This window comes from Oncorhynchus kisutch, linkage group LG22 (assembly GCF_002021735.2).
Source record: "Oncorhynchus kisutch isolate 150728-3 linkage group LG22, Okis_V2, whole genome shotgun sequence".
Lineage (NCBI taxonomy): Eukaryota > Metazoa > Chordata > Actinopteri > Salmoniformes > Salmonidae > Oncorhynchus > Oncorhynchus kisutch.
The window spans coordinates 56,935,722-57,007,810 of record NC_034195.2 but is presented as its reverse complement, the minus strand read 5'-3'; the positions used below and the strand labels follow the sequence as shown (position 1 = coordinate 57,007,810).

The 72,089-nt window shown below is 45.3% G+C and overlaps 1 long non-coding RNA gene across 1 annotated transcript; it reads left to right on the top strand.

Annotated features, from left to right (window-relative positions):
- Window positions 1-35,896: 35,896 nt before the first annotated feature.
- Window positions 35,897-69,108, top strand: LOC116356338 (uncharacterized). Its single transcript, XR_004204843.1, has 3 exons — window positions 35,897-36,337; window positions 65,872-65,922; window positions 68,698-69,108. It is a non-coding gene; the product is annotated as an uncharacterized LOC116356338 (long non-coding RNA).
- Window positions 69,109-72,089: the final 2,981 nt, after the last annotated feature.

Genomic DNA, 72,089 nt, shown 5'->3' with positions numbered 1-72,089 from the left:
TACAGATCAGTATCTACTGGAGTCAATGAAGACTCTAAACTACGTGTACAGTACAGATCAGTATCTACTGGAGTCAATGAAGACTCTAAACTACATGTACAGTACAGATCAGTACCTACTAGTGTCTGGCGCAGGAGCAGAAGGCAGACATTTTACGACCCCAACCGATTATCATTTTTTGTTAGTTCATCTGCATTGTTTGTAACTCAGTTTTTAAACTATTTTTGTACATAATGATGCAGCTACCGTCACTTATGACCAACAATAACTTCTAGACATCAGGACTGCAATTACTCACCACGGACTAGCAGAATCCTTTTTCTTCTTTCACGACTCTGATGAGCCCGAGAATATACGTCTCTCACGGGAACAGGCTCCGAACCCAGTGATCTGCTTGAAGAGGATGCAGAGAAATAGAGGCCGGAAGGCAGCTGCCTTCTGAGGAGTAGGAGGCAATCGAATAAACCGCCACTCCCCTCAATTCTGCTCGCAAACATGCAATCTTTGGACAATAAAATGGACGAGTTATTGGGAAGATTAAACTACCGACGGGACATTAAAAACTGTGACATCTTGTGCTTCACAGAGTCGTGGCAGTACGACGACAATATCAACATAGAGCTGGCTGGTTATACGATGTACCGGCAGGACAGAACAGTGGCGGTCTATGTATTTTTATAAACAAAAGTTGGTGCACGATATCTAAGGAAGTCTCAAGCCATTGCTCGCCTGAGGTAGAGTTTCTCATGATAAGCTGCAGACCACATTACCTACCGAGAGAGTTTTCATCTGTATTCTTTGTAGCTGTTTACATACCACCACAGTCAGAGGCTGGCACTAAGATAGCATTGAATGAGCTGTATTCCACCATAAGCAAACAAGAGAACACTCACCCAGAGGCGGCGCTCCTAGTAGCCGGGGACTTTAATGCAGGGAAACTTAAATCAGTTTTACCTAATTTCTGTCAACATGTTACATGTGCAACCAAGATTAAAGCAGGAAGTACCAGTGACTAGATCAATAAAAAAGTGGTCAGATGAAGCAGATGCTAAGCTACAGGACTGTTTTGCTAGCACAGACTGGAATATGTTCCAGGATTCCTCCAATGGCATTGAGGAGTACACCACATCAGTCACTGGCTTCATCAATAAGTGCATCGATGACGTTTGTCCCCACAGTGACTGTACATACATACCCCAACCAGAAACCATGGATTACAGGCAGCATCTGTACTGAGCTGAAGGCTAGAGCTGCCGCTTTCAAGGAGCGGGACTCTAAACCGGAAGCTTATAAGAAATCCCCTATGCCCTCCGACGAACCAACAAACAGGCAAAGCTTCAATACAGGACTAAGATCGAGTCGTACTACACTGGCTCTGATGCTCGTCGGATGTGGCAGGGCTTGTAAACCCTGACAGACCACAAAGGGAAGCACAGCCGAGAGCTGCCCAGTGACACGAGCCTACAGTCGAGCTAAACTACTTCTATGCTCGCTTTGAGGCAAATAACACTGAAACATGCATGAGAGAACCAGCTGTTCCGGAAGACTGTGTGATCACTCTTTCCGCAGCCGATGTGAGTAAGACCTTTAAACAGGTCAACATTCACAAGGCCGAAGGCCCAGACGGATTACCAGGACATGTACTGTGAGCATGCGCTGACCAACTAGCAAGTGTCTTCACTGACATTTTCAACCTCTCCCTGTCTGAGTCTGTAATACAAACATGTTTTAAGCAGACCACCATAGTGTGCCCAAGAACACTAAGGTAACCTGCCTAAATGACTCCCGACCCGTAGCATTCACGTCTGTAGCCATGAAGTGCTTTGAAAGGCTGGTCATTGCTCACATCAACACCATCATCCCAGAAACCCTAGAGCCACTCCAATTCGCATACCGCCCCAGCAGATCCACAGATGATGCAGTCCCTATTGCACTCCACACTGCCCTTTCCCACCTTGACAAAAGGAACACCTATGTGAGAATGCTGTTCATTGACTACAGCTCAGCTTTCAACACCATAGTGCCCTCAAAGCTCAACAATAAGCTAAGGACCCTGGGACTAAACACCTCCCTCTGCAACTGAATCCTGGACTTTCTGACGGGCCGCCCCCAGGTGTTAAGGGTAGGTAACAACACATCTGTCACGCTGATCCTCAACACAGGGGCCCCTCAGGGGAGTGTACTCAGCCCCCTCCTGTACTCCCTGTTCACTCATGACTGCACGGTCAGGCACGACTCCGACACCATCATTAAGTTTGCAGATGACACAACAGTGGTAGGCCTGATCACCAACAACGATGAGATAGCCTATAGGGAGGAGGTCAGAGACCTGGCCATGTGGTGCCAGGACAACAACTTCTCCCTCAACGTGATCAAGACTAGAGAGATGCTTGTGGACTACAGGAAAAAGAGGACTGAGCATGCCCCCATTCTCATCAACGGGAACGGGGCTGCAGTGGAGCAGGTTGAGAGCTTCAAGTTCCTTGGTGTCCACATCACCAACAAACTAACATGGTCCAAGCACACCATGACAGTCATGAAGAAGGTACGACAAAACCTATTCCTCCTCAGGAGACTGAAAAGATTTGGCATGTGTCCTCAGATCCTCATAAGGTTCTACAGCTGCAACACTGGTTGCATCACTGCCTGGTATGGCAACTGCTCAGCTTCTAACCGCAAGGGCACTACAAAGGGTAGTATCTAGAGGCCCCTACAGTATCTACAGCCCCCTACAGTATCTATAGCCCCCTACAGCATCTACAGCCCCCTACGGGCATACAACCCCTACAGTATCTACAGCCCCCTACAGTATCTACAGCCCCCTACAGTATCTATAGCCCCGTACAGTATCTACAGCCCCCTACAGTATCTACAGCCCCCTACAGCATCTACAGCCCCCTACGGGCATACAGCCCCTTATAGTATCTACAGCTCCCTACAGTATCTACAGCCCCCTACAGCATCTACAGCCCCCTACAGTATCTACAGCCCCCTACAGTATTTACAGCTCTTTATAGTATCTACAGCCCCCTACGGGCATACAGCCCCCTACAGTATCTACAGCCCCTTATAGTATCTACAGCCCCCTACAGTACCTACAGCCCCTTATAGTATCTACAGCCCCCTACAGTATCTACAGCCCCCTACAGTATCTACAGCCCCTTATAGCATCTACAGCCCCTTATAGCATCTACAGCCCCTTATAGTATCTACAGCCCCCTACAGTATCTACAGCCCCCTACAGTATCTACAGCCCCTTATAGCATCTACAGCCCCCTACAGCATCTACAGCCCCTTATAGTATCTACAGCCCCCTACAGTATCTACAGCCCCTTATAGCATCTACAGTCCCTTATAGTATCTACAGCCCCTTAAAGCATCTACAGCCCCCTACAGCATCTACAGCCCCCTACAGTATCTACAGCCCCCTACAGTATCTACAGCCCGCTACAGTATCTACAGCCCCTTATAGCATCTACAGCCCCTTATAGTATCTACAGCCCCTTATAGCATCTACAGCCCCCTACAGCATCTACAGCCCCCTACAGTATCTACAGCCCCCTACAGTATCTACAGCCCCTTATAGTATCTACAGCCCCCTACAGCATCTACAGCCCCCTACAGTATCTACAGTCCCCTACAGTATCTACAGCCCCCTACAGTATCTACAGCCCCCTACAGTATCTACAGCCCCTTATAGGATCTACAGCCCCCTACAGTATCTACAGCCCCTTATAGTATCTACAGCCCCCTACAGCATCTACAGCCCCCTACAGTATCTACAGTCCCCTACAGTATCTACAGCCCCCTACAGTATCTACAGCCCCCTACAGTATCTACAGCCCCTTATAGCATCTACAGCCCCCTACAGCATCTACAGCCCCTTATAGTATCTACAGCCCCCTACAGTATCTACAGCCCCTTATAGTATCTACAGCCCCCTACAGTATCTACAGCCCCTTATAGTATCTACAGCCCCTACAGTATCTACAGCCCCTTATAGTATCTACAGCCCCCTACAGTATCTACAGCCCCTTATAGTATCTACAGCCCCTTACAGTATCTACAGCCCCCTACAGTATCTACAGCCCCCTACAGTATCTACAGCCCCTTATAGCATCTACAGCCCCCTACAGCATCTACAGCCCCTTATAGGATCTACAGCCCCCTACAGCATCTACAGCCCCCTACAGCATCTACAGCCCCCTACAGTATCTACAGCCCCTTATAGGATCTACAGCCCCCTACAGCATCTACAGCCCCCTACAGTATCTACAGCCCCTTATAGGATCTACAGCCGCCTACAGCATCTACAGCCCCCTACAGTATCTACAGCCCCTTATAGGATCTACAGCCCCCTACAGCATCTACAGCCCCCTACAGTATCTACAGCCCCCTACAGTATCTACAGCCCCCTACAGTATCTACAGCCCCTTATAGCATCTACAGCCCCCTACAGTATTTACTGCCCCTAATAGTATCTACAGCCCCTTATAGTATCTACAGCCCCCTACAGTATCTACAGCCCCCTACAGTATCTACAGCCCCTTATAGTATCTACAGCCCCCTACAGTATCTACAGCCCCTTATAGTATCTACAGCCCCCTACAGTATCTACAGCCCCTTATAGTATCTACAGCCCCTTATAGTATCTACAGCCCCCTACAGTATCTACAGCCCCCTACAGTATCTACAGCCCCCTACAGTATCTACAGCCCCCTACAGCATCTACAGCCCCCTACAGTATCTACAGCCCCCTACAGTATTTACAGCTCCTTATAGTATCTACAGCCCCTTATAGTATCTACAGCCCCCTACAGCATCTACAGCCCCCTACAGTATCTACAGCCCCTTATAGTATCTACAGCCCCTTATAGTATCTACAGCCCCTTATAGCATCTACAGCCCCTTACAGCATCTACAGCCCCCTATAGTATCTACAGCCCCCTACAGTATCTACAGCCCCCTACATATCTACAGCCAACCTACAGTATTTACAGCCCTCTACAGTATCTACAGCCCCTTATAGCATCTACAGCCCCTTAAAGTATCTACAGCCCCTTATAGCATCTACAGCCCCCTACAGCATCTACAGCCCCCTACAGTATCTACAGCCCCCTACAGTATCTACAGCCCCTTATAGTATCTACAGCCCCTTATAGCATCTACAGCCCCCTACAGCATCTACAGCCCCCTACAGTATCTACAGCCCCCTACAGTATCTACAGCCCCTTATAGTATCTACAGCTCCCTACAGCATCTACAGCCCCCTACAGTATCTACAGTCCCCTACAGTATCTACAGCCCCTTACAGTATCTACAGCCCCTTATAGGATATACAGCCCCCTACAGCATCTACAGCCCCCTACAGTATCTACAGCCCCTTATAGGATCTACAGCCCCCTACGGGCATACAGCCCACTACAGTATCTACAGCCCCCTACAGTATCTACAGCCCCTTATAGCATCTACAGCCCCTTATAGCATCTACAGCCCCCTACAGTATCTACAGCCCCCTACAGTATCTACAGCCCCTTATAGTATCTACAGCCCCTTATAGCATCTTCAGCCCCCTAGAGTATCTACAGCCCCCTACAGTATCTACAGCCCCCTACAGTATCTACAGCCCCTTATAGCATCTACAGCCCCCTACAGTATCTACAGCCCCCTACAGTATCTACAGCCCCTTATAGTATCTACAGCCCCTTATAGTATCTTCAGCCCCTTATAGGATCTACAGCCCCCTACAGTATCTACAGCCCCCTACAGTATCTACAGCCCCTTATAGCATCTACAGCCCCTTATAGTATCTACAGCCCCCTACAGCATCTACAGCCCCCTACAGCATCTACAGCCCCCTACAGTATCTACAGCCCCCTACAGTATCTACAGCCCCTTATAGGATCTACAGCCCCCTACAGTATCTACAGCCCCCTACAGTATCTACAGCCCCTTATAGCATCTACAGCCCCTTATAGTATCTACAGCCCCCTACAGCATCTACAGCCCCTTATAGTATCTACAGCCCCCTACAGCATCTACAGCCCCCTACAGCATCTACAGCCCCCTACAGTATCTACAGCCCCCTACAGTATCTACAGCCCCTTATAGTATCTACAGCCCCCTACAGTATCTACAGCCCCTTATAGTATCTACAGCCCCCTCAGTATCTACAGCCCCCTACAGTATCTACAGCCCCCTACAGTATCTACAGCCCCCTACAGTATCTACATCCCCTTACAGCATCTTCAGCCCCCTACAGTATCTACAGCCCCTTATAGTATCTACAGCCCCCTACAGTATCTACAGCCCCCTACTGTATCTACAGCCCCCTACAGTATCTACAGTCCCCTACAGTATCTACAGCCCCTTATAGCATCTACAGCCCCTTATAGTATCTACAGCCCCCTACAGTTTCTACAGCTCCTTATAGTATCTACAGCCCCCTACAGTATCTACAGCCCCTTATAGTATCTACAGCCCCCAACAGTATCTACAGCCCCCTACAGTATCTACAGCCCCCTACAGTATCTACAGCCCCTTTTAGGATCTACAGCCCCCTACAGTATCTACAGCCCCTTATAGTATCTACAGCCCCCTACAGTATCTACAGCCCCTTATAGCATCTTCAGCCCCCTACAGTATCTACAGCCCCTTATAGTATCTACAGCCCCCTACAGTATCCAAAGCCCCCTACAGTATCCAAAGCCCCCTACAGTATCTACAGCCCCCTACAGTATCTACAGCCCCTTTTAGTATCTACAGCCCCTACAGTATCTACAGCCCCTTATAGTATCTACAGCCCCCTACAGTATCTACAGCCCCTTATAGCATCTACAGCCCCCTACAGTATCTACAGCCCCTTATAGCATCTACCGCCCCCTACAGTATCTACAGCCCCCTACAGTATCTACAGCCCCTTATAGTATCTACAGCCCCTTATAGTATCTTCAGCCCCTTATAGGATCTACAGCCCCCTACAGTATCTACAGCCCCCTACAGTATCTACAGCCCCCTACAGTATCTACAGCCCCTTATAGCATCTACAGCCCCTTATATTATCTACAGCCCCCTACAGCATCTACAGCCCCTTATAGTATCTACAGCCCCCTACAGCATCTACAGCCTCCTACAGCATCTACAGCCCCCTACAGTATCTACAGCCCCCTACAGTATCTACAGCCCCTTATAGTATCTACAGCCCCCTACAGTATCTACAGCCCCTTATAGTATCTACAGCCCCCTACAGTATCTACAGCCCCTACAGTATCTACAGCCCCCTACAGTATCTACAGCCCCCTACAGTATCTACATCCCCTTACAGCATCTTCAGCCCCCTACAGTATCTACAGCCCCTTATAGTATCTACAGCCCCCTACAGTATCTACACCCCCCTACTGTATCTACAGCCCCCTACAGTATCTACAGTCCCCTACAGTATCTACAGCCCCTTATAGCATCTACAGCCCCTTATAGCATCTACAGCCCCTTATAGTATCTACAGCCCCCTACAGTATCTACAGCTCCTTATAGTATCTACAGCCCCCTACAGTATCTACAGCCCCTTATAGTATCTACAGCCCCCTACAGTATCTACAGCCCCTTATAGTATCTACAGCCCCCTACAGTATCTACAGCCCCTTACAGTATCTACAGCCCCCTACAGTATCTACAGCCCCATTTTGGATCTACAGCCCCCTACAGTATCTACAGCCCCTTATAGTATCTACAGCCCCCTACAGTATCTACAGCCCCTTATAGCATCTTCAGCCCCCTACAGTATCTACAGCCCCTTATAGTATCTACAGCCCCCTACAGTATCTACAGCCCCCTACAGTATCTACAGCCCCTTATAGTATCTACAGCCCCCTACAGTATCTATAGCCCCTTACAGCATCTACAGCCCCCTACAGTATCTACAGCCCCTTACAGCATCTATAGCCCCCTACAGTATCTACAGCCCCTTATAGTATCTACAGCCCCCTACAGTATCTACAGCCCCTTATAGTATCTACAGCCCCTTATAGCATCTACCACCCCCTACAGTATCTACAGCCCCCTACAGTATCTAAAGCCCCCTACAGTATCTACAGCCCCCTACAGTATCTACAGCCCCTTATAGCATCTACAGACCCCTACAGTATCTACAGCCCCCTACAGTATCTACAGCCCCTTATAGTATCTACAGCCCCTTATAGTATCTACAGCCCCCTACAGTATCTACAGCCCCTTATAGTATCTACAGCCCCTACAGTATCTACAGCCCCTTATAGTATCTACAGCCCCCTACAGTATCTACAGCCCCTTATAGTATCTACAGCCCCTTATAGGATCTTCAGCCCCCTACAGTATCTACAGCCCCCTACAGTATCTACAGCCCCTTATAGCATCTACAGCCCCTTATAGTATCTACAGCCCCTTATAGCATCTACAGCCCCCTACAGCATCTTCAGCCCCCTACAGTATCTACACCCCCCTACAGTATCTACAGCCCCTTATAGTATCTACAGCCCCCTACAGTATCTACAGCCCCTTATAGTATCTACAGCCCCCTACAGTATCTACAGCCCCCTACAGTATCTACAGCCCCCTACAGTATCTACAGCCCCCTACAGTATCTACATCCCCTTACAGCATCTTCAGCCCCCTACAGTATCTACAGCCCCTTATAGTATCTACAGCCCCCTACAGTATCTACAGCCCCCTACTGTATCTACAGCCCCCTACAGTATCTACAGTCCCCTACAGTATCTACAGCCCCTTATAGCATCTACAGCCCCTTATAGTATCTACAGCCCCCTACAGTATCTACAGCTCCTTATAGTATCTACAGCTCCTTATAGTATCTACAGCCCACTACAGTATCTACAGCCCCTTATAGTATCTACAGCCCCCTACAGTATCTACAGCCCCTTATAGTATCTACAGCCCCCTACAGTATCTACAGCCCCCTACAGTATCTACAGCCCCCTACAGTATCTACAGCCCCTTTTAGGATCTACAGCCCCCTACAGTATCTACAGCCCCTTATAGTACTACAGCCCCCTACAGTATCTACAGCCCCTTATAGTATCTACAGCCCCCTACAGTATCTATAGCCCCTTACAGCATCTACAGCCCCCTACAGTATCTACAGCCCCTTACAGCATCTATAGCCCCCTACAGTATCTACAGCCCCTTATAGTATCTACAGCCCCCTACAGTATCTACAGCTCCTTATAGTATCTACAGCTCCTTATAGTATCTACAGCCCACTACAGTATCTACAGCCCCTTATAGTATCTACAGCCCCCTACAGTATCTACAGCCCCCTACAGTATCTACAGCCCCCTACAGTATCTACAGCCCCTTTTAGGATCTACAGCCCCCTACAGTATCTACAGCCCCTTATAGTACTACAGCCCCCTACAGTATCTACAGCCCCTTATAGTATCTACAGCCCCCTACAGTATCTATAGCCCCTTACAGCATCTACAGCCCCCTACAGTATCTACAGCCCCTTACAGCATCTATAGCCCCCTACAGTATCTACAGCCCCTTATAGTATCTACAGCCCCCTACAGTATCTACAGCCCCTTATAGTATCTACAGCCCCTTATAGCATCTACCACCCCCTACAGTATCTACAGCCCCCTACAGTATCTACAGCCCCCTACAGTATCTACAGCCCCCTACAGTATCTACAGCCCCTTATAGCATCTACAGACCCCTACAGTATCTACAGCCCCTTACAGTATCTACAGCCCCTTATAGTATCTACAGCCCCTTATAGTATCTACAGCCCCCTACAGTATCTACAGCCCCTTTCAGTATCTACAGCCCCCTACAGTATCTACAGCCCCTTATAGCATCTACAGACCCCTACAGTATCTACAGCCCCCTACAGTATCTACAGCCCCTTATAGTATCTACAGCCCCTTATAGTATCTACAGCCCCCTACAGTATCTACAGCCCCCTACAGTATCTACAGCTCCTTATAGCATCTACAGCCCCCTACAGTATCTACAGCCCCTTATAGTATCTACAGCCCCTTATAGCATCTTCAGCCCCCTACAGTATCTACAGCCCCATATAGCATTTACAGCCCCCTACAGTATCTACAGCCCCTTATAGCATCTACAGCCCCTTATAGCATCTACAGCCCCCTACAGTATCTACAGCCCCTTATAGCATCTACAGCCCCCTACAGTATCTACAGCCCCTTATAGTATCTACAGCCCCTTATAGGATCTTCAGCCCCCTACAGTATCTACAGCCCCCTACAGTATCTACAGCCCCTTATAGCATCTACAGCCCCTTATAGTATCTACAGCCCCTTATAGCATCTACAGCCCCCTACAGCATCTTCAGCCCCCTACAGTATCTACACCCCCCTACAGTATCTACAGCCCCTTATAGTATCTACAGCCCCCTACAGTATCTACAGCCCCTTATAGTATCTACAGCCCCCTACAGTATCTACAGCCCCCTACAGTATCTACAGCCCCCTACAGTATCTACAGCCCCCTACAGTATCTACATCCCCTTACAGCATCTTCAGCCCCCTACAGTATCTACAGCCCCTTATAGTATCTACAGCCCCCTACAGTATCTACAGCCCCCTACTGTATCTACAGCCCCCTACAGTATCTACAGTCCCCTACAGTATCTACAGCCCCTTATAGCATCTACAGCCCCTTATAGTATCTACAGCCCCCTACAGTATCTACAGCTCCTTATAGTATCTACAGCTCCTTATAGTATCTACAGCCCACTACAGTATCTACAGCCCCTTATAGTATCTACAGCCCCCTACAGTATCTACAGCCCCTTATAGTATCTACAGCCCCCTACAGTATCTACAGCCCCCTACAGTATCTACAGCCCCCTACAGTATCTACAGCCCCTTTTAGGATCTACAGCCCCCTACAGTATCTACAGCCCCTTATAGTACTACAGCCCCCTACAGTATCTACAGCCCCTTATAGCATCTTCAGCCCCCTACAGTATCTACAGCCCCTTATAGTATCTACAGCCCCCTACAGTATCTACAGCCCCCTACAGTATCTACAGCCCCTTTTAGGATCTACAGCCCCCTACAGTATCTACAGCCCCTTATAGTATCTACAGCCCCCTACAGTATCTACAGCCCCTTATAGCATCTTCAGCCCCCTACAGTATCTACAGCCCCTTATAGTATCTACAGCCCCCTACAGTATCTACAGCCCCCTACAGTATCTACAGCCCCTTATAGTATCTACAGCCCCCTACAGTATCTATAGCCCCTTACAGCATCTACAGCCCCCTACAGTATCTACAGTCCCTTACAGCATCTATAGCCCCCTACAGTATCTACAGCCCCTTATAGTATCTACAGCCCCCTACAGTATCTACAGCCCCTTATAGTATCTACAGCCCCTTATAGCATCTACCGCCCCCTACAGTATCTACAGCCCCCTACAGTATCTACAGCCCCTTATAGCATCTACAGACCCCTACAGTATCTACAGCCCCCTACAGTATCTACAGCCCCTTATAGTATCTACAGCCCCTTATAGTATCTACAGCCCCCTACAGTATCTACAGCCCCTTACAGTATCTACAGCCCCCTACAGTATCTACAGCCCCTTATAGTATCTACAGCCCCCTACAGTATCTACAGCCCCCTACAGTATCTACAGCCCCTTATAGCATCTACAGCCCCCTACAGTATCTACAGCCCCCTATAGCATCTACAGCCCCTTATAGCATCTACAGCCCCCTACAGTATCTACAGCCCCTTATAGCATCTACAGCCCCCTACAGTATCTACAGCCCCTTATAGTATCTACAGCCCCTTATAGCATCTTCAGCCCCCTACAGTATCTACAGCCCCATATAGCATTTACAGCCCCCTACAGTATCTACAGCCCCTTATAGTATCTACAGCCCCTTATAGGATCTTCAGCCCCCTACAGTATCTACAGCCCCCTACAGTATCTACAGCTTCTTATAGCATCTACAGCCCCTTATAGTATCTACAGCCCCTTATAGCATCTACAGCCCCCTACAGCATCTTCAGCCCCCTACAGTATCTACAGCCCCCTACAGTATCTACAGCCCCTTATAGTATCTACAGCCCCTTATAGCATCTACAGTCCCCTACAGCATCTACAGCCCCCTACCGTATCTACAGCCCCCTACAGTATCTACAGCCCCTTATAGTATCTACAGCCCCCTACAGCATCTACAGCCCCCTACAGTATCTACAGTCCCCTACAGTATCTACAGCCCCCTACAGTAGCTACAGCCCCTTATATGATCTACAGCCCCCTACAGCATCTACAGCCCCCTACAGTATCTACAGCCCCTTATAGGATCTACAGCCCCCTACGGGCATACAGCCCCCTACAGTATCTACAGCCCCTTATAGTATCTACAGCCCCCTACAGTATGTACAGCTCCTTATAGTATCTACAGCCCCCTACAGTATTTACAGCCCTCTACAGTATCTATAGCCCCTTATAGTATCTACAGCCCCCTACAGTATCTACAGCCCTCCCAGTGTCACGTTATCATGTTCAGTGTCTGGCCCCTGTACTGTGTAATTGTGCCCTCCAGCTCTGAACACTCTGTGTCATAGACGTTATGCACCTCTGTTCATCCTCAGAGGCCACTGATCGGGCCCCTAACCAAGTTCGATATCTTTGAACTCCTCGGCTCAAGATAAATAATATATTCTCTATTGTCAGGATAGAAGTGGAGCCCCTTCCCCCCCATGCTCTGCGCCAGTAATGAGGGAGGTTTATGTCCAGACTCCTCAGTCAAAAGGGAATTATCAATCTCTCCTTTTCTTTCAAACCTTATCGGCTAACCCTCCATCCACTCCCCCTCTAAAACAATGCCAGTGTGTTCAGCCCCTGCCTCTTCTCCCCCGCGTGCATGTCAAATAGATGTTGTTTTGTTGTGTTGTCCCTCACAGCTGGAGCATCTCTTTCTCTTGGTCTCTCTATCCCCCCCCCCCCCCTTGTCTCTGTTCGTCCTAAACAAGGCGTCCGTTATATCTGCCACACGATGTAGCTTGTTGCGCAACACAGGACAGAAAGAGACAGAGGACAATGAAACAGGTGGCCTTGTTTAACGCAGTTCATTTAGCTATTCTGTCATTTCTATATTTTTTTATGTGTAATGTTGAGGGAGTGTAATGTGTGTGTGTATATACTGTATTCTATTCTACTGTATTTTAGTCAATGCCTCTCCAACATTGTTCATCCTAATATTTATATATTTCTTAATTCCATTCCTTTACTTTAGATTTGTGTGTGTTGTTGTGAATTGTTAGATACTACTGCACTGTTGGATCATTTCGCTCCACCCACAGTTACATCTGTTACATACATTTATGTGACCAAGACATCTGATATGATTTGACATACACACAGACACACAAACGTAGTGTTGTCTTGTCTCTTGTGAAATGTGGCAGTGGCATAAGGGGGAGATAGAAAACAACAACTGCTCCGGAGAAAAAAGGGTATATAATTTATATAACAATTTACACCATAGAATTACCAAACCTTTTATGGACATTTTTCTATGGTTGAGAAAGGAGACCTGTGTGAGACTTCTGAACAAACGTGTTTTATTCAAAGCTCTTTTATCATTGTCTTTCTCACACAACCAATGCCCATACATACACACACACACACACACACACATACACACACAATCTTTATGTTTGGAGGAAAAAGGGGGAGGCTTGCAAGCCGAAGAACACCACCCCAACCGTTAAGCACGGGGGTGGCAGCATCATGTTGTGGGGGTGCTTTGCTAAAGGAGGGACTGGTATACTTAACAAAATAGACGCAATCATGAGAAAGGAAAATTATGTGGATATATTGAAGCAACATCTCAAGACATCAGTCAGGAAGATAAAGCTTGGTTGCAAATACTTCCAAAGTTGTGGCAAAATGGCTTAACTTCTTTGGGACTTGGGGGCAGTATTGAGTAGCTTGGATGAATAAGGTGCCCAGAGTAAACTACCTGCTATTCAGGCCAAGTTGCTACTATATGCATATTATTAGTAGATTTGGATAGAAAACACTCTGAAGTTTCTAAAACTGTTTGAAGGATGTCTGTGAGTATAACAGAACTCATATGGCAGGCAAAAACCTGAGAAAAAAATCGAACCAGGAAGTGGGAAATCTGAGGTTTGTAGTTTTTCAAGTCATTGCCTATTGAATATACAGTGTCTATGGGGTCATATTGCACTACCTAAGGCTTCCACTAGATGTCAACAGTCTTTAGAACCTTGTTTGATGCTGCTACTGTGAATTAGGGTGGAATAAGAGCTGATTGAGTCAGGGCTCTACTAGAGTGCCATGAGCTGATCACGCGTACTCACGTGAGAGCGACCTGCGTTCCATTGCATTTCTACAGACAAAGGAATTCTCCGGTTGGAACATTATTGAAGATTTATGTTAAAAACATCCTAAAGACTGATTCTATACATCGTTTGACATGTTTCCACGAACTGTAATATGACTTTTCGTCTGTAATTTCGCCTGGACTTGCCCGCACCTCGTGAGTTTGGATTGTGTACTAAACGAGCAAACAAAAAGGAGGTATTTGGACATAAATGATGGACTTTATCGAACAAATCAAACATTTATTGTGGATTCCTGGGAGTGCATTCTGATGTAGATCATCAAAGGTAAGTGAATATTTATAATGATATTTCTGACTTCTGTTGACTCCACAACATGGCGGATATCTGTATGGCTTGTTTTGTTGTCTGAGCGCTGTACTCAGATTATTGCATGGTGTAATTTTTCGGTAAAGCTTTTTAAAAATCTGACACAGCGGTTGCATTAAGGAGAAGTTTATCTAAAGTTCCATGCTTAACACTTGCATTTTCATCAACATTTATGATGTTACGCCCTGACCTTAGAGAGCCGTTTTATTTCTCTATTTGGTTAGGTCAGGGTGTGATGTGGGGCGGGCATTCTATGTTCTGTTTTCTATGATTTGGTATTTCTATGTTTTGGCCGGGTATGGTTCTCAATCAGGGACAGCTGTCTATCGTTGTCTCTGATTGGGAATCATACTTAGGCAGCCTTTTCCCCAGTTTCGTTTGTGGGAAGTTATCTTTGTTAGTGGCACTATAGCCCTGTTATGCTTCACGGTCGTTCCTTTGTTTTGTTGGCAACATTTTATATCAATAAAAGAAAATGTACGCTCACCACGATGCGCCTTGGTCTCATCCTTCCGACGACACCCGTTACAGAAGATCCCACCACAAAGAGACCAAGCATCGTTTCCTGGAGGACATGGGAAGAGATCCTAGACGGTAAGGGACCCTGGAGGCAGGCTGGGGAGTATCGCAGTCCAAAGGAGGAATTAAAGGCAGCGAAGGAGGAGCGGCGGCGATATGAGGAGGCAAGTCAACGGAGCAGGCACGAGAGGCACACGGGGAGATTGGCGGAGTCGGGTTATAGACCTGAGCCAACTCCCTGTGCTTACCGTGGGGAGAGAGTGACTAGTCAGGCACCAGGTTATGCGGCTCTGCGCCGTGTGTCTCCAGTGCGCTCTCATAGCCCGGTGCGCTCTCTGCAAGATCCCCGCAATTGCCGTGCTAAAGTTGGCATTCAGCCAGGAGGGATTGTGCCGGCTCAGCGCTCCTGGTCTCCGGTGCGTCTCTTTGGCCCAGGTTATCCTGCGCCAGCTCTACGCATGGTATCCCCAGTTCGCTAAAGTGGGCATTCGGCCGAAAGGAGAGGTGCACGTGTTAAGCACCAGAGCTCCAGTGCTCCCCCACAGCCCGGTTCGACCTGTGCCTCCTCCAAAGACCAGGCCTCCTGTATGTCTCCCCAGCCTGATGGGCCCTGATGCAGCCCCACGCACCAGGCTGCCTATACGTCTCCTCCCATCAACGAGGGTCCACAGTCCGGAGCCTCCAGAGACGGTCTCCAGTCCGGAGCCTCCAGCGATGGTGCCCAGTCCGGGGCCCGCAACGATGGTGCCCAGTCCGGGGCCCGCAACGAGGGTGCCCAGTCCGGGGCCCGCAACGAGGGTGCCCAGTCCGGGGCCCGCAATGAGGGTGCCCAGTCCGGGGCACGCAGCCTATAGGTTCAGGTTTGCGGCCGGGAGTCCGCACCTAAGGGGGGGGGGGGGGGGGGGGGGGGGAGTACTGTTATGTCTTGACCTTAGAGAGCCATTTAATTTCTCCATTTGGTTAGGTCAGGGTGTGATGTGGGGTGGGCATTCTATGTTTTCTATTTCTTTGTGTTTGGCCGGGTATGGTTCTCAATCAGGGACAGCTGTCTATCGTTTTTTCCCTCTTTCAGTGTGGGATCTTGTTCTTTATTTGTGTGCAGCTTTTCGGTCGTTGTATTCTTTATTGTTTAGTTTTTTCTAAAGTTTGATTTCGTTGAACTTCTCTAGGATAGGGGGCAGCATTTGGAATTTTGGATGAAAAGCATGCCCAATTTCAACTGCCTGCTACTCATCCCCAGAAGATAAGATATGCATATTATTAGTAGATTTGGATAGAAAACACTGAAGTTTCTAAAACTGTTTGAATCGTGTCTGTGAGTATAACAGAACTTATGTAGTTGGCAAAACCCAGATGACAAACCATTCAGAGGTCGCCCTCTTTTCAATGATTTTCATTGGAATTACAGATTTCTAAGTGACTTGCTTGCAGTTCCTACTCCTTCCACTGGATGTCACCAGTCTTTAGAAATTGGTTGAGGTTATTCCTTTGTGTAATGAAGAAGAATGGCCATCTTGAATAAGTGTCACGTCATGTGTACTGTTTGATAGAGGTGCAAGACCAGAAAGCATGCTTGAGTTTGTTGTCTTCCTGTATTGAACACAGATCATCCCGTCTTCAATTTGATCGATTATTTACTTTAAAAAATACCTAAAGTTGTATTACAAAAGTAGTTTGAAATGTTTTGGCAAAGTTTACAGGTAACTTTTGAAATATTTTGTCGTCACGTTGCGCAAGTTGGAACCGGTATTTTTCTGGATCAAACTCGCCAAATAAATGGATATTTTTGGATATATATCGACGGAATGAATCGAACAAAAGGACCATTTGTGATGTTTATAGGACATATTGGAGTGCCAACAGAAGAAGCTCGTCAAAGGTAAGGCATGATTTATATTTTTATTTCTGCGTTTTGTGTCGCACCTGCAGGGTTGAAATGTTTTCTCTCTTGTGTTTACTATGGTGCTATCCTCAGATAATAGCATTGTTTGCTTTCACTGAAAAGACATGTTGGCTGGATTCACAACACGTGTAGCTTTCATTTGATATCTTACATGTGTGATTTCATGAAAGTTTGAGTTTTATAGGAATTTATTTGAATTTGGCGCTCTGCATTTTCTCTGGCTTTTGGCCAAGTGGGACGCTAGCGTTAATAAATTATGTGGAACTCAAAGAACGCTGCGCCTTGGTCTCATCCTTCTGACGACACCCGTTACATATGATGAGTATTTCTGTAAATTGATGAGGCGCTCTGCAAAATCACCGGATGTTTTTAGAAGCAAAACATTACTGAACGTATAATGCGCCAATGTAAACTGAGATTTTTGGATATAAATATGAACTTTATCGAACAAAATGATGTACACAAAATGATGTATTGTGTAACATGAAGTCCTATGAGTGTCATCTGATGAAGATCATCAAAGGTTAATGATACATTTTTTCTCTATTTCAGCTTTTTGTGACTCCTCTCTTTGGCTGGAAAAATGGCTGTGTTTTTCGGTGACTAGGTACTGACCTAACATAATCGTTTGGTATGCTTTCGTCGTAAAGCCTTTTTGAAATCGGACACTGTGGCTGGATTTACAACAAGTTTATCTTTAAAATGGTGTAAAATACTTCTATGTTTGAGGAATTTTAATTATGGGATTTCTGTTGTTTTGAATTTGGCCCCCTTCAATTTCACTGGCTGTTGGCCACCGTCCCACATATCCCAGAGAGGTTAAGGACAACAAAGTCAAGGTATTGGAGTGGCCATCACAGTAGGAGACAATCTAGCCTTGCCCAGTTGCATGGGCTCTGGAGGAGGCGAGTCGGCAGTCCTCTGTGATTCCAAGAGAACTCGGGTGACATCAGATTGACTCGTAAAAGACTTCGGGGTTTTCCGGGATTCCTCAGAGCCGATGTGGGAATCAAAGACGAGCGAGGGCGACAAGGGACAGATTCCTTCTCCCTCCTACGTTCCCCTAGCCGGCCATGGATCCGGATGGTCAAGGCTATGAGGGAGTCGAGGTCCATGGGCAGCTCCCGAGCTGCTAGCTCATCTTTAAATCACCTCCGATAATCCGTGAAGGAACATGTCATACAAGGCTTCCAGGTTCCAGGCACTCTCAGCCGCCACCATGAGAAAATCCACTACGTAGTCTGCCACACTACGGGAGTCGACATAGCTGGAGCAGCTTACGATCAGCCTCTCCCCCGGACAACAGAGAATCAAACATCTTACGTGCCTTCACCACAATCTCCTCCAGACTGAGGCAAATGGCTGAACGTTGCTCCCACACCGCCGTAGCCCAGGCGGGTGCCCTCCCGGACATTAGCATTATGAGGTACACTATCTTCTAGTGGTCTGAGAGACAGCGTTATGGAGCTGGTCTGAGTCTGCTGGGTCAGTTAGGGCCAGTTCGTACTATCACGGCTCAGGCTAATACCCAGGTGCAAACACAGGAGGCGGAAGGTACGAGTCTCAGCGTTTATTATATTACAAAGGGCAGGCAAAATGTAAATCAAGACAGGCAAAGGGTCGTAATCCCATGCAGAGTCAGGCAGGTACAGGACGGCAGGCAACACGGGAACACTGGAAACACGGGAACACTCTGGTAGGATTTGACGGGACAAGACGAACTGGTAAAAGACAAACCAAAAACGCAGGTATAAATACACAGGGGATAATGAGGGGGAGATGGGAGACACCTGGTTGGGGGTGGAGACCATTACAAAGAAACAGATCAGGGTGTGACACCATCAGGACGGCCTACAGGTCCTCATGTTCTACCTCAATGAGCGTCCCCCTAATGCTCTACCCAGCACCAATATATATTGTGGACTTGGCTAAACTGGTACTACCCTTCAACTATTTTCTCTTCAGAGACTTTTTCCTCCAGACCAAAGGGACAGCGATGGGGAGCACGATGGCTCCTAACTATCAAGGAATGAATGAAAAACAGGTGGTGTTGAATAAACACCTTAACTCTCTAATTTGGTAATACTTGGACAACATTTTCGTGATCTATGCAGGGACCCAGGAAGAACTTTTGGAATTCCATGCTTATCTAAACTCTATGAGTGAACAACTTCGTTTCACCATTAACTATGACTTATCACTGATCCGTTTTCTTGATGTGATGGTTTGTTTAGGACAAAACCTCCCTCTCTACAGATCTCTATAGGAAACCTACGGACAGGAATACCCTCCTGAGCTTACATCCACGTCCACGTATTAAAAGTCTCCCTATAAGTCAATTCAGTCGCATCAGAACAATATGCAGTTCTGATGCTTCTTATCAGGAACAGACCACGGGCCTCAACACAAAGGTTTTTAGGAAAGGGGGTACAAAGACAAGTGGGTAAAGTGGATCATTTTGAAGGACTAACAGACTGACAAAAAAGTGAAAGAAAAAACAGAACATGTTTCATCATGATTCACCCCATACTCACCATTAGGGAAGGCCTTTAAGGACATTATCAGGAAACACTCACCATTAGGGAAGGCATTTAAGGACATTATCAGGAAACACTCACCATTAGGGAAGGCCTTTAAGGACATTATCAGGAAACACTCACCATTAGGGAAGGCCTTTAAGGACATTATCAGGAAACACTCACCATTAGGGAAGGCATTTAAGGACATTATCAGGAAACACTCACCATTAGGGAAGGCATTTAAGGACATTATCAGGAAACACTCACCATTAGGGAAGGCATTTAAGGACATTATCAGGAAACACTCACCATTGGGGAAGGCATTTAAGGACATTATCAGGAAACACTCACCATTGGGGAAGGCCTTTAAGGACATTATCAGGAAACACTCACCATTAGGGAAGGCATTTAAGGACATTATCAGGAAACACTCACCATTAGGGAAGGCATTTAAGGACATTATCAGGAAACACTCACCATTAGGGAAGGCATTTAAGGACATTATCAGGAAACACTCACCATTAGGGAAGGCATTTAAGGACATTATCAGGAAACACTCACCATTAGGGAAGGCATTTAAGGACATTATCAGGAAACACTCACCATTAGGGAAGGCATTTAAGGACATTATCAGGAAACACTCACCATTAGGGAAGGCATTTAAGGACATTATCAGGAAACACTCACCATTAGGGAAGGCATTTAAGGACATTATCAGGAAACACTCACCATTAGGGAAGGCATTTAAGGACATTATCAGGAAACACTCACCATTGGGGAAGGCATTTAAGGACATTATCAGGAAACACTCACCATTGGGGAAGGCCTTTAAGGACATTATCAGGAAACACTCACCATTAGGGAAGGCATTTAAGGACATTATCAGGAAACACTCACCATTAGGGAAGGCATTTAAGGACATTATCAGGAAACACTCACCATTAGGGAAGGCATTTAAGGACATTATCAGGAAACACTCACCATTAAGGAAGGCATTTAAGGACATTATCAGGAAACACTCACCATTAGGGAAGGCATTTAAGGACATTATCAGGAAACACTCACCATTAGGGAAGGCATTTAAGGACATTATCAGGAAACACTCACCATTAGGGAAGGCATTTAAGGACATTATCAGGAAACACTCACCATTAGGGAAGACATTTAAGGACATTATCAGGAAACACTCACCATTAGGGAAGGCATTTAAGGACATTATCAGGAAACACTCACCATTAGGGAAGGCATTTAAGGACATTATCAGGAAACACTCACCATTAGGGAAGGCATTTAAGGACATTATCAGGAAACACTCACCATTGGGGAAGGCCTTTAAGGACATTATCAGGAAACACTCACCATTAGGGAAGGCATTTAAGGACATTATCAGGAAACACTCACCATTAGGGAAGGCATTTAAGGACATTATCAGGAAACACTCACCATTAGGGAAGGCATTTAAGGACATTATCAGGAAACACTCACCATTAGGGAAGGCATTTAAGGACATTATCAGGAAACACTCACCATTAGGGAAGGCATTTAAGGACATTATCAGGAAACACTCACCATTAGGGAAGGCATTTAAGGACATTATCAGGAAACACTCACCATTAGGGAAGGCATTTAAGGACATTATCAGGAAACACTCACCATTAGGGAAGGCATTTAAGGACATTATCAGGAAACACTCACCATTAGGGAAGGCATTTAAGGACATTATCAGGAAACACTCACCATTAGGGAAGGCATTTAAGGCCATTATCAGGAAACACTCACCATTAGGGAAGGCATTTAAGGACATTATCAGGAAACACTCACCATTAGGGAAGGCCTTTAAGGACATTATCAGGAAACACTCACCATTAGGGAAGGCATTTAAGGACATTATCAGGAAACACTCACCATTAGGGAAGGCCTTTAAGGACATTATCAGGAAACACTCACCATTAGGGAAGGCCTTTAAGGACATTATCAGTAAACACTCACCATTGGGGAAGGCATTTAAGGACATTATCAGGAAACACTCACCATTGGGGAAGGCATTTAAGGACATTATCAGGAAACACTCACCATTAGGGAAGGCATTTAAGGACATTATCAGGAAACACTTGCACACGCCATTTGCTAACACTGTATATAGACTTTCTTTTTTTCTATTGTGTTACTGACTGTACGCTTGTTTATTCCATGCGTAACTCTGTGTTGTTGTTTGTGTCACACTGCTTTGCTTTATCTTGGCCAGGTCACAGTTGTAAATGAGAACTTGTTCTCAACTAGCTTATCTGGTTAAATAAAGGTGAAATAAAATAAAAAGTAATTGAACCCCCAAACATGAGACGGTGTGGTTAAATCTGATTACCCACCAGAGAAAAGTAAAACGTTCTTGGAAAAGGTTCCGGAGGGTAATTACAAATGTGGCCAAAGTCCTCAATGCAGCTTCACGTACAAATGCAACTCATTTACCCACAACACCCCCACAGGACAAAGATTTAAGATCAAGGGCCTGATTACCTGCATGTCCCCAAATGTTATTTACATGTTGAAATGTCCTTGTGGTCTGTCTCACATAGGGAAAACCCGTAGAAGCCTTAAGGCAGAGATCAGTGAGCACTGCAGCAATATACAGACAGGTGAAACAACAACATCTGGTTATTGCTCATTCTGTACCAGCTGGTTTTCCTGTTTGTTCTCTGAGATACGTTGGACTAGATGTCACACAGAATGAACAGTCCCTTCTTGGCTTTAACGTGGAGCTTGACTTAAAACTGTTTTTATAGTTTGAAAATGTCCAAATTATTGTAAAAAAAAAAAATCCAAATTCTATGTACAGTTAAAGTCAGAAGTTTACATACACCTTAGCCAAATGCATTTAAACTCAGTTTTTCACAATTTCTGACATTTAATCCTAGTAAATATTCCCTGTTTTAGGTCAGTTAGGATCACCACTTTATTTTAAGAATTTAAAATGTCAGAATAATTGTAGAGAGAATGATTTATTTCAGCTTTAATTTCTTTAATCACATTCCCAGTGGGTCAGAAGTTTACATACACTCAATTAGTATTTGGTAGCATTGCCTTTAAATAGTTTAACTTGGGTCAAACATTTCGGTGCGCCTTCCACAAGCTTCCCACAATAAGTTGGGTGAATTTTGGCCCATTCCTCCTGACAGAGCTGGTGTAAGTGAGTCAGGTTTGAAGGCCTCCTTGTTCGCACACACTTTTTCAGTTCTGCTCACAAATTTTCATTAGGATTGAGGTCAGGGCTTTGTGATGGCCACTCCAATACCTTGACTTTGTTGTCCTTAAGCCATTTTGCCACAACTGTGGAAGTATGCTTGGGGTCACTGTTCATTTGGAAGACCCAATTGCGACCAAGCTTTAATTTCCTGACTGATGTCTTGAGATGTTGCTTCAATATATTCACATAATTTTCCTTTCTCATGATGCCATCTATTATGTGAAGTGCACCAGTCCCTCCTGCAGCAAAGCACCCCCACAACATGATGCTGCCACCCCCGTGCTTCACGGTTGGGATGGTGCTCTTCAGCTTGCAAGGCTCCCCCTTTTCCCTCCAAACATAACAATGGTCAATATTGCCAAACAGTTCTATTTTTGTTTCATCAAACCAGAGGACATTTCCCCAAAAGGTATGATCTTTGTCCCCATGTGCAGTTGCAAACCGTAGTCTGGCTTTTTTTATGGTGGTTTTGGAGCAGTGGCTTTTTCCTTGCGGTGGCCATTCTGGTTATGTCGATATAGGACTCGTTTTACTGTGGATATAGATACTTTTCCAGCATCTTCACAAGGTCCTTTGCTGTTGTTCTGGGATTGCTAAGTACTTTTGTCACCAAAGTATGTTCATCTCTTGGTCTCCTTCCTGAGCGGTATGACGGCTGTGTGGTCCCATGGTGTTTATACTTGCATACTATTATTTGTACAGATGAACGTGGTACCTTCAGGCGTTTGAGAATTGCTCCCAAGGATGAACCAGACTTGTGGAGGTCCACAATTTTTATACATCCACAGGTACACCTCCAATTGACTCAAATGATGTCAATTAGCCTATCAGAAGCTTCTAAAGCCACAGCATAATTTTCTGGAATTTTCCAAGCTGTTTAAAGGCACAGTCAACTTAGTGTATGTAAACTTCTGACCCACTGGAATTGTGATACAGTGAATTGTAAGTGAAAATCTGTCTGTAAACAATTGTTGGAAAATTACTTGTGTCATGCACCATCCATGACCATCCTACCAATCCTCGACTTTGGCGATGTCATTTACAAAATAGCCTCCAATACCCTACTCAACAAATTGGATGCAGTCTATCACAGTGCAATCCGTTTTATCACCAAAGCCCCATATACTACCCACCATTGCGACCTGTACGCTCTCGTTGGCTGGCCCTCGCTTCATACTCGTCGCCAAACCCACTGGCTCCATGTCATCTACAAGACCCTGCTAGGTAAAGTCCCCCCTTATCTCAGCTCGCTGGTCACCATAGCATCTCCCACCTGTAGCACACGCTCCAGCAGGTATATCTCTCTAGTCACCCCCAAAACCAATTCTTTCTTTGGCCGCCTCTCCTTCCAGTTCTCTGCTGCCAATGACTGGAACGAACTACAAAAATCTCTGAAACTGGAAACACTTATCTCCCTCACTAGCTTTAAGCACCAACTGTCAGAGCAGCTCACAGATTACTGCACCTGTACATAGCCCACCTATAATTTAGCCCAAACAACTACCTCTTTCCCAACTGTATTTAATTTTAATTTATTTATTTATTTTGCTCCTTTGCACCCCATTATTTTTTATTTCTACTTTGCTCATTCTTCCATTGCTAAACTACCATTCCAGTATTTTACTTGCTATATTGTATTTACTTTGCCATCATGGCCTTTTTTGCCTTTACCTCCCTTCTCACCTCATTTGCTCACATTGTATATAGACTTGTTTATACTGCATTATTGACTGTATGTTTGTTTTTACTCCACGTGTAACTCTGTGTCGTTTTATCTGTCGAACTGCTTTGCTTTATCTTGGCCAGGTCGCAATTGTAAATGAGAACTTGTTCTCAACTTGCCTACCTGGTTAAATAAAGGTAAAATTAAAAATTAAAAAATAAATGCACAAAGTAGATATCCTAACCGACTTGTCAAAACTATAGTTTGTTCACAAGAAAGTTGTGGAGTGGTTGAAAAACGAGTTTTAATGACTCCAACCTAAGTGTATGTAAACTTCCGACTTCAACTGTATATTACTGTAAATATGGATCACATTCCTTGTGTGTGATCATATATTTTGAAACATTGAATGTTAATATTGTGACCCTATGTTATACGTTTTGTTACCTCCTGTTTCAGGAAGTGATGTCACTGAGTACTGCCCCTATATATAGGACCTTCCACCCCCACCTGGGATGTGGATGCCTGATGAAGACCTAAGGGGCAAAACATTGCTATAAATAAATATCACCTGGGAGCATGAGCAGCAGTGTTTTCCTTTCTGTTTTCCATGAGTTGGCCTACAACTCCAGAACCTGCGTATGTGCGTATGTTCTTCAACTTTTGCACCTGTGTAATGATCATGCTGTTTAATCAGCTTCTTGATATGCCACTTGATATCTACAACCCGGAGTTCAAATTTCTTGGGAACAGAAATAAATAAAAAAATAGGATGCCATGAAATTAGATTTGACATAACGTTTCACATCTAAATACATGATTAACATGTACTTCAATGTCTTTATCAGAGATGGAGCCATTTAACCATGTTTCCTAGACAACTGGAATATCAGGACACGAGTCCTGTAACCAACTGTCAATTGTGTCCATTTTTGTATCATACTTGTCACATTTAGGTGCATTAGCCCCCTACGAGATTTAACGTCAGATAGTGTATTCTGCTCCGTCCCAGAAGAGCTAACAGGCATAGGGACATCTGCAGCTATTGGTTGAGTGAGCTGAGACTTTGCCAAGGTCCCTGGCCAACCATGTGAGCACAGAGTAGACTGGTCATTTGACAGACCAGAGCTGCTGCAGCAATGGACCAGTGGCTGCCAATGCTCCATTCTGGGTGTGAACAGGAAGTTTGGTGTGGCTCCTATGTTGGGGTTGCCATGGGGCGCAGCAGTGTCCCAGCCCTGTCCTGGGGATGGGAATAGGCAGGGTAACCAAAACTAGCCTGGGAGGGAGGTTGTGGGGGGAATTGAGGAGGGTGGTGTGGAAGGAGGTGTTGCTGGAGAAGCTTCAAACTCTCAGTATATGAGGGCTGACGATGTGAATGATACATGGTGTGGACGGACTACATAATGTGATGCACCACCCTTGACAGTGTTCTGCCAGACCCTAGGGTAGTGATCGGTGCTGTGTAGAGCTGGGCTGTGATGGCCCGTGTCTAGTAGAGCTATGCGGAGGTGGAGCCGGTCTAGTAGAGCTGTGTTGAGGCGGGGCTGGTCTAGTAGAGCTGTGCTGAGGTGGAGCCAGTCTAGTAGAGCTGTGCTGAGGTGGAGCCGGTCTAGTAGAGCTGTGCTGAGGTGGGGTGGGTCTAGTAGAGCTGTGTTGAGGTGGAGCTGGTCTGGTAGAGCTGTGCTGAGGTGGGGCGGGTCTAGTAGAGCTGTGCTGAGGTGGAGCCGGTCTAGTAGAGCTGTGCTGAGGTGGAGCTGGTCTAGTAGATCTGTGCGGAGGTGGGGCTGGTCTGGTAGAGCTGTGCTGAGGTGGAGCCGGTCTAGTAGAGCTGTGTTGAGGTGGAGCTGGTCTGGTAGAGCTGTGCTGAGGTGGGGCGGGTCTAGTAGAGCTGTGCTGAGGTGGAGCAGGTCTAGTAGAGCTGTGCTGAGGTGGGGCGGGTCTAGTAGAGCTGTGCTGAGGTGGGGCGGGTTGAGTAGAGCTGTGCTGAGGCGTAATGAAGGTAAATCCTCTGCTGTAGTGTTGGAAATGACTGGGCATCAACTCAGGATGTAATAATGACTGGGCATCAACTCAGGATGTAATAATGACTGAGCATCAACTCAGGATGTAATAATGACTGAGCATCAACTCAGGATGTAATAATGACTGAGCATCAACTCAGGATGTAATAATGACTGAGCATCAACTCAGGATGTAATAATGACTGAGCATCAACTCAGGATGTAATAATGACTGAGCATCAACTCAGGATGTAATAATGACTGAGCATCAACTCAGGATGTAATAATGACTGGGCATCAACTCAGGATGTAATAATGACTGAGCATCAACTCAGGATGTAATAATGACTGGGCATCAACTCAGGATGTAATAATGACTGAGCATCAACTCAGGATGTAATAATGACTGAGCATCAACTCAGGATGTAATAATGACTGAGCATCAACTCAGGATGTAATAATGACTGGGCATCAACTCAGGATGTAATAATGACTGGGCATCAACTCAGGATGTAATAATGACTGAGCATCAACTCAGGGTTTTCAGAATACTAGTGGGATAAGGAGACTCTGTTGACAAAACACCTGTTTTAACATTATCCCAAATCTTAACCCTTACCTTAACATGTACTGTTTATGTTTACATTTCTGGTTATTTTGTGTTATTTTTTTGTTGTAAATTGTTATTCTTGACTTGTGCTGTACAAAAAAACTGTTCCAAACTAGTTTTCTCCAGTAGAGGGCAGAGATGTCTTAGTAGCTTTTACAAACCGAAGGGACATAGATTTTATGCCTCGGTTTCATAAGTCTCAAACAAGACAATACATTCCCTAACAGTTGGTGTAACAGTTGTAAGAGTTTCTTCACCTACATCACATCTATAGGTTACATTCAATCGGACATGCAAATAACATCCTATGCACAACGGATCTCACAACGGATCTCCTTACAATCATTCAGCCGGTACCAAATCACTCCCAGCACCTCCCCCTTGGCCCTAACTCTTCAACATTAACCCCATTGTTGTGTAGTGGATATGCCATCATATTGGTTACACCCTGAAATTCTGCAAACACCAGAGTGATAAGGCCAAGGGGGAGAGGTAGGGAGAGAATTGAGACAGGCTGATATTCTGGCTAGGATAGACCTTCTCAAATACCAATCTACCTTTATCACATACCTTTCTTTGGTAGGTAATGGCACTTTAAGCCATGTTGTTTATTACCCTTTACCTGCCCCCAGAGTCCCTCTCCCCCTCCCCCCCTCTCTTTCTTTCTTTCTTTCTCCCTCCCCCCATCCACTCCACTCACTCTCTCTCTCAATTCAATTCAAGGGGCTTTATTGGCATGGGAAACATGTGTTAACATTGCCAAAGCAAGTGAGGTAGATAATATACAAAAGTGAAATAAACAATAAAAATGAACAGTAAACATTACACATACAGAAGTTTCAAAACAATAAAAACATTACAAATGTCATATTACGTATATATGCAGTGTTGCAACAATGTACAAATGGTTAAAGTACACAAGGGAAAATAAATAAGCATAAATATGGGTTGTATTTACATTGGTGTTTGTTCTTTACTGGTTGCCCTTTTCTCGTGGCAACAGGTCACAAATATTGCTGCTGTGATGGCACACTGTGGAATTTCACCCAGGAGATATGGGAGTTTATCAAAATTGGGTTTGTTTTCAAATGTGTCTCTAATATGGTCATACATAGGACAGGAGGTTAGGAAGTGCAGCTCAGTTTCCACCTCATTTTGTGTGCAGTGTGCACACTGAGTCTGTACATAGTCAAAGCTTTCCTTAAGTTTGGGTCAGTCACAGTGGTCAGGTATTCTGCCGCTGTGTACTCTCTGTTTAGGGCCAAATAGCATTCTAGTTTGCGCTGTTTTTTTGTTAATTCTTTCCAATGTGTCAAGTAATTATCTTTTTGTTTTCTCATGATTTGGTTGGGTCTAATTGTGCTGCGGTCCTGGGGTTCTGTGGGGTGTGTTTGTGAACAGAGCCCCAGGACCAGCTTGCTTAGGGGATGCATGCAGAGACTCAATTTGGTGTTTGTCCCATTTTGTGAATTCTTGGTTGTTGAGCGGACCCCAGACCTTACAACCATGAATAGCAATGGGTTCTATAACAGATTAAAGTATTTTTAGTCAGATCCTAATTGGTTGCATTTAGAAGGCCCATCTTGCCTTGTCTCTCAGCTCGTTCACAGCTTTGTGGAAGTTATCTGTGGCGCTGATGTTTAGGCCGAGGTATGTATAGTTTTTTTGTGTGCTCTAGTGCAACGGTGTCTAGATGGAATTAGTATTTGTGGTCCTGGTGACTGGACCTTTTTTGGAAGACCATTATTTTTTATCTTACTGAGATTTACTGTCAGGCCCAGGTCTGACAGAATCTGTGCAGTAGATCTAGGTGCTGCTGTAGGCCCTCCTTGGTTGGTGACAGAAGCACCAGATCATCAGCAAACAGTAGACATTTGACTTCAAATTCTAGTAGGGTGAGGCCTGGGTGCTGCAGACTGTTCCAGTACCCTCGCCAATTCGTTGATATATATGTTGAAGAGAGTGGGGCTCAAGCTGCATCCCTGTCTCACCCCACTGCCCTGTGGAAAGAAATGTGTGTTTTTTGCCAATTTGAACCCCACACTTGTTGTTTGTGTACATGGATTTTATAATGTTGTATGTTTTTCCCCCCAACACCACTTTCCATCAATTTGTATAGCAGGCCCTCATGCCAAATTGAGTCAAAAGCTTTTTTTGAAATCATCAAAGCATGAGAAGACTTTGCCCTTGTTTTGGTTTGTTTGTTTGTCAATTAGGGTGTGCAGGGTGAATACAGGTAATTTGATAAAACGCCAATTTGACATTTGCTCAGTACATTGTTTTCACTGTGGAAATGTACAAGTCTGCTGTTAATGATAATGCAGAGGATTTTCCCAAGGTTGCTGTTGGAATTGGGGTCAAATTTGTCTCTCTATCCCTCCCCTACCCCCCTCTCTCTCCCCTTTATCTCTCTCCACTCCCTCTCTTTCCACCCCTCTCCACCCACCCACCTCTCTCTCTCGCTCCCCCTGTTCTGCTCTCTTCCTTCAAACAGCATCTCTCACAGTGACAGCTATAGTTAATATTTAGCCTCAGACTCAAAGTTTCCAGAGTGACCTGCTTCAACACATTACAATTCTGCGTGTTACACACATGCAGTACCCAACACAGGGTTTAAGCAGTCTGTGAGCAGGCAAAATGAAGTGCTGTGTGGAATGTTTGTTTCTAACTGCTGGATGGAGACATGATTAGCAGTGCAAGCCTGGGTGAAAATCTGTTTCTGCTCTCTTCACAAATTGTTCTGCTATGACAATTCCATAAGGAGTTGGCAAATGAGGAGAAACAGACCAGTAACCAGGCTCGTGGTAAAAGCTGCCTTTCCTGGTTCTAACAGCAGACCTATCAGCTTGCAGCCAGCTCTTAGCAAATTGTTGTGAAAAAATTGTGTTTAAATACAATGCTATTTCTCTGTAAATGCTATTTCTCTGTAACTACAGACTTTTAGCATATTTATTCTATATTATTTAACCTTTATTTAACTAGGCAAGTCACAGAGAAGGGCACTCAACATGTACTGCACTGACACGAATGACTGATGATTGGTTGAAAGAAATTGATAATAAGAAGATTGTGGGAGCTGTACTGTTAGATTTCAGTGCAGGATTTGATATTATTGACCATAACATGTTGTTGAAAAAACCTGTGTTATGGCTTTTCAACCTCTGCCATATTGTGGATTCAGAGCTATCTATCTAATAGAACTCAAAGGGTTTTCTTTAATGGAAGCGTCTCTAATGTCAAACATGTAAAGTGTGGTGTACCACAGGGCAGCTCTCTAGGCCCTCTACTCTTTTCTATTTTTACCAATGACCTGCCACTGGCATTAAACAAAGCATGCGTGTCCATGTACACTGATGATTCAACCATACAGACATCAGCAACCACAGCTAATGAAGTCACTGAAACTCTTATTAACAAAGAGTTGCAGTCTGTTTTGGAACTGGTCCTGAACACCTCTAAAACTAAGAGCATTGTATTTGGTACAAATCATTCCTTAAGTTCTAGACCTCAGCTGAATCTGGTAATGAATGGTGTGGCTGTTGAACAAATTGAGGAGACAAAATGACTTGGTGTTACCTTAGATTGTAAACTGTCATGGTCAAAACATATAGATTCAATGGTTGTAAAGATGGAGAGAGATCTGTCATTAATAAAGAGATGATCTGCTTTTTTGACACCCCACTCCAAAAAGCAAGTCCTTCAGGCTCTAGTTTGGTCTTATCTTGATTATTGTCCAGTCATGTGGTCCAGTGCTGCAAGGAAAGACCTAGTTAAGCTGCATCTGGCCCAGAACAGAGTGGCATGTCTTGCTCTTCATTGTAATCAGAGGACTGATATAAATACTACGCATGCCAGTCTCTCTTGGCTAAGAGTTGAGGAGAGACTGACTGCATCACTTCTTTTTATAGGACCCTAGCCCTAAGACGTTATTAGGGATAGGGTCCTTTTTTCAGAATTTCCACCTGACTGACGTGTCCAAAGTAAACTGCCTGTTACTCCGGCCCAGAAGCCTGGATATGCATATAATTGGTATCATTGGATAGAAAACAGTTTGAAGTTTGTAGAAATGTTAAAATAATGTATGAGACTTTTACACAATTGATATGGTAGCTGAAAATCCAAAGAAAAACCAACCAGAATTATTATTTTTTGAGATCCCATGCTCTTTCAATGGAAAGCTATTGGTCCTATGCAATTCCAGCTCCCAGATTGCAATTCCTATGGCTTCCACTAGTTGTAAACAGTCTTTGTTCAAGGTTTCAGGCTTGTTTCTTCCAAAACGAGGAAGAATTTTGAGTTTTGGTACCGGGAGTCACAGTTGGAAATCAGTCTGTAGGCACGCAATGAAGAGGATGCGCACCTGCTAATTTGACTTTTCTATTGAACATTCTTCTTTTTGTATGAAATATTATAGTTTAATGACATTTTAGGGTACCTGAGGATTAAATAGAAATGTATTTTGACTTGTTTTAACAAAGTTTAGCGGTAGGTCTTTGGATTCCTTTTCTGCATGTTGAATGAGTGGATTACTGAAATCGATGGCGCCAACTAAACAGATTTTAGGGAAATAAAGAAGGATTTTATCTAACAAAACGACCATGCATGTTGTAGCTGGGACCCTTGGGATTGCAAACCGATTAAGATTTTCAAAAAGTAAGTGATTATTTAATCGCTATTTGTGATTTTATGAAGCCTGTGCTGGTTGAAAAATATGTTGATGTGGGGCGCTGTCCTCAAACAATCGCATGGTATGCTTTCGCTGTAAAGCCTATTATAAATCAGACAATGCAGTTAGATTAACAATAATTTGAGCTTTAAATCGATATAAGATACTTGTATGTTCATAAATGTTTAATATTAAGATTATTTATTTGAATTGCACACCCTCCAATTTCTCCGGATGTTGTCGACAGGTGTCCCACTAACTGGATGCCCGAAGAAGGTTTTATAAGAAACATTAATGTGTTGAAAATCCCAAATTGTTTGCGTAGTCAACTTCCACACAGCTCTGACACACACACTTACCCCACCAGACATGCCACCAGGGGTCTTTTCACAGTTCCTCAAATCCAGAACAAATTCAAGAAAGCGTACAGTATCATAGAGACATTATTGCATGGAACTTCCTTCCATCTCATATTGCTCAAATAAACAGCAAACCTGTTTTAAAAAAACAGATAAAGCAACACCTCACGGCACAGCGCCTCTCCACTATTGGACCTAGATCGTTTGTGTGTATGTAGTGATATGTAGGCTACGTGTTCCTTTAAAACTATGTAGGTAGTTCTGTCCGTAAGCTGTTCTTGTCAATTAACGTTCTATATTAGGTTTCATGTTTCGTTTGGACCCCAGGAAGAGTAGCTGCTGCTATAGCAACAAACTAATGGGGATCCTAATAAAACAACAACAACAAACAATCTCTCATTTATAAAGATTTAATTCAATCCAAATCAATAAACGTTAATAATCTAAGAGGGGTCATTTTTTGCTGGGCATACTAAGAGACAATTCAATAACAGAATGACAACAGCAAGAACATACCACAGCATTCCACGACATGACATTTAACACACAGAACAACTTCAGACTGGTCCAGCTAGAACAATTTCAGACTGGTCCAGCTAGAACAATTTCAGACTGGTCCAGCTAGAACAACTTCAGACTGGTCCAGCTAGAACAAATTCAGACTGGTCCAGCTAGAACAAATTCAGACTGGTCCAGCTAGAACAACTTCAGACTGGTCCAGCTAGAACAACTTCAGACTGGTCCAGCTAGAACAAATTCAGACTGGTCCAGCTAGAACAACTTCAGACTGGTCCAGCTAGAACAACTTCAGACTGGTCCATCTAGAACAACTTCAGACTGGTCCATCTAGAACAACTTCAGCATGGTCCAGCTAGAACAACTTCAGCATGGTCCAGCTAGAACAACTTCAGCATGGTCCAGCTAGAACAACTTCAGCATGGTCCAGCTAGAACAACTTCAGATTGGTCCAGCTAGAACAACTTCAGACTGGTCCAGCTAGAACAAATTCAGACTGGTCCAGCTAGAACAACTTCAGACTGGTCCAGCTAGAACAACTTCAGACTGTTCCATCTAGAACAACTTCAGACTGGTCCAGCTAGAACAACTTCAGACTGGTCCAGCTAGAACAACTTCAGACTGGTCCAGCTAGAACAACTTCAGACTGTTCCATCTAGAACAACTTCAGACTGGTCCAGCTAGAACAACTTCAGACTGGTCCAGCTAGAACAACTTCAGACTGGTCCATCTAGAACAACTTCAGACTGGTCCAGCTAGAACAACTTCAGACTGGTCCAGCTAGAACAAATTCAGACTGGTCCAGCTAGAACAACTTCAGACTGGTCCAGCTAGAACAAATTCAGACTGGTCCAGCTAGAACAACTTCAGACTGGTCCAGCTAGAACAACTTCAGACTGGTCCAGCTAGAACAACTTCAGACTGGTCCAGCTAGAACAACTTCAGACTGGTCCAGCTAGAACAACTTCAGACTGGTCCAGCTAGAACAACTTCAGACTGGTCCAGCTAGAACAAATTCAGACTGGTCCAGCTAGAACAAATTCAGACTGGTCCAGCTAGAACAAATTCAGACTGGTCCAGCTAGAACAACTTCAGACAGGTCCAGCTAGAACAACTTCAGCATGGTCCAGCTAGAACAACTTCAGACTGGTCCAGCTAGAACAACTTCAGACTGGTCCAGGTGAAAGAACTTCAGACTGGTCCAGCTAGAACAACTTCAGACTGGTCCAGGTGAAACAACTTCAGACTGGTCCAGGTGAAAGAACTTCAGACTGGTCCAGCTAGAACAACTTCAGACTGGTCCAGGTGAAACAACTTCAGACTGGTCCAGGTGAAACAACTTCAGACTGGTCCAGCTAGAACAACTTCAGACTGGTCCAGCTAGAACAACTTCAGACTGGTCCAGGTGAAACAACTTCAGACTGGTCCAGGTGAAAGAACTTCAGACTGGTAGTGCAGTTACAATTCTCAATTGTTACATGATTGTAATTCTGATATTACTTATAAGTTACATACACTTTATTTCACACATAAACATGTGTATATTGCCTGCTGTTTTGAAAACACGGCCCCTCATTACAGACGTAGGCTCAAGTGGTTTTACTGTAGAGATAGCCAGACTGAAACCGTGAAGTGAAATGGAACAGAGTTTAGATTCAGGCTACTAATTCACCTCTGTTTGTGAGCGAAACCCAAAGACTTCTACACGGTCATTTGTACCAGGACATAGAGATAGAGAAAGATAGGGCCTACCTGGACAAAGAGCCAGCGGTCATTCGTACCTGTCTGTGTCATTGAAACCAGGGTAATGTTCCACACTGTTGCTCCTCTTTCAGCCAGCAACTTGAAGCTGCCTCTCCCTTACCATACACAATTACATACCTGGAGACAGACTACCGACTGTACATTGCAGTCAGTAAATGTTAAAAGGTAGAACAATTATGAAGAAGAAAAAGCTATAAATGCATGGATACTGGAGTATTTTCTTTGTCTAAATGTCATTTCAAATGTGTCTCATTTCATGCAAGACCCTCCGCCACTGTCTCCTAGACTTTTCAAATGTGTCTCATTTCATGCAAGACCCTCCGCCACTTGTCTCCTAGACTTTTCAAATGTGTCTCATTTCATGCAAGACCCTCCGCCACTGTCTCCTAGACTTTTCAAATGTGTCTCATTTCATGCAAGACCCTCCGCCACTGTCTCCTAGACTTTTCAAATGTGTCTCATTTCATGCAAGACCCTCCGCCACTGTCTCCTAGACTTTTCAAATGTGTCTCATTTCATGCAAGACCCTCCGCCACTGTCTCCTAGACTTTTCAAATGTGTCTCATTTCATGCAAGACCCTCCGCCACTTGTCTCCTAGACTTTTCAAATGTGTCTCATTTCATGCAAGACCCTCCGCCACTGTCTCCTAGACTTTTCAAATGTGTCTCATTTCATGCAAGACCCTCCGCCACTGTCTCCTAGACTTTTCAAATGTGTCTCATTTCATGCAAGACCCTCCGCCACTGTCTCCTAGACTTTTCAAATGTGTCTCATTTCATGCAAGACCCTCCGCCACTGTCTCCTAGACTTTTCAAATGTGTCTCATTTCATGCAAGACCCTCCGCCACTGTCTCCTAGACTTTTCAAATGTGTCTCATTTCATGCAAGACCCTCCGCCACTGTCTCCTAGACTTTTCAAATGTGTCTCATTTCATGCAAGACCCTCCGCCACTGTCTCCTAGACTTTTCAAATGTGTCTCATTTCATGCAAGACCCTCCGCCACTTGTCTCCTAGACTTTTCAAATGTGTCTCATTTCATGCAAGACCCTCCGCCACTGTCTCCTAGACTTTTCAAATGTGTCTCATTTCATGCAAGACCCTCCGCCACTGTCTCCTAGACTTTTCAAATGTGTCTCATTTCATGCAAGACCCTCCGCCACTGTCTCCTAGACTTGATGATTGAACGCTCGTTTTGATTCCTCCCCCCTTCATTTCTTAAATGTTGCCCACAAAGAATGTTAGTTAAAAAAATGTGCTGTGATTTGACCATATACAGAGCATATTTGCAAAATAAAACTGAATTCAAACAACAAACACAACATAATGAAAGCTTGGTTTGGTGTTAGATTCAGGACGTACTTCAGTAGAATATGCTATACCCCGCCCCCCGACCTTCTGGGTTCCGCCCCTTCCCTCCCGCAGGTTGCGTTACCTGTACTCACACCTGTCACTCTCCAGAGCTGCTCTCCAAGGCTTTATCTCCCTGCCTCCGGAACTGTCGTCCGTCTGGGCTACCCTACAACAGCGAGGACAAAACAACTATATACATTTACATACCACTTTGTTTTAATACCGCAACTTCCGATCGCTCTGGCATCAACCTACGAGGTTAGAGTCGCTCTGGCATCAACCTACGCGGTTAGAGTCAAGTCGGCTTGACCATCAGCGTCATTATCCACCTCATTTATACAGACGTTTTGAAGACATACTTATTGGTTGTTGCAGTGAAATAATGGCACCTTGACCTCGTCCAGTCTATTCAGTGTTTTGGAGAGAAAACAAAGGCAACGCACGTTTTGTTCGTCACCAGTGTCCGTCTCATCAGTAGAAGAGAGAGAGGAGATTCAGCGCTGACTTGGTAAGACTATTTGACTATTACATGTGATATTGGACCGGTTTGTTTCTCTATCTGTCCAGAGTTGTATGTCAATTGCAGGTACATGTTTCTGGTATAGATAACGTCATGCATTTTACCCAAACCCTATGGCTTGCTATGTAGGGTTAATGTTTACCCTAATAATGGACTAAATGACCTTAACGCTACTCGTTATAGCCCAAAGACAGCTACATGTTCTGTTTAAAGGAGAATTGGAAGCCCAAACAGCCAAAATTCTCCATCTAAACGTGAATCGATTCTCAACTGCGGTACGGTTCTAGAAACATAAATCCCTGTACTTACACATCACATCATTTCACCGAATGCTAAATACGCACTTACTGTATATTGTTTTAAGCGGGTTTAACACAGTTGCAGCCGACAGTATTTTTCAGTGACAACAGGTTTGGTGTCTTCCGTTTACACACAGGTGTTGAGAGAAGCAGATAACTCATTAGCGCATGAAGACAGTCAGTCCTCTGGTGTCTGTTTTCAGTAAACAAGCGCCGTAACATGGAGATATGACCGTGTGGGAAACCCTAACCCTATACAAAGGTGTGAATCAATTTAATGTAATTATTTCTCGGTGACATGAAAGATAAGGTCTTCATGCTTCCTAAGCTAACACATAAGGCTTAAAATAAATGCCTGAAACTAGATCCCCTGCATACTGGTCTTGACAAGAAGAAACACTGTCAGGGGAGGTTCACTTCTGCACTGTTCAACCAACCTGGTCTCATAGCATTTCATATAACGATTTCCAAGTTGCCTCATGCAGTGCTTTGCAAATAGATGATCAGGCTGTTGATTGTGGTCCCACTCCTCTTCAATGGCTGTGCAAAGTTGCTAGATATTGGCGGGAACTGGAACACACTGTCGTACACATCGATCCAGAGCATCCCAAACATGCTCAATGGGTGTGAAATGTCTGGTGATTATGCAGGTCATGGAAGAACTGGGACATTTTCAGCTTCCAGGAATTGTGTGCAAATCCTTGTGACATGGGGCCGTGCATTATCATGCTGAAACATGAGGTGATGGCAGAGGATGAATGGCACGACAATGGGCCTCATGATCTTGTCATGGTATCTCTGTGCATTGAGATTAACCTCGTTTTTGAGCTAGTTTTAGGCTAGTATTGATTTAACCTGAAAATAAAATGTATTATAATTGTATAGTTGTCGAAAATGAACACTCCTGTAGGAGCTTTTGTGACTAATTATGTAGTTAATGTATAATTCCAAACAGGCCAATAATTATTATTGTTGTAACAGAATTATGGATTTGAGAAAAGTCATTTAAAAATGATTGATATGACTAGTTATCATATTAAGACAAAGTGTTGGTAATATGCTTCTCTGTATATCTATATAAAACACATGGAACATTGGTTACATGGTGACAATCCTAGATCTGATATAAGGTTCAGGAACCTCTGATTATCTTTCTTCGCAAAATCTATTCCACTGACCGCATTATTACGTGAGTCCAATGACCGTCAAAGGTTTATGTTTATGACAGTATTATGTGAGTCCAGGACATTGGTCTTGACAGCTATCTCTTCGTGTGTGTGTATGTGTGTGTGTGTGTGTGTGTGTGTGTGTGTGTGTGGTTACACGGTAACAGAATTACACTTTGACAAACAAAAAAATCATTGATTTTGAAGATTAACAACCATACAACTCTATGCACAGGGACTATTTTTTAACAATGTTCACTGAAAACTGACTTAGTGGAAGAACTGTGCAGATGCACATTTTTGGCAATGGAATTAGGTTAAAATCTCCCTTCGGTTTTTATGTGACAACGTTTTCCAAAAAAGATCTGCCCCGGATTAAGATTGAATGATGTCTGCCGAAAGAACGGGGTGTCAGCTCTGACATGGTTGTCACGAGTTACCACAACCACAAAGTCAGAAGGCCCGCCTACTCAACCAATCAGATGAGGGAGTGCAATGACGCGAATGCCAACTGGCTTGCAGGGGCAGACATGTATTTCTATAATCTATTGATTCGTCATTGATTTGGTTATGTGTTAGCTATTGACAGCTGGGAGCTGAGGGGGGTCTTTAACAGGCGGCGACAGTGAGAGACTGATTTCTGTAGAGATTCATTTTTTAAATTAGAAGCTCAAACTTTTTGTGCATAGACCTGGAAAGTGTGACAGATCTTTGCAGGCTAACTCCTCCCCTCTTGGCAGTTTTATCTTGACGGAAAATGTTGTTGTTGGGGGTGGCCTTCCTAAATCAGTGGTGGCCTTCCTAAATCAGGATTCAGACATGACAAGGACATCAGGGTTGGCGGAGTGTGCTAAGGCAGTGAGCAATTTTTTTTTAGGAAGGAGGCTTCTGATGTTGACTGGGGAATAGGAGTGGAAGCTAGGCACGGCAGGGCCTGGATTAACCTCTACATCACCCGAGGAGGAGTAAGATGAGGGTATGGCTAAAGGCTATAAGAACTGGTTGTCTAGTGCGTTGGGAACAGAGAATAAAAGGAGCAGATTTCTGGGTGTGGTAGGATAGATTCAGGGCATAATAAACAGACTGGTATGGTAGGGTGTGGGTACAGTGGAAGTAAATCTAGGCATTGAATGACGATAAGAGAGGTTGCATCTCTGGACGCAGTAGTTATGCTGGGTGAGGTCACACACAAGTAGGGTCCAGTGAACAGCAATAGAGGAAACGGGGAAGCTGCTGGGCAGTCGTTAAAAAAAAAAAGGTTAGCAGGCCGGGGCTAGTAGAAGCGTCTTCACCGATGTCCGGCAAAGGCCGGTTGAGGGCACAACGGATGGAATTACGTCGACAGACCAGTCATGATGGATTGGCAGGGCTCCGTGTCGACAAAGGGTCCAGGCCAGTTGACAAAAGACGTGTTGTAGCTGTAGTAAATTTGTTTGCTATCTGGGAGATGCGCCTGGCTCGAGGCTAACTGTTGCTAGCTTCAGGACAAGGGCATTAGCCACTATAGCCACTCGGTAGCAGCAAGCTAGCAGCGATGATCCAATGCAAAAGTCCAGAGCTTACGGCAAGAATCCAGTGGTAGTGGATTCTAGTCGTGTTAGTGAAGAGTCCGGGAAGCATCAGCTGTGTAGCCGAGTGATCATAGGGTCCACTGATCAGGCTGGGAGATGGGCCTGGCTCAAAGATGGCGTCGGGGCTGGGCCACTCGGTAGCAGTTAGCTAGCTGTGATGAACAGGAATAACGGTTCAAGGGCTTAAGGCAGGAATCCTGTAGTGGAGAAAAAGCAGACTAAAAGCGGCTGGTGACTGTTCTAACACTCTTGGTTTGACCACAAAACAACAGAAAGACAAAGAACACAGTTACGAGCTGAATATCAAAGCCAATTTATGCTTGATCCGCTAATGTGGTTGGAGGCTTCGTATGGAGACTGTGACGCAATTGCAGAACCTCCGGAGGCATGCAGAGGCCAAATCAAGCTCCGTACCGCATCACCGTGCTGTTGTTGTGACAATGCGTAGGGCTACATACAGCTTCACACTGACATGATTGATTGACGGTAGGAGGGGGGGAGGGGGGGGGTGGTACGTCCTGTATAAACACAAACTCACTTACCTGACAACTTCCTTCAAGCGCAAGAAGTATGAAAACCCTGACGTCTGCGGAAGCTGCATTGCAGTAAATGCTGTACGGCCTCTTCAGATGACTGATTGACCACGCAGAGCCTTTAACAGTAGGTAAATGCTCTGCATGGTCACTCTGTCAACAGTATGCCAGTGGAAGGGAGGACAGGTTTATGACTATTAGGATTTCCCATTGTAGCACTGTTGCAGTGATTCCTTTACTGATTTTGTTTGTTGTTGTTAGTAATTCTGAGTTTTAATCACTTAATAATCATTCTTAAACAAAATCGAAATGAATAAAATCACTAACTAATTGGTAGATCTATTACTTGTTACTTCTGTGAACTCTCATTCTCCCTCAGAAGGGAGAAAATGAGAAATGATCTTCAAGATAAGTGAGTTTTCGGTAACGGAATTACAAAGCACAAGGCAATATTTCTTAAATGTACAGAAGGTAAACAATTTATCCAACTAAATACAAGTTGATATTAGTTGGCAGTTCTTATTTACAATGACACCTTACCAAAAGGCAAAAGGACTCCAGCGGGGACGGGGACTGGGATTAAAAATAAATAAAATAAATAATAGCAAGGCAGCAACACATGACAACACAGCATGGTAGCAACACCACATAACAACATGGTAGCAACACCACATAACAACATGGCAGCAACACATGACAACACAGCATGGTAGCAACACCACATAACAACATGGTAGCAACACCACATAACAACATGGCAGCAACACCACATAACAACATGGCAGCAACACATGACAACACAGCATGGTAGCAACACCACATAACAACATGGTAGCAACACCACATAACAACATGGTAGCAACACCACATAACAACATGGTAGCAACACCACATAACAACATGGTAGCAACACCACATAACAACATGGTAGCAACACCACATAACAACATGGCAGCAACACATGACAACACAGCATGGTAGCAACACCACATAACAACATGGTAGCAACACCACATAACAACATGGCAGCAACACCACATAACAACATGGCAGCAACACATGACAACACAGCATGGTAGCAACACCACATAACAACATGGTAGCAACACCACATAACAACATGGCAGCAACACATGACAACACAGCATGGTAGCAACACCACATAACAACATGGTAGCAACACCACATAACAACATGGCAGCAACACCACATAACAACATGGCAGCAACACATGACAACACAGCATGGTAGCAACACCACATAACAACATGGTAGCAACACCACATAACAACATGGCAGCAACACCACATAACAACATGGCAGCAACACATGACAACACAGCATGGTAGCAACACCACATAACAACATGGCAGCAACACCACATAACAACATGGCAGCAACACATGACAACACAGCATGGTAGCAACACCACATAACAACATGGTAGCAACACCACATAACAACATGGCAGCAACACCACATAACAACATGGTAGCAACACCACATAACAACATGGTAGCAACACCACATAACAACATGGCAGCAACACATGACAACACAGCATGGTAGCAACACCACATAACAACATGGTAGCAACACCACATAACAACATGGCAGCAACACCACATAACAACATGGCAGCAACACCACATAACAACATGGTAGCAACACCACATAACAACATGGCAGCAACACATGACAACACAGCATGGTAGCAACACCACATAACAACATGGTAGCAACACCACATAACAACATGGCAGCAACACATGACAACACAGCATGGTAGCAACACCACATAACAACATGGTAGCAACACCACATAACAACATGGTAGCAACACCACATAACAACATGGTAGCAACACCACATAACAACATGGTAGCAACACCACATAACAACATGGTAGCAACACAACATAACAACATGGTAGCAACACCACATAACAGCATGGTAGCAACACAACATAACAACATGGTAGCAACACCACATAACAACATGGTAGCAACACCACATAACAACATGGTAGCAACACAACATGGTAGCAACACCACATAACAACATGGTAGCAACACAACATAACAACATGGTAGCAACACCACATAACAACATGGTAGCAACACAACATAACAACATGGTAGCAACACCACATAACAACATGGTAGCAACACCACATAACAACATGGTAGCAACACCACATAACAGCATGGTAGCAACACCACATAACAACATGGTAGCAACACAACATAACAACATGGTAGCAACACAACATAACAACATGGTAGCAAAACAACATGGCAGCAGCACAAAACATGGTACAAACATTACTGGACACAGACAACAGCACAAAGGGCAAGAAGGTAGAGACAACAATACATCACACAAAGCAGCCACAACTGTCAGCAAGAGTGTCCATGATTGAGTCTTTGAATGAAGAGATTGAGATAAAACTGTCCAGTTTGAGTGTTTGTTGCAGCTCGTTCCAGTCGCTAGCTGCAGCGAACTGAAAAGAGGAGCGGTCCCAGGGATGTGTGTGCTTTGGGGACCTTTAACAGAATGTGACTGGCAGAACGGGTGTTGTATGTGGAGGATGAGGGCTGCAGTAGATATCTCGGGTAGGGGGGAGTGAGGCCTATGAGGGCTGCAGTAGATATCTCAGATAGGAGAGAGTGAGGCCTATGAGGGCTGCAGTAGATATCTCAGATAGGAGAGAGTGAGGCCTATGAGGGCTGCAGTAGATATCTCAGATAGGAGAGAGTGAGGGCTGCAGTAGATATCTCAGATAGGAGAGAGTGAGGCCTATGAGGGCTGCAGTAGATATCTCGGATAGGAGAGAGTGAGGCCTAAGAGGGCTGCAGTAGATATGTCAGATAGGAGAGAGTGAGGCCTATGAGGGCTGCAGTAGATATCTCAGATAGGAGAGAGTGAGGCCTATGAGGGCTGCAGTAGATATCTCAGATAGGAGAGAGTGAGGCCTATGAGGGCTGCAGTAGGGCTGCAGTAGATATCTCAGATAGGAGAGAGTGAGGCCTAAGAGGGCTGCAGTAGATATGTCAGATAGGAGAGAGTGAGGCCTATGAGGGCTGCAGTAGATATCTCAGATAGGAGAGAGTGAGGGCTGCAGTAGATATCTCAGATAGGAGAGAGTGAGGCCTATGAGGGCTGCAGTAGATATCTCGGGTAGGGGGGAGTGAGGCCTATGAGGGCTGCAGTAGATATCTCGGGTAGGGGGGAGTGAGGCCTATGAGAGCTGCAGTAGATATCTCAGATAGGAGAGAGTGAGGCCTATGAGGGCTGCAGTAGATATGTCAGATAGGAGAGAGTGAGGCCTATGAGGGCTGCAGTAGATATCTCAGATAGGAGAGAGTGAGGCCTATGAGGGCTGCAGTAGATATCTCAGATAGGGGGGAGTGTTTCTGATACATTTAAGACTTTTTCTATTAGATGTTTTCTAAGATGCACTTTTCCATTTGTTTATCCAGAAATCAAAGCCTTTACCAAATGTTTTGGTTGAAACATGTAGCTTTAACTTCATTCCCCCAAAATAGACTCTTCTTTTTCATTTGAAACTGAATTTGATATGCTCCTATGCACTTCACATGTTGGTGCTCATGGGTCATTTTCTATGGAAATGGGTGACGTGATCCCCATTCGTCCCTATTTACGCCTAGTACTACAGCCTATAGCACCAACAAGCACCTGATAGTTCCTATCTTGATTTAATGATTATTGTTTTATACGGATTACGTAGGGTAAGAACTAAATTGCTGACTGAAGAAATTAAAACAAAGCTAATCTATATATATTTTTTTTTTAAAGGTCAGTGACATATAGATAGATAGATATTCATAAATCTATTGTATTATTTTACATAGTTATCAAATCAAATCAAATTTATTTATATAGCCCTTCGTACATCAGCTGATATCTCAAAGTGCTGTACAGAAACCCAGCCTAAAACCCCAAACAGCAAGCAATGCAGGTGTAGAAGCACGGTGGCTAGGAAAAACTCCCTAGAAAGGCCAAAACCTAGGAAGAAACCTAGAGAGGAACCAGGCTATGTGGGATGGCCAGTCCTCTTCTGGCTGTGCCGGGTGGAGATTATAACAGAACATGGCCAAGATGTTCAAATGTTCATAAATGACCAGCATGGTCGAATAATACTAAGGCAGAACAGTTGAAACTGGAGCAGCAGCACAGTCAGGTGGAAGTTGAAACTGGAGCAGCAGCATGGCCAGGTGGACTGGGGACAGCAAGGAGTCATCATGTCAGGTAGTCCTGGGGCATGGTCCTAGGGCTCAGGTCCTCCGAGAGAGAGAAAGAAAGAGGGAAGGAGAGAATTAGAGAACGCACACTTAGATTCACACAGGACACCGAATAGGACAGGAGAAGTACTCCAGATATAACAAACTGACCCCAGCCCCCCGACACATAAACTACTGCAGCATAAATACTGGAGGCTGAGACAGGAGGGGTCAGGAGACACTGTGGCCCCATCCGAGGACACCCCCGGACAGGGCCAAACAGGAAGGATATAACCCCACCCACTTTGCCAAAGCACAGCCCCCACACCACTAGAGGGATATCTTCAACCACCAACTTACCATCCTGAGACAAGGCTGAGTATAGCCCAAAGATCTCCGCCACGGCACAACCCAAGGGGGGGGGGGCGCCAACCCAGACAGGATGACCACAACAGTGAATCAACCCACTCAGGTGACGCACCCCCTCCAGGGACGGCATGAGAGAGCCCCAGCAAGCCAGTGACTCAGCCCCTGGAATAGGGTTAGAGGCAGAGAATCCCAGTGGAAAGAGGGGAACCGGCCAGGCAGAGACAGCAAGGGCGGTTCGTTGCTCCAGAGCCTTTCCGTTCACCTTCCCACTCCTGGGCCAGACTACACTCAATCATATGACCCACTGAAGAGATGAGTCTTCAGTAAAGACTTAAAGGTTGAGACCGAGTTTGCGTCTCTGACATGGGTAGGCAGACCGTTCCATAAAAATGGAGCTCTATAGGAGAAAGCCCTGCCTCCAGCTGTTTGCTGGAGGCCTGCGTCTTGTGACCGTAGCGTACGTGTAGGTATGTACGGCAGGACCAAATCAGAGAGATAGGTAGGAGCAAGCCCATGTAATGCTTTGTAGGTTAGCAGTAAAACCTTGAAATCAGCCCTTGCTTTGACAGGAAGCCAGTGTAGAGAGGCTAGCACTGGAGTAATATGATCAAATTTTTTGGTTCTAGTCAGGATTCTAGCAGCCGTATTTAGCACTAACTGAAGTTTATTTAGTGCTTTATCCGGGTAGCCGGAAAATAGAGCATTGCAGTAGTCTAACCTAGAAGTGACAAAAGCATTGATACATTTTTCTGCATCATTTTTGGACAGAAAGTTTCAGATTTTTGCAATGTTACGTAGATGGAAAAAAGCTGTCCTCGAAATGGTCTTGATATGTTCTTCAAAAGAGAGATCAGGGTCCAGAGTAACGCCGAGGTCCTTCACAGTTTTATTTGAGACGAGTGTACAACCATTAAGATTAATTGTCAGATTCAACAGAAGATCTCTTTGTTTCTTGGGACCTAGAACAAGCATCTCTGTTTTGTCCGAGTTTAATAGTAGAAAGTTTGCAGCCATCCACTTCCTTATGTCTGAAACACAACGCAATTTTGGGGCTTCACCATGTTTCATTGAAATGTACAGCTGTGTGTCATCCGCATAGCAGGGAAAGTTTACATTATGTTTTCGAATAACATCCCCAAGAGGTAAAATATATAGTGAAAACAATAGTGGTCCTAAAACGGAACCTTGAGGAACACCGAAATTTACAGTTGATTTGTCAGAGGACAAACCATTCACAGAGACAAACTGATATCTTTCCGACAGATAAGATCTAAACCAGGCCAGAACATGTCCGTGTAGACCAATTTGGGTTTCCAATCTCTCCAAAAGAATGTGGTGATCGATGGTATCAAAAGCAGCACTAAGGTCTAGGAGCACGAGGACAGATGCAGAGCCTCGGTCCGATGCCATTAAAATGTCATTTACCACCTTCACAAGTGCCGTCTCAGTGCTATGATGGGGTCTAAAACCAGACCGAAGCATTTCGTATACATTGTTTGTCTTCAGGAAGGCAGTGAGTTGCTGCGCAACAGCCTTCTCTAAAATTTTTGAGAGGAATGGAAGATTCGATATAGGCCGATAGTTTTTTATATTTTCTGGGTCAAGGTTTGGCTTTTTCAAGAGAGGCTTTATTACTGCCACTTTTAGTGAGTTTGGTACACATCCAGTGGATAGAGAGCCGTTTATTATGTTCAACATAGGAGGGCCAAGCACAGGAAGCAGCTTTCAGTAGTTTAGTTGGAATAGGGTCCAGTATGCAGCTTGAAGGTTTAGAGGCCATGATTATTTTCATCATTGTGTCAAGAGATATAGTACTAAAACACTTGAGCGTCTCTCTTGATCCTAGGTCCTGGCAGAGTTGTGCAGACTCAGGACAACTGAGGATTGGAGGAATACCCAGGTTTAAAGAGGAGTCCGTAATTTGCTTTCTAATAATCATAATCTTTTCCTCAAAGAAGTTCATGAATTTATCACTGCTAAAGTGAAAGTCATCCTCTCTTGGGGAATGCTGCTTTTTAGTTAGCTTTGCGACAGTATCAAAAAGGAATTTCGGATTGTTCTTATTTTCCTCAATTAAGTTCGAAAAATAGGATGATCGAGCAGCAGTAAGGGCTCTACGGTACTGCACGGTACCGTCCTTCCAAGCTAGTCGGAAGACTTCCAGTTTGGTGTGGCGCCATTTCCGTTCCAATTTTCTGGAAGCTTGCTTCAGAGCTGGAGTATTTTCTGTGTACCAGGGAGCTAGTTTCTTATGAGACATTTTTTTAGTTTTTAGGGGTGCAACTGCATCTAGGGTATTGCGCAAGGTTAAATTGAGATCCTCAGTTAGGTGGTTAACTGATTTTTGTCCTCTGGCGTCCTTGGGTAGGCAGAGGGAGTCTGGAAGGGCATCAAGGAATCTTTGTGTTGTCTGTGAATTTATAGCACGACTTTTGATGTTCCTTGGTTGGGGTCTAAGCAGATTATCCTCATATATGAACTAGAAAAATAGATTTTGTTTACTTTGTGGATCACAAAGAAAGTCCATTAAGCTAGCTAGGTGGATCACAAAGAAAGTCCATTAAGCTAGCTAGGTGGATCACAAAGAAAGTCCATTAAGCTAGCTAGGTGGATCACAAAGAAAGTCCATTATTGTAACCACTGCTTTATTACAAATCTGTTATTGTTCTCTGACCTATGAAATGTAAATGGCTATACAGTCGACCTAACCCTAACCCAGGTCATTGACTCAATCATCAATTAATGAACCAATCAATCAAAGGCCCTTTTTATATCTGCAGTTGTCACCAAGTGCTTTTACACCAACCTGGCCTTGACTCCATGCAAAGTGCAAACAAATTCACAAGGCCGTGCAAACATACTTTCTAGAACTGTATACACACAATACTGTATACACAAACTGTCCATACTTTATACAAACATACTCACTCACACACACACACACACACACACACACACACACACACACACACACACACACACACACACACACACACACACACACACACACACACAAATAAACCCACCATTATCACAACAGAATGAATACAGGTTCAATGGAGTTGTTTGTTAATATTGGAACCAGATAACCCCTGTATCTTTTATCTGGTCTAAAATGCTTATTCAAGAGAAGGGGACAAAGTTCACATGGCTTTTATCTGCAGCAAACTCATCTGTTTAGTTTATACCATTACATAATTGACCTAGCCAACTGTATCAATACCACTCTCTAATAATTGACCTAGCCAACTGTATCAATACCACTCTATAATAATTGACCTAGCCAACTGTATCAATACCACTCTCTAATAATTGACCTAGCCAACTGTATCAATACCACTCTCTAATAATTGACCTAGCCAACTGTATCAATACCACTCTCTAATAATTGACCTAGCCAACTGTATCAATACCACTCTCTAATAATTGACCTAGCCAACTGTATCAATACCACTCTCTAATAATTGACCTAGCCAACTGTATCAATACCACTCTCTAATAATTGACCTAGCCAACTGTATCAATACCACTCTCTAATAATTGACCTAGCCAACTGTATCAATACCACTCTCTAATAATTGACCTAGCCAACTGTATCAATACCACTCTCTAATAATTGACCTAGCCAACTGTATCAATACCACTCTCTAATAATTGACCTAGCCAACTGTATCAATACCACTCTCTAATAATTGACCTAGCCAACTGTATCAATACCACTCTCTAATAATTGACCTAGCCAACTGTATCAATACCACTCTCTAATAATTGACCTAGCCAACTGTATCAATACCACTCTCTAATAATTGACCTAGCCAGCTGTATCAATACCACTCTCTAATAATTGACCTAGCCAGCTGTATCAATACCACTCTTTAATAATTGACCTAGCCAGCTGTATCAATACCACTCTTTAATAATTGACCTAGCCAACTGTATCAATACCACTCTTTAATAATTGACCTAGCCAACTGTATCAATACCACTCTCTAATAATTGACCTAGCCAACTGTATCAATACCACTCTTTAATAATTGACCTAGCCAGCTGTATCAATACCACTCGACACAAGTAGCTAGCTACTAATATAATACTATATGTTATATATACTCTACTTGCACATTGATAATGCTAAGTGTTTAGCTATGGACTTGAGTCAGTTTCTGTTGTGGTGGTGCGGGAATGTGGCTGTGTGTTTGCAGAAGACAAATAGGTTCACATCGGTCGTCTAAGGCACCGCGTCGCAGCGGTCTAAGGCACCGCGTCGCAGCGGTCTAAGGCACCGCGTCGCAGCGGTCTAAGGCACCGCGTCGCAGCGGTCTAAGGCACCGCGTCGCAGCGGTCTAAGGCACCGCGTCGCAGCGGTCTAAGTGCTAGAGGCATCACTGCAGATACGGTCTCGATCCCGGGCTGCGTTGCGACCGGGAGACCCATGAGGCGGTGCACAATTATCCCAGCGTCGTCTGGGCTAGGAGAGGGTTTGGTTGGCTCGGCTGTCCTTGTCCGATTGTGCTCTAGCGACTACTTGTAGTGGGCCGGGCACATGCATGCTGACAGGGTCGCAGTTGTACGGTGTTTCCTCCAACACATTGAAGCGGCTGGCTTCCGGGTTATGCGAGCAGTGTGTCAAGAAGCAGTGTGGCTTGGCTTGGTAGGTTGTGTTTCATGACGATGCGTGGTTCTCAACCTTCGCCTCTCCCGAGGGAGTTGCAGCGATGGGACAAGACTAACTACCGATTGGATATCACGAAATGGTTTAATGTGGTTAAATGTTTTAAAAAGTGGCAAACAAAAGAAATAAAAATACACATTAGTGTTTTCTTCTCTTTACAGCGATAGCCATTTGCTTTCCAAACTATTATGAAATATTGTGATATGGGCCTCTACTTTTCATTGAGTCGCAACGCAGCAATCTATATGGTATTTGCAGCACGAGCTGCCCAAATTGTGGGTCCTTCCGACTGTAGGCAATCCACAGCTTATTTAAAAATGATCTTCTGGTGTAGTAGACTATTTTGAATGATTTGATTTATTTGTGTATAGACAGGAGTCGGCTTATTAGACTATAATTTTGACAATTTAATTCAATTTCTTTTAGGGGAAGCTTAGCTTATGGACACGCCACCTACGTCTGTAGCACATTTGTGATTGAGTTTTCAAAATAAAATGGCCACTGGATTGATGCAAATAATCATGATTCTGCCAGGCTACTTTATATAATGATCAAAAATATAAACGCATCAATTTCAATGATTTGACTGAGCTACAGTTCATTAGGAAATCAGTCAATTGAAATAAATTCATTAGGCCCTAATCTATGGACTCCATATGACCGGGCGCATCCCACTCACTGGGGAGCTTGGCTCAGCCAATCAGAATGAGTTTCTCTCCACAAAAGGGCTGTATTACAGACAGAAATACTCATCAGCTGTCTGGGTGGCTGGTCTCAGACGATCCCTCAGGTGAAGAAGCCGGATGTGGGCCTCCTGGGTTGGGGTGGTTACACGTGGTCTGCGGTTGTGAGGCCGATTGGACTTACTGCCAAATTCTTTAAAACATTGGAGGCGGTTTATGGTGGATAACTAAACCTTAAATTCTCTGGCAACAGCTCTGGTGGACATTCCTTCAGTCAGCATGTCAATTGCATACTCCCTCAAAACTTGAGGCATCTGTTGCATTGTGTTGTGACAAAACTGCACATTTTAGAGTGGCCTTTTATTGTCCCTAGCACAAGGTGCACCTGTGGAATGATCATGCCATTTAATCAGCTTCTTGATTTACCCACATGTCAGGTGGAGGGATTATCTTGGCAAAGGATACAATGCTAATTAATTAAGGGATGTAAAAAATAAGCTTTGTGCATGTTGAACCTTTTCAGGATCTTTTATTTCAGCTCATGAAACATGGGACCAACTTTGTTGTTTTTATATATTTGTTTTTACATATGATGTGGTGAACCCTGCCGTTGCCTCAGAAAGTTGAAGGAAAATACATTTAAAAAAATAATTCTTATCTTGGGCAGATTTGAATGAATGTTCTTTTAAGTTGAAAAACATTTTTGATCCTACCAGGAAGCCAAAATGTTTTTAACCTGGAGATTTAACCGATGAAGGATCCTCCAATTCTAGTTTATCCATCCCACCACTCTCAATCGCACATAACTAGTTCCAGCTCCTCACAAAAAGATCATTTGAAATGCGGCAGTTAAGATTTGAATTACAACGTGCGCTTTAACAAGTTTTTTTTCAGCTCAGATTTACTCCAGGAGTACAGCATAGCCTATTGGCCTAGTGTTTGTTTATTCAGTCAGGTTCTTTAGGATTTATATTTTAAACAACCTACTCATTCCAGGGTTTGATACATGCCCAGAAGCTGCCGGTTGCACCGAGTAAAGCTATGGATTTTGTGTTGTGTTACAGCCTAAATTAAAATGGATAAAATTGAGATTGTGTTACTGGCCAACACATGTCAAAGTGGAATTATGTTTTTGTTTTTTTAAATTAAAAGCTGAAATGTCTTGAGTTATTCAACCCCTTTGTTATGACAAACCTAAATAAATTCAGGAATAAAAATGAGCTTAGAAAGTCACATAGTACGTTGCATGGACTATGTTGTAATGAACACGAGACAGAGCTGGTTTCAAGCACAGGAAAAGGACCACAGGAGGAGGCAGGTATCTGGGTCCAGGGGCAGGCAGAAGGTCATACACAGGAGGAGGCAGGTATCTGGGTCCAGGTGCAGGCAGAAGGTCATACACAGGGGTCCAAAGGCAACAGTACAGGCAGGGAGAAGGCTAGTAACGTCGCCCGGGAGATTAGGCAATAGGTAGATAACAGGAAATCCGATAGGCTAAAGTACAGGCAGGGAGAAGGGTAGTAACGTCGCCTGGGAGATTAGGCAATAGGTAGATAACAGGAAATCCGATAGGCTAAAGTACAGGCAGGGAGAAGGCTAGTAACGTCGCCCGGGAGATTAGGCAATAGGTAGATAACAGGAAATCCAATAGGCTGAAGTACAGGCAGGGAGAAGGGTAGTAACGTCGCCCGGGAGATTAGGCAATAGGTAGATAACAGGAAATCCGATAGGCTAAAGTACAGGCAGGGAAGAGACAAAAGACGTTGTTAGTTTCTGCCTGCCTCACTATCAAACACGGGAGGATTCAATTATGGTGGGAAACCAGCGCTCAGAATAGAACTGCATCACAAAACAAACCTCAGTGATTGGGTGCAAAGAACTGAACTAAATAGTGTGTGATAATGGCATACAGGTGTGTGAACAGGTGATTGGGATCTGGAGATGCATTCAGGGGATCTATGCGTTTGAGAATGTGAGCTGGAAGCAGATGTTACACTGTGTGTAACATGATTTTAAATGATTACCTCATCTCTGTACCCCACACATACAATTATCTGTAATGTCCCTCAGTCGAGCAGTGAATTTAAAACAGATTCAACAACAAAGACCAGGGAGGTTTTCCACTGCCTTGTAAAGAAGGGCACCTATTGGTACACTGTAGATGAGAAAAATATTTTAAAGCAGACATTAAATATCCCTTTGAGCATGGTGAAGTAATTAATTACACTTTGGATGGTGTTTTCAATACACCCAGTCATTACAAATATACAGGTGTCCTTCCTAACTCAGTTACCGGAGAAAAAGGAAACCACTCAGGGTAAGGCCAATGGTGACTTTAAAACATAGTTCTCATATCACAACCATGAAACAGAGGATGGATCAACAATATTCAAGTTACTCTACAATACTAACCTAAATGACAGTGAAAAGAAGGAAGCCTGTACAGAATAAGAATATTCCAAATCATGCATCCTATTTGCAACAAGACACTAAAGTAATACTTTAAAAAATGTGGCTAAGAAATTAACTGTCTTGAATACAAAGTGTTATGTTTGGGGCAAATCCAATACAACACATTACTGAGTACCACTCTCCATATTTTGATGCATAGTAGTGGCTGCATCATGTTATGGGTATGTTTGTAATCATTAAGGACTGGGGAGTTTTTCAGGATAAAAAAAGAAACTGAATGGAGCTAAGCACAGGCAAAATCCTAGAGGAAAACCTGGTTCAGTCTGCTTTTTAAAATCACTGGGAGACAAATTCACCTTTTCAGCAGGACAATAATCTAAAACACAAGCCCAAATATACACTGGTGTTGCTTACCAAGACAATTTTGACTAGTCGCCTAGTTACAGTTTAGACTTAAATCAACTTGAAACTCTATGGCAAGGTATGAAAATGGCTATCTAGCAATGTCACAACCATTGTAAGTGGGCCAAAGCGCAGCGTGGTGAGTGTACATATTCCTTTTATAAAGAAAATGACGCTGACAAAATAAACAATACAAAACAACAGTGAAGCTTAAGGGCTATGTGCCACAAACAACGTTAACTTCCCACACTGAAAGGAGGGGGGGAAAAAGAGCTACCTAAGTATGGTTCCCAATCAGAGACAACGATAGACAGCTGTCCCTGATTGAGAACCATACCCGGCCAAAACATAGAAATACAAAATCATAGAAAACATAAACATAGAATGCCCACCCCAAATCACACCCTGACCAAAGCAAATAGAGACATTAAAAGGCTCTCTAAGGACAGGGCGTGACACGCAATGGATCAACAACCAACTTGACAGAGCTTGAATAATTTTTTAAATAATGATGTGCAAATATTTTTACAATCCAGCTGTGCAAAGCTGTTATAAACATTCCCAGACAGCTGTTATAAACATTCCCAGACAGCTGTTATAAACATTCCCAGACAGCTGTTATAAACATTCCCAGACAGCTGTTATAAACATTCCCAGACAGCTGTTATAAACATTACCAGACAGCTGTTATAAACATTACCAGACAGCTGTTATAAACATTCCCAGACAGCTGTTATAAACATTCCCAGACAGCTGTTATAAACATTCCCAGACAGCTGTTATAAACATTACCAAACAGCTGTTATAAACATTCTCAGACAGCTGTTATAAACATTCCCAGGCAGCTGTTATAAACATTACCAGACAGCTGTTATAAACATTACCAGACAGCTGTTATAAACATTCCCAGACAGCTGTTATAAACATTCCCAGACAGCTGTTATAAACATTCCCAGACAGCTGTTATAAACATTCCCAGACAGCTGTTATAAGCATTCCCAGACAGCTGTTATAAGCATTCCCAGACAGCTATTATAAACATTCCCAGACAGCTGTTATAAGCATTCCCAGACAGCTGTTATAAGCATTCCCAGACAGCTGTAATCACTGCCAAATGTTAGTCTAACATGTGTTGACTCCGTATTTCATTTTCAATAAATTTGCAAACATTTCTAAAAACATGTTTTCACTTTGTCATTATGGGGTATTGTGATGTCATTGTGTGGTATTGTGATGTCATTATGGGGTATTGTGATGTCATTATGGGGTATTGTGTATAGATGGGTGAAAAATAAATATTTAATCCATTTTCAATTCAGGCTGCAAGACAACATTTTTAGCTTAGGCTATAAAAACATGACGTTATGTTTCCTCTGGCCCAGATGCGATCAGAGCGCATAGGTTTCACCAGGTTACCCGCTGCTGTGGGTAGGCTACAGCTGATCAGACTGAAGCACACACTCATATGACATGAAAAGCAGAAATCTCTTTAGTCACACTGCTCCTCAGACTCTCCTTCATATCTCGTTGTGGGAATAGGGCCATAGACTTCCTCTTTCCTCACTAATCTCTCCAGCCATCTTCTCTCTCCCATTGTTCAGGCTAGCCAGGTGGTGGCACGAGACCAGGTTTCAGGGAGGGAGGAAGGGAGGAAGGGAGTCATGTGTTGCCCAGACCTGGCTATTCACAATAATTTTCTAACACTTTACCTGGGCTTGATTGAGGTTGCAATGGAGACAAAAGAATACTCACAAAAATCTTCCACTCCAGGCAGGCTAAAACAAACCCCGCCCATCTGCCACTCCAGACAGGCTAAAACAAACCCCGCCCATCTGCCACTCCAGACAGGCTAAAACAAACCCCGCCCATCTGCCACTCCAGACAGGCTAAAACAAACCCCGCCCATCTGCCACTCCAGACAGGCTAAAACGAACTCTGCCCATCTGCCACTCCAGCTAGGCTAAAACGAACCCTGCCCATCTGCCACTCCAGACAGGCTAAAACAAACCCCGCCCATCTGCCACTCCAGACAGGCTAAAACAAACCCCGCCCATCTGCCACTCCAGACAGGCTAAAACAAACCCCGCCCATCTGCCACTCCAGACAGGCTAAAACAAACCCCGCCCATCTGCCACTCCAGACAGGCTAAAACAAACACTGAAAGTTTTTTAATATTTCTAATAGTATTTGAACCCAGGTCTGGTGTTGTTTTCCCTGTGGCAAAGTGTTTGTACTCTTTCTTCCGTTCTCAGGCCTATACATAGGGCCTGGGGTCAGCAAGGGTACAGGTTATCTGGAATAGGGCCTGGGGTCAGCAAGGGTACAGGTTATCTGGAATAGGGCCTGGGTCAGCAAGGGTACAGGTTATCTGGGATAGGGCCTGGGGTCAGCAAGGGTACAGGGTATCTGGGATAGGGCCTGGGGTCAGCAAGGGTACAGGTTATCTGGGATAGGGCCTGGGGTCAGCAAGGGTACAGGGTATCTGGGATAGGGCCTGGGGTCAGCAAGGGTACAGGGTATCTGGGATAGGGCCTGGGGTCAGCAAGGGTACAGGTTATCTGGGATAGGGCCTGGGGTCAGCAAGGGTACAGGGTATCTGGAATAGGGCCTGGGGTCAGCAAGGATACAGGATATCTTATTATTATTATTCTGATGTAATATGAGTTGGTTATTGGTATGGTAATGGAGTATTTGTGCGTTTTCTAACATGCTTTTAGACACATTTTTGTACATAATTGTAGTCAATGGAAAGTGATGACAAAATGTGCCCAATTGCTTTTGTAGTGGAATTATAGGACTCAAAAGGAGAGTCTTTTAGATTTCAAACTTCATCATTTAAATACTGCAGTAATGGAGCCGGTCGGTAATCACCCCTGGAGGTGATCACTGAGAACTCAACCAGCTGGTCAGTAACCACCCCTGGAGGTGATCACTGAGAACTCAACCAGCTGGTCAGTAACCACCCCTGGAGGTGATCACTGAGAACTCAACCAGCTGGTTTGAGCCACAGCATTTTATATCACCCCTGGAGGTGATCACTGAGAACTCAACCAGCTGGTTTGAGCCACAGCATATTATATCACCCCTGGAGGTGATCACTGAGAACTCAACCAGCTGGTTTGAGCCACAGCATATTATATCACCCCTGGAGGTGATCACTGAGAACTCAACCAGCTGGTTTGAGCCACAGCATATTATATCACCCCTGGAGGTGATCACTGAGAACTCAACCAGCTGGTTTGAGCCACAGCATATTATATCACCCCTGGAGGTGATCACTGAGAACTCAACGAGCTGGTTTGAGCCACAGCATTTTATATCAACCCTGGAGGTGATCACTGAGAACTCAACCAGCTGGTTTGAGCCACAGCATATTATATCACCCCTGGAGGTGATCACTGAGAACTCAACCAGCTGGTTTGAGCCACAGCATTTTATATCACCCCTGGAGGTGATCACTGAGAACTCAACCAGCTGGTTTGAGCCACAGCATATTATATCACCCCTGGAGGTGATCACTGAGAACTCAACCAGCTGGTTTGAGCCACAGCATATTATATCACCCCTGGAGGTGATCACTGAGAACTCAACCAGCTGGTTTGAGCCACAGCATATTATATCACCCCTGGAGGTGATCACTGAGAACTCAACCAGCTGGTTTGAGCCACAGCATTTTATATCACCCCTGGAGGTGATCACTGAGAACTCAACGAGCTGGTTTGAGCCACAGCATTTTATATCACCCCTGGAGGTGATCACTGAGAACTCAACCAGCTGGTTTGAGCCACAGCATTTTATATCACCCCTGGAGGTGATCACTGAGAACTCAACGAGCTGGTTTGAGCCACAGCATTTTATATCACCCCTGGAGGTGATCACTGAGAACTCAACCAGCTGGTTTGAGCCACAGCATTTTATATCACCCCTGGAGGTGATCACTGAGAACTCAACCAGCTGGTTTGAGCCACAGCATTTTATAGCAAAGTCCATCCTCCTGGATGTTCATGACAAACAACAGATGTATGGAATGGGTCTCAAGGTTACTAATAATTCACAGCAAATATTATCTGCTGTAAATACTTTCCTCGTTGTGTAGAGACCAGGGTCTGGCCCCCCAACTCCATACTGGAGCCATCTCCCCCTGGTACCCCAGTACAGAAACATGACGTATCACCCAAATACATGGTAAATCTTCCAGAGGCCCATCCTCAGTAGAACACATACAGATGAGCATTTTGTTGCATAAAACAACCATTTGATGCAATAACAGCATTATAACATAATCTTGTATTTTCCACCATACTCTGTAATGAAACAAAACATAAAACCAGAAGCAGAGAGAGTGAAAATAAGGCCACATGAACTTCCCCTTTAAAATGGGATGATTAATTTGTGTGGGACTATGGATAATGAATTATGAATTCAATGGGTCCAAGATGGCGTAGCAGTAAGTCGTCCTGTCGTGTCGTGTCCCTGTATATTTTGTTTATATTTTGTTTATTTTTCGTTTTTTACATAGCTATCCCTTTAAAAACATTTTGCTAAACCTAAGCTTCCAAATACGCTGGATCTTCACAACTAGCTATCTAGCTAAACCGCAACCCCGGATGATTACCCCTGGCTAGCGTTTCCACCCACTTAGCTTGAAGCTAGCCCGGCCTGCGCTACCACCGTAGCATACTCCTGAGCTACAATACCCGGGCCCACGATCGGTCTATCGATGTCACCGCATGAAGAGGAATAAACAGACTCACCCCATCGCGACGTCCCCCAAAGGCTAACTCTCTAGCCCTCGCTATCTCCCTGCTTGCTAATTCGGCCTGCTAACTGCTAGCTTGTCCAGCTCCGGTCCGCTAACTGCTACCTTGTCTAGCCCGGGCCTACAAACTGTTAGCTTGTTAGCACAGGCCTGCTAACCGCCTGAATCGCCGCGTCCCAAACGCCCACCGGACCCATATTTACTTTCTATCTCTTTTGACTTTTAATTTGTTTATACCTTCCGGAAACCTGCCTCACCCAATGTGATACGGAATCGCTATTATTTTTTATTTATTTTTAGAACACACTCAAGAACCTCCAGAAGCTAACCAGCTAACTAGCTACAAGCTATTTAGTCATTGTTCGTTTTTTTTAACCTGGATAACACTCGCCAGTCCAGCTTCCCTTCCCCATCCACCGCTGCCCCCTGGACACTGATCTCTTGGCTACATAGCTGATGCACGCTGGACTGTCCATAAATCACGGTACTCCATTCTGCTTGTTTGTTTTATCTGTTGGCCCCGTTGCCTAGTCTACGCCATTTTACCTGCTGTTGTTGTGCTAGCTGATTAGCTGTTGTCTCACCTACTGTTTTAGCTAGCTTTCCCAATTCAACACCTGTGATTACTGTATGCCTCGCTGTATGTCTCTCTCAAATGTCAATATGCCTTGTATACTGTTGTTCAGGTTAGTTATCATTGTTTTAGTTCACAATGGAGCCCCTAGTTCCACTCTTCATACCCCTGATAACTCCTTTGTCCCACCTCCCACACATGCGGTGACCTCACCCATTACTACCAGCATGTCCAGAGATACAACCTCTCTCATCATCACCCAGTGCCTGGGCTTACCTCCGCTGTACCCGCACCCCACCATACCCCTGTCTGCGCATTATGCCCTGAATATATTCTACCATGCCCAGAAACCTGCTCCTCTTATTCTCTGTCCCCAACGCTCTAGGCGACCAGTTTTGATAGCCTTTAGCCGCACCCTCATACTACTCCTTCTCTGTTCCGCGGGTGATGTGGAGGTAAACCCAGGCCCTGCATGTCCCCAGGCACCCTCATTTGTTGACTTCTGTGTTCGAAAAAGCCTTGGTTTCATGCATGTCAACATCAGAAGCCTCCTCCCTAAGTTTGTCTTACTCACTGCTTTAGCACACTCTGCTAACCCTGATGTCCTTGCTGTGTCTGAATCCTGGCTCAGGAAGGCCACCAAAAATTCAGAGATTTCCATACCCAACTATAACATCTTCCGTCAAGATAGAACTGCCAAAGGGGGAGGAGTTGCAGTTTACTGCAGAGATAGCCTGCAAAGTAATGTCATACTTTCCAGGTCCATACCCAAACAGTTCGAACTACTAATTTTGAAAATTACTCTCTCCAGAAACAAGTCTCTCACGGTTGCCGCCTGCTACCGACCCCCCTCAGCTCCCAGCTGTGCCCTGGACACCATTTGTGAATTGATCGCCCCCCATCTAGCTTCAGAGTTTGTTCTGTTAGGTGACCTAAACTGGGATATGCTTAACACCCCGCCAGTCCTACAATCTAAGCTAGATGCCCTCAATCTCACACAAATCATCAAGGAACCCACCAGGTACAACCCTAACTCTGTAAACAAGGGCACCCTCATAGACGTCATCCTGACCAACTGGCCCTCCAAATACACCTCCGCTGTCTTCAACCAGGATCTCAGCGATCACTGCCTCATTGCCTGTATCCGCTACGGAGCCGCAGTCAAACGACCACCCCTCATCACTGTCAAACGATCCCTAAAACACTTCTGTGAGCAGGCCTTTCTAATCGACCTGGCCCGGGTATCCTGGAAGGACATTGACCTCATCCCGTCAGTTGAGGATGCCTGGTCATTCTTTAAAAGTAACTTCCTCACCATTTTAGATAAGCATGCTCCGTTCAAAAAATGCAGAACTAAGAACAGATACAGCCCTTGGTTCACCCCAGACCTTACTGCCCTCGACCAGCACAAAAACATCCTGTGGCGGACTGCAATAGCATCGAATAGTCCCCGTGATATGCAACTGTTCAGGGAAGTCCGGAACCAATACACGCAGTCAGTCAGGAAAGCTAAGGCCAGCTTCTTCAGGCAGAAGTTTGCATCCTGTAGCTCCAACTCCAAAAAGTTCTGGGACACTGTGAAGTCCATGGAGAACAAGAGCACCTCCTCCCAGCTGCCCACTGCACTGAGGCTAGGTAACACGGTCACCACTGATAAATCCATGATTATAGAAAACTTCAATAAGCATTTCTCAACGGCTGGCCATGCCTTCCGCCTGGCTACTTCAACCTCGGCCAACAGCTCCGCCCCCCCCGCAGCTCCTCGCCCAAGCCTCTCCAGGTTCTCCTTTACCCAAATCCAGATAGCAGATGTTCTGAAAGAGCTGCAAAACCTGGACCCGTACAAATCAGCTGGGCTTGACAATCTGGACCCTCTATTTCTGAAACTATCTGCCACCATTGTCGCAACCCCTATTACCAGCCTGTTCAACCTCTCTTTCATCTCGTCTGAGATCCCCAAGGATTGGAAAGCTGCCGCAGTCATCCCCCTCTTCAAAGGGGGAGACACCCTGGACCCAAACTGTTACAGACCTATATCCATCCTGCCCTGCCTATCTAAGGTCTTCGAAAGCCAAGTCAACAAACAGGTCACTGACCATCTCGAATCCCACCGTACCTTCTCCGCTGTGCAATCTGGTTTCCGAGCCGGTCATGGGTGCACCTCAGCCACACTCAAGGTACTAAACGACATCATAACCGCCATCGATAAAAGACAGTACTGTGCAGCCGTCTTCATCGACCTTGCCAAGGCTTTCGACTCTGTCAATCACCATATTCTTATCGGCAGACTCAGTAGCCTCGGTTTTTCGGATGACTGCCTTGCCTGGTTCACCAATTACTTTGCAGACAGAGTTCAGTGTGTCAAATCGGAGGGCATGCTGTCCGGTCCTCTGGCAGTCTCTATGGGGGTGCCACAGGGTTCAATTCTCGGGCCGACTCTTTTCTCTGTGTATATCAATGATGTTGCTCTTGCTGCGGGCGATTCCCTGATCCACCTCTACGCAGACGACACCATTCTATATACATTCGGCCCGTCTTTGGACACTGTGCTATCTAACCTCCAAACAAGCTTCAATGCCATACAACACTCCTTCCGTGGCCTCCAACTGCTCTTAAACGCTAGTAAAACCAAATGCATGCTTTTCAACCGGTCACTGCCTGCACCTGCATGCCCGACTAGCATCACCACCCTGGATGGTTCCGACCTAGAATATGTGGACGTCTATAAGTACCTAGGTGTCTGGCTAGACTGCAAACTCTCCTTCCAGACTCATATCAAACATCTCCAATCGAAAATCAAATCAAGAGTCGGCTTTCTATTCCGCAACAAAGCCTCCTTCACTCAAGCCGCCAAGCTTACCCTAGTAAAACTGACTATCCTACCGATCCTCGACTTCGGTGATGTCATCTACAAAATGGCTTCCAACACTCTACTCAGACTGCATCCAGTTTGCTATCACAGTGCCATCCGTTTTGTCACTAAAGCACCTTATACCACCCACCACTGCGACTTGTATGCTCTAGTCGGCTGGCCCTCGCTACATATTCGTCGCCAGACCCACTGGCTCCAGGTCATCTACAAGTCTATGCTAGGTAAAGCTCCGCCTTATCTCAGCTCACTGGTCACGATGGCAACACCCATCCGTAGCACGCGCTCCAGCAGGTGTATCTCACTGATCATCCCTAAAGCCAACACCTCATTTGGCCGCCTTTCGTTCCAGTACTCTGCTGCCTGTGACTGGAACGAATTGCAAAAATCGCTGAAGTTGGAGACTTTTATCTCCCTCACCAACTTCAAACATCAGCTATCTGAGCAGCTAACCGATCGCTGCAGCTGTACATAGTCTATTGGTAAATAGCCCACCCTTTTCACCTACCTCATCCCCATACTGTTTTTATTTATTTACTTTTCTGCTCTTCTGCACACCAATATCTCTACCTGTACATGACCATCTGATCTTTTATCACTCCAGTGTTAATCTGCAAAATTGTAATTATTTGCCTACCTCCTCATGCCTTTTGCACACATTGTATATAGACCCCCCCTTTGTTTTCTACTGTGTTATTGACTTTTTAATTGTTTACTCCATGTGTAACTCTTTGTTGTCTGCTCACACTGCTATGCTTTATCTTGGCCAGGTCGCAGTTGCAAATGAGAACTTGTTCTCAACTAGCCTACCTGGTTAAATAAAGGTGTTCTCAACTAGCCTACCTGGTTAAATAAAGGTGTTCTCAACTAGCCTACCTGGTTAAATAAAGGTGTTCTCAACTAGCCTACCTGGTTAAATAAAGGTGTTCTCAACTAGCCTACCTGGTTAAATAAAGGTGTTCTCAACTAGCCTACCTGGTTAAATAAAGGTGTTCTCAACTAGCCTACCTGGTTAAATAAAGGTGTTCTCAACTAGCCTACCTGGTTAAATAAAGGTGAAAAAAAAAAAATATATATAATAAATTACAAAAAATGAGTGTTGTTTACATAAAGGGAAACTAGTACAATATGATAGAATATAACTACTTCTGACTCAACATAACAGCCCTTATTAAGGTATATCTTTACCTCAGATCATAAAACATGACATTCTGGTAGTATATAAACTTGTTTCAAATGTACAGTATGTAAACAGGTTGATATTAAAGTAACTGCCCAGTGTTTACAGATTTCTTAGAAATATGACCTACAATTAATTACAATCAGAGTGAAATAGTTTTACTTCCAAATGTTCTTTATTAAGTATGTTAAAAAGCAGTTATTCTATGTTTGAATGGTGTGCAAGTACTCCAATAGCAGAATGATGTGGCCGTATACCAGTCATTACAAATATTCACGCAAGAAGAACGCTGATTGGCCAGCTCATCCTCCTCTAGACCGCTGATTAGCCAGCTCATCCTCCTCTAGACCGCTGATTGGCCAGCTCGTCCTCCTCTAGACCGCTGATTGGCCAGCTCGTCCTCCTCTAGACCGCTGATTGGCCAGCTCATCCTCCTCTAGAGGGCTGATTGGCCAGCTCATTCTCCTCTAGACCGCTGATTGGACAGCTCGTCCTCCTCTAGACCGCTGATTGGCCAGCTCATCCTCCTATGTAGTATTGCTTCTTACTGATTGAGGAAATAGCAGGGTTCGATACTGCGACCAAAACAGTCTGTCTTGGCAGTGCGACACACATTTTGAATTGGTCACAAGGGTGCCAGTGACATCATTTCTCGTCGCGTTAGTTTTTGTATCGCAATTTGCTTTTATTTTTTTATTATCGGGATTTATTCCATCTGGAATGTGCAATTGACCAAAAAAGGTTGTTTCTGAAAAGGAAACGACGATGATATCACAAAGGAAACAACGGCATGTGAATGGGTGTACAGTTTGTGTAGGGCCTATGTCTACCACTTTCTGTATCTGTTCGTGATGATAATGATAGGCTAACCGTTGTGGTCTACCGCAGTGTGTATCCGTTAGTGATGATATCACAATACCCCATAATGTCATCACAATACCCCATAATGACATCACAATACCTCATAATAATGACAAAGCAAACAGGTTTTTAGAAACATTTACTCATATTTATAAATCTGAAAACCCCACAAAAAAAGCTTAACAACCCCATTACATTTTCCCCCAAAGTTTTTAGAAGACAAAATATTAATTTGATGGTTTTATTATAGTTTGTTTTTCTGTTAAAGATAGTTTTAGTATTTTTATTTCAGTTTACAAAATTATTTTTTGTGTCATGGACAGTGCTTGTACCCATAGAAACAGACGTGGGTGTGGCCAGTTGGTGTCATGGACAGTGCTTGTACCCATAGAAACAGACGTGGGTGTGGCCAGTTTGTGTCATGGACAGTGCTTGTGTCCATAAAAACAGACGTGGGTGTGGCCAGTTTGTGTCATGGACAGTGCTTGTACCCATAGAAACCGACCTAGCCTATGTATGAACGTTTACAATGTAGGTGCACGGGTAAAGATACATTTTGGAGAACCAAGGTGACAGACATTGACACATTCAATATCGCCTTGCACACTCTGACCTGCATCTAGCTGATCTAGGGTGTAATCATTAGTCCAACAGTTGCAAACGAAAGTTTATATTTTAACAAATGTAGGTATGTTTATCCACGTTTCGTTAGATTGCTTCTTATTTAAGAAACATTTTTCAATAGGAACTGTGGAATGAATACACCCCCGATCACACACAAACAGAGTTGACTTTCATAGCAGCCACAAATAAACAGCATGATCACTTTTATCGCTCTACACACTCTCCTCTTCTCACCTTTTCCCTTCGCTTGTGAACTTCAGTGGAGAGCACATTAGCTGTCTGTGACCAGGCCAAAAACTGTGGCAGAGCTTGCAAACTATTACGGACTACAAAGGGAAGCCCAGACGCGAGCTGCCCGGTGACGTGAGCCTACCAGACAAGCTAAATTACTTCTATGAGGGCTTCGAGGCAAGCAACACTGAAGCATGCATGAGAGCACCAGCTGTTCTGGACGATCACGCTCTAGCCGATGTGAGTAAGACCTTTAAACAGGTCAACATTCACAAGGCCGCAGTGCCGGACTGATTACCAGGACGTATACTCAGATCATGTGCTGACCAACTGGCAAGTGTTTTCACAATCATTTTCTATCTGTCCCTGACCGAGTCTCTAATACCTACATGTTGCACAAATGAACTTTTAATAAGGCACACCTATTAATTGAAATACTTGCTGGATACCTGCTCCAGAGTGCTCAAGACCGGATTCAAAATGGTCAGTAATCTGTTTGTTAACTTGGCTTTCAAATACCTTATAAAGGCAGGGCAGGATGGATATAGGTCTGTAACAGTTTGGGTCTAGAGTATCACAGGGGCTCTTCGATGCTAATGCAGTACGCCACAGGATGTTTTTGTGCTGATCTGTTCCTGGTTCTAAATTTTTTTAATGGGACATGCGTAATTTAAGATGGTGAGGTTAGCACTTTTAATGAATACCCAGGCATCCGCTACTGACGGGTTGAGGTCAATATCCTTCCAGGATACCCAGGCCAGGTCGATTAGAAAGGCCCGCTGAAGTGTTTTAGGGAGTGTTTGACAGTGAAGAGGGGCACAGACCTGCATAGTATGACAGAACTCTGCAGGCTATCTCTGCAGTATATTGCAACTCCGCCCCCTTTGGCAGTTCTATCTTGTTGGAAAATGTTATAGTTAGGGATGTAAATTTCAGAATTTTTGGTGGTCTTCCTAAGCCAGGATTCAGACACAGCTAGAACATCCGGGTTGGCAGAGTGTGCTAAAGCAGTGAATAGAACAAACTTAGGGAGGAGGGTTCTAATGTTAACATGCATGAAACCAAGGCTTTTACGCCTGCAGAAGTCAACAAATGAGAGTGCCTGGGGAATGGGAGTGGAGCTAGGCACTGCAGGGCCTGGATTCACCTCCACATCACCAGAGGAACAGAGGAGAAGTCGGATAAGGGTACGGCTAAAGGCTATAACAACTGGTTGTCTAGTGCGTTCGGAACAGAGAGTAAAAGGAGCAGGTTTCTGGGCGTGTTAGAAAAGATTCAATGCATAATGTACAGACAAAGGTATGGTAGGATGTGAATACAGTGGAGGTAAACCTAGGCATTAAGTGACAATGAGAGAGGTATTATTTCTAGAGATACCATTTAAAGCAGGTGAGGTCACCGCATGTGTGGGAGGTGGAACAAAAGGGGTAGCTAAGGCATATTGAGCAGGACTAGAGGCTCTAAAGTGAAACAAGACAATCACTAACCAAAACATCAATGGACAAGGCATATTGACATTAGGGAGAGGTATGCGTAGCCGAGTGATCATGGGATCTAGTGAGTAGCTAGGCGACACGGTGATTCAGACAGCTAGTGGGCCGGGGATAGCAGAAGGGCCTCGACGGAGGAGTCAGTTGAAGCCCCCTCGGGCGGTTACGTTGGCAAACCAGTCGTGATGGATCGGCAGGGCCCAGTGTATTAAAAGGGTCCAGGCCAATTGGCAAAATAGATATTGTAGCCCAAGAAAATTGGCTGATGGAGCTCTTCAGCTAACTGTCCGATATGCTCTAGACAGCTAGCGTTCCGTGGCTAGCAGATGGGCATTCAGGGGACGTCGCGACGTAGGAGCCTGTTCAGAACCCCCTCGGGCGGAGGGGGTTCTCAACATAGAAAATTGAGAATCACCATCACAATTCTCTCTCTTTTCCACCACTGTACTATATGAGAGTTGTTAGTCAACAGATGGTTCAAAATGAATAAAATATAGAGGAGCCCTAGTGGGAAACAGGTTGGGAGAAAAACACTGTCATTTCATGTCAATCTCTTTTCTCCCTCTCTTTCTCTGGCTTCCAGGTGGATGTGTTAAAGCATGAATAACCTGGGACCTCCGATGAGGCAAGCCAAGTGAGTAGCACACACACACTAGGACGTGGAATTGCCATATATGTCTGCTACAGAGGGACAGAGCGAGAGCCTGCAGCAGAGGGACAGGGAGAGAGCCTGCAGCAGAGGGACAGCATGGGGACAGCAGAGGGACAGGGAGAGAGCCTGCAGCAGAGGGACAGGGAGAGAGCCTGCAGCAGAGGGACAGGGAGAGAGCCTGCAGCAGAGGGACAGGGAGAGAGCCTGCAGCAGAGGGACAGGGAGAGAGCCTGCAGCAGAGGGACAGGGAGAGAGCCTGCAGCAGAGGGACAGGGAGAGAGCCTGCAGCAGAGGGACAGGGAGAGAGCCTGCAGCAGAGGGACAGGGAGAGAGCCTGCAGCAGAGGGACAGCATGGGGACAGCAGAGGGACAGGGAGAGAGCCTGCAGCAGATGGACAGGGAGAGAGCCTGCAGCAGAGGGACAGGGAGAGAGCCTGCAGCAGAGGGACAGGGAGAGAGCCTGCAGCAGAGGGACAGCATGGGGACAGCAGAGGGACAGAGAGAGAGCCTGCAGCAGAGGGACAGGGAGAGAGCCTGCAGCAGAGGGACAGGGAGAGAGCCTGCAGCAGAGGGACAGGGAGAGAGCCTGCAGCAGAGGGACAGAGAGAGAGCCTGCAGCAGAGGGACAGCATGGGGACAGCAGAGGGACAGGGAGAGAGCCTGCAGCAGAGGGACAGGGAGAGAGCCTGCAGCAGAGGGACAGAGAGAGAGCCTGCAGCAGAGGGACAGGGAGAGAGCCTGCAGCAGAGGGACAGGGAGAGAGCCTGCAGCAGAGGGACAGGGAGAGAGCCTGCAGCAGAGGGACAGGGAGAGAGCCTGCAGCAGAGGGACAGAGAGAGAGCCTGCAGCAGAGGGACAGCATGGGGACAGCAGAGGGACAGGGAGAGAGCCTGCAGCAGAGGGACAGCATGGGGACAGCAGAGGGACAGGGAGAGAGCCTGCAGCAGAGGGACAGGGAGAGAGCCTGCAGCAGAGGGACAGGGAGAGAGCCTGCAGCAGAGGGACAGCATGGGGACAGCAGAGGGACAGGGAGAGAGCCTGCAGCAGAGGGACAGGGAGAGAGCCTGCAGCAGAGGGACAGAGAGAGAGCCTGCAGCAGAGGGACAGGGAGAGAGCCTGCAGCAGAGGGACAGCATGGGGACAGCAGAGGGACAGAGAGAGAGCCTGCAGCAGAGGGACAGAGAGAGAGCCTGCAGCAGAGGGACAGGGAGAGAGCCTGCAGCAGAGGGACAGCATGGGGACAGCAGAGGGACAGAGAGAGAGCCTGCAGCAGAGGGACAGGGAGAGAGCCTGCAGCAGAGGGACAGGGAGAGAGCCTGCAGCAGAGGGACAGAGAGAGAGCCTGCAGCAGAGGGACAGCATGGGGACAGCAGAGGGACAGAGAGAGAGCCTGCAGCAGAGGGACAGCATGGGGACAGCAGAGGGACAGGGAGAGAGCCTGCAGCAGAGGGACAGGGAGAGAGCCTGCAGCAGAGGGACAGGGAGAGAGCCTGCAGCAGAGGGACAGCATGGGGACAGCAGAGGGACAGGGAGAGAGCCTGCAGCAGAGGGACAGGGAGAGAGCCTGCAGCAGAGGGACAGGGAGAGAGCCTGCAGCAGAGGGACAGAGAGAGAGCCTGCAGCAGAGGGACAGGGAGAGAGCCTGCAGCAGAGGGACAGCATGGGGACAGCAGAGGGACAGAGAGAGAGCCTGCAGCAGAGGGACAGGGAGAGAGCCTGCAGCAGAGGGACAGGGAGAGAGCCTGCAGCAGAGGGACAGGGAGAGAGCCTGCAGCAGAGGGACAGGGAGAGAGCCTGCAGCAGAGGGACAGGGAGAGAGCCTGCAGCAGAGGGACAGCATGGGGACAGCAGAGGGACAGGGAGAGAGCCTGCAGCAGAGGGACAGGGAGAGAGCCTGCAGCAGAGGGACAGGGAGAGAGCCTGCAGCAGAGGGACAGCATGGGGACAGCAGAGGGACAGAGAGAGAGCCTGCAGCAAAGGGACAGCATGGGGACAGCAGAGGGACAGAGAGAGAGCCTGCAGCAGAGGGACAGCATGGGGACAGCAGAGGGACAGGGAGAGAGCCTGCAGCAGAGGGACAGGGAGAGAGCCTGCAGCAGAGGGACAGGGAGAGAGCCTGCAGCAGAGGGACAGGGAGAGAGCCTGCAGCAGAGGGACAGGGAGAGAGCCTGCAGCAGAGGGACAGCATGGGGACAGCAGAGGGACAGAGAGAGAGCCTGCAGCAGAGGGACAGCATGGGGACAGCAGAGGGACAGAGAGAGAGCCTGCAGCAGAGGGACAGGGAGAGAGCCTGCAGCAGAGGGACAGTAGACTAGGGATCTAGTAGACTAGGGCTCTAGTAGACTAGGGGTCTAGGGGCCTCTCTCTCTCCTTCTTTGTCTGTACCCCCCTCTCTCTCTCTCCCTCTCTCTTCCTCTGTCTTGCACTCTCTCTCTCCAAAGTCCACTCCCACACTTCCCCTCTCTCTCTCTCCAAGTCCCCTCCCACACTTCCCCCCTCTCTCTCCAAGTCCCCCCCCCCCCCCCCTGCTCTCTCTGGGCCATCTGGTCAGTATATCAGACAGTCTTCCAGTGCTGTCCATTCTGCTAGCTGGGACACTCTCTGGCTGTATCAGACTGATAAGGAATAGATGGTGTTTGTAGCACATTGTGATACTGATATTAGGAAGAGCTGGAGAAACAAGTTTGAAGCGATGAAGGGCAGACAACGTACCCCTGGTAACTCCTCATCCTCCTTCTGCTCTTCCTCTCTCTGCAGTGGGGTGGCCAGATCTGACAGCAAGATGGGCGCCAAGGCTCTATACGGTAAGATATGGACCGGAGCATGTTTGTGTGCACGTGTGTTTATGCTAAGATATGGAGGGGTTTACTATGTCGTGTGTGTGTGTGTGTGTGTGTGTGTGTGTGTGTGTGTGTGTGTGTGTGTGTGTGTGTGCGCGTGTGCGTGTGTGTTTTATGATAAGTGTATTTATACTATAGTTACTCATCAGTATGTGATCTTACCTGTGGCCTTAGCATTAATATGAGAGTATGAGTCAAATACCTGGTAAGGGTTTGGTTTGGAACAGATTCCAGAAATGTCCTTTTATCAAATCAAATCAAATCAAATGTATTTATATAGCCCTTCGTACATCAGCTGATATCTCAAAGTGCTGTACAGAAACCCAGCCTAAAACCCCAAACAGCAAGCAATGCAGGTGTAGAAGCACGGTGGCTAGGAAAAACTCCCTAGAAAGGCCAAAACCTAGGAAGAAACCCCCTAGAAAGGCCAAAACCTAGGAAGAAACCTAGAGAGGAACCAGGCTATGTGGGGTGGCCAGTCCTCTTCTGGCTGTGCCGGGTGGAGATTATAACATAACATGGCCAAGATGTTCAAATGTTCATAAATGACCAGCATGGTCGAATAATAATAATAAGGCAGAACAGTTGAAACTGGAGCAGCAGCACAGTCAGGTGGAAGTTGAAACTGGAGCAGCAGCATGGCCAGGTGGACTGGGGACAGCAAGGAGTCATCATGTCAGGTAGTCCTGGGGCATGGTCCTAGGGCTCAGGTCAGTTGAAACTGGAACAGCAGCATGGCCAGGTGGACTGTGGACAGCAAGGAGTCATCATGTCAGGTAGTCCTGGGGCATGGTCCTAGGGCTCAGGTCCTCCGAGAGAGAGAGAGAAAGAAAGAGAGAAGGAGAGAATTAGAGAACGCACACTTAGATTCACACAGGACACCGAATAGGACAGGAGAAGTACTCCAGATATAACAAACTGACCCCAGCCCCCCGACACATAAACTACTGCAGCATAAATACTGGAGGCTATTAGTTCATTAAGTATTTATAAGATTACTGATTGTTAATGATTTAAATTGCCGCCCAAAAAAATCTCCATTAAAAACTGTGTAAATGTACAGATCTACCCAGCATTGTTGAGTGGAATCATAAGAATGGTCCATCCACTAACTAGATAACTGTCAGGAAGCCCTGGCTCTTCGACCAGACCAGACCTGAACTGTCAGGAAGCCCTGGCTGTTCTATCAGACCAGACCAGACCAGAACTGAACTATCAGGAAGCCCCGGCTGTTCTACCAGACCACACCAGACCTGAACTGTCAGGAAGCCCTGGCAGTGCAGCTCAGTGCTAGAGGCGTCACTACAGACCCTGGTTCAATTCTAAGATGTATCACAACCATCCATGATTGGGAGTCCCAAAGGGTGATGCACAATTGGCCCAGCGTCGTCCGGGTTTGGCCGGGGTTGTAAATACGAATTTGTTCTTAACTGACTTTCCAAATCGTGTCCAATCATTTGAAGTCATGACAGATTGATCAAGAATGATCAATAGAAACAGGATGCCCCTTGACCTTAATTTAGAGTCTCATAGCAAAAGGGTCTGACTACTTTTTCTGTTTTAACTTTTTATACATTTGCAAAAATGTCTAAAAACATGTTTTCACTTTGTCATCGTAGGGTATTGTGATGTCATCGTGGGGTATTGTGATGTCATCGTGGGGTATTGTGATGTCATCGTAGGGTATTGTGATGTCATCGTAGGGTATTGTGATGTCATCGTGGGGTATTGTGATGTCATCGTAGGGTATTGTGATGTCATCGTGGGGTATTGTGATGTCATCGTAGGGTATTGTGATGTCATCGTAGGGTATTGTGATGTCATCGTAGGGTATTGTGATGTCATTATGGGGTATTGTGATGTCATCTTGGGGTATTGTGATGTCATTATGGGGTATTGTGATGTCATCGTGGGGTATTGTGTGTCGATTGATGAGGGAAAACATTTTAGAATAAGGCCGTAATGTGTCCAGGTGTATGAATAATTTCTGAATGCTCTGTATACAAATACATTATAAATATATAAAAATATTTCTGTATATCTACAGAAATAAGACAGATCCTGCTTGTTGCCTGTGCTTGTTTAATAGCCAACTGATTCCCTGAGCACCAACAACCACAACATGTCGGATTAAATAATTTCACAAATTCGTCTGTTTCTAATCTTTGCTTGTAACCACGGTTTATTCCCCCTCTCATTAGCCTCTCTGGGATTACGTGTAAGGTATTTAGTGTTGTTTACACTGTTCCGTTATAATATTGTAATGCAACAGCACTTGTTGGTCACATCGTACTGTAGGACACGCAGCTCTCACTTCTATACACTTCCTCTTCTGCTTCTACTTCTTAATGTTATTATCGTTATAATCATCAGTCATGTCGTTATCATTATGTTTAGTATAGTATCCTTGTATAACCAGCTGTAGGCCTGAAAGAGCTTCCTGTGTAGCTTCTGTTAATACAGTAACTTAGGCCTATATTTCAATATATACAGTAGGCTACTGCATTAATCATTCATTCATGTCATCACACAGCATACCAGTGATTCATGTCATCACACAGCATACCAGTGATTCATGTAATCACACAGCATACCAGTGATTCATGTCATCACACAGCATACCAGTGATTCATGTCATCACACAGCATACCAGTGATTCATGTCATCACACAGCATACCAGTGATTCGTGTCATCACACAGCATACCAGTGATTCGTGTCATCACACAGCATACCAGCGATTCGTGTCATCACACAGCATACCAGCGATTCGTGTCATCACACAGCATACCAGCGATTCGTGTCATCACACAGCATACCAGCGATTCGTGTCATCACACAGCATACCAGCGATTCGTGTCATCACACAGCATACCAGCGATTCGTGTCATCACACAGCATACCAGCGATTCGTGTCATCACACAGCATACCAGTGATTCATGTCATCACACAGCATACCAGTGATTCATGTCATCACACAGCATACCAGCGATTCATGTCATCACACAGCATACCAGCGATTCATGTCATCACACAGCATACCAGTGATTCATGTCATCACACAGCATACCAGTGATTCATGTCATCACACAGCATACCAGTGATTCATGTCATCACACAGCATACCAGTGATTCATGTCATCACACAGCATACCAGTGATTCACGGTTGCCTGCTACTTCTTTTCTGTATTAAAGGCTGTACAAAAAATAAAAGCCTATTCTACATTTATTTTCGCTGTTCCAAACGGTCCCGGGGGAAAAGACTGTGTTCTAACATGATCTATTTGTCGTAACGCGGAGCTCTGGTC